Raw genomic sequence first — 72,089 nt, 5'->3', positions numbered from 1 at the left:
CGCCGTGAAGGCGGTGGAGCCGGCGTAGGGCGAGAACGCGGAGCCCGAAGACGAGCGGCCGAGCTCATCCGTGCGGGGCCCCGAGATGACGCTGGTGCTGTACGCCGGGCACGAGTAGAGCGCCAGCGAGGCGGACGGCTGGTACAAGTAGCCCTGCGGGTAGGACATGGCCACACACGGGCATGGGGCGCGCCGCGCCGCGGCCGCCAACCAGCCGGGCGGCGCCCTGCGCGGGCGAGCAGGAGGGCACCTGGCCTCTGGCCGCCCCGGGCCGCCGCTCCTCGGCCCGGCTCCGGGCTCTGGGCTCCGGGCTCCGGGCTCCGGCCCGCCGCGCTCCTCGCTGGCTTCCCGCGCGCCTCCGGCTGCGACCGCCGCGCCCGCTCCTCTGCGCGCCTCGCTCCCCGGGCTGGCCCTTTTTTACTCCCCTCCCTTGCTGCTTTCTCCTTTTTCCCCTCGCTCTTTGCACTGGGGGGCTCTGCTTTTGGCTTCGCAAAGGTCCTGCCAAGATGCTAAGTTGGAAATTGAGGATTCTGACGCCTTGTGAGCGCCCGAAGCTCCTCCTTCCCGGGGTGTAGTCGGTGGGAGGACTGGCAGGAGCCTCTGGGCGGCCACAGCCAACCCGGCCGCCAGGCGCGCCTCGCCCTCTCCCTCTTCCTCCCCGGCTCCCTCTCCCGCTCGCTGGCGCGCCCTCGCCCCTCCCCAGCGCCCGCCTCTCCTCCGCGGCCCCTCTCCCCCTCCCCTCTGCCTCCCTCCGCCCCTCCCGTCCCCATCTCGCCCTCTCTCTTTCTCTCAGACTCTCGAGCGCCGGCCCCAGGATGACAGTCACATCCCAGCCGCGCCGGTCTCTCCCAACTTTCCTCCCCGCTAACTCGGGCGCAGCGGCCGTCCCGACGCCCGGGCGGCGCGCCGGGGCACTAGGGGCCGAGGCCGCGGCCCGTGCGCCCGCGGACGCTCTGCTCTCTCCCAGCCACAGCGTAAGCCGCCGAGTTTGCGGACTTCTTCTCCGGGAGGCTGGCTCCGAGTCGGCACGTCGCCGGCCCTCTCCGGCGTTTCCCCCAAGCCAGGGGCCCGACAGCGAATTGGAGATCCGGAAGGAAGGTCCCGGGAAAGCCGGGTGGATGCCCGCGCCCGAGGCGCGGGAGTCCGGGGTGACTGGCCCACTGTGCCAGCAGCAGCAGGTGGGCGAGAGGCAGGCCGCAGGCGTCTACACGTCTCCGGCTCGCCTTCCTGCCACCGGCCGCCACTGCACGGCGAGGGGGACACACTGGGGACCTGGGACTCCCGGGTGCCATGTCTCTGGAGGAGAGGCAGTGGCAGGAACTGCCAGACAGAGGAGCAGCCACACTTGAGTAGGTCTGGGGCGCCCCCGCCTCCGCCCCACGCGCCGGGCCTCCTTCTCCGGGCTTGCCGTCCGCAGCTCGCCCGGCCACGTCGGCGGTGGCGGGTGCGGGCCCCTTCCCTTTTGTGTCACCAAGTCGCCTTGCCCTTCGCGCCCAACACCGGGGCGAGCAGTGCCCGACCCGCCGCTGTCTGCGCAGCGAGGCACACACAGCCGAGTGGCGGGCAGCCCGTGCGCGCGACGGCCACACGGCGAGCACGCGACAGGCCCGCGCCCTCCTCTGCGCCCGCCGCCGCAGGAGCGCGGGCTCCGCACCGACAGGGCCCCGGGGAACCGGGCGCGGCGCAGGAGCCGCAGTGTCAGGGCGGGGGGCCTTTCGCCGGGAAGCCGCGCGCAGGCGGAGCACAACCACACGCCAAGTTTCCCGCTTTGGCGGCGAGACACACTTTATTTCCCGAGCTCCAGCCCGGCTCCCACTAAGCAGCCCACCCACGCACCCCGGCACCGCTCGGCGGCGCGCCTCCGTGCACGCGCTGGCTCCGCCCCTCCCCGGGCTCCTCCCCCGACCGCTGCAGACTACATTCTCCGAGAACCTCTCGGCACGCCCAGCCCCTTCCCTCGCGCTGCCTTCCGCTCTGATTGGACGCCGGCCTCCATTGGCCCCGCCCCCTGGCGACGTGCGCCCGCTTCCCCCCCAAGTCCCGGCGCCGAGGGGGCGGGGCGGGGCTTCGGCCGCGCTATTGTCATGGAGACGGGAAGCCGGCGGCTGCGGTGGCGGCGACCGCCTGGCCGAGGTGGCCGCCAGCCCGCCAATACGAAACCTAGGCGGAGCGGCCCGGGCGGGCCGGGAGTGCGGGAGCGTGGAGCCGGCCAGTGGCGGCCTCTTCGGCGGCTCCGTCCCGGGCTCGGTGCAGGCCTGGTCGTCACGGGGAGCGCCCCGGAGCGTCTCCGCCTCGCTCTGGCGGCTCACGCCTCTCGCGGCCCCGCCGCGCCTCAGCGCCCGCCCCCGGCTCCGCCCGCCGCCGCGGCCGCCGGCGCTAACGGTCGGTAACGGCCCGCGGGCGCCGCCCGCCGGGGCTCGCGCCGGCCACGAGGGAGCGTCCGCGGCCCGCGCGCCCCGCCGCGGCGGAGAGGTGAGCCCCACCCGCGCCGGGTCCCGGTGCCGCCCGCCCGCCCGCGCTCGAGCCGCGTCCCGCCCCGCCGGGGACCGGGGACGCGGCGGCCCCGCGCGCTGTCGGGCACCCCGTGGGCGTGGGCCCCGTGCGGGTCGGAGCGGCCTCTCCTGACACCCCGGGCCCTCCGTCCACGCGTGTCCCCTCCGTCGCCGCCTCGGCCCTCGCCCGGGACGACGCTTTCCGAAATGGAGCCGCGGAGGTTTGCGCCCGCTAACCCGAGTCCGTCACGCCGGCGTCCTCATCGCCTCGCCCGGCCACTGCGGCCACCCCGCCGTGCCCGCCGTGCCCGCCCCGCCGGCCCGGTCCTGCCACCCCGTCCCCTTCGCTGTCTGTCTCGGGGCGAGGGACCGGTGAGAGTCCGGCAAGATACTGACGCGGCTAGAATTTACGGTTGTGTAGCTGTGGTTGTCAGCTCCGCTCTGCGTCAACTTTGAGGCTCATTTCTCAAGGATGTCTCTATTTTCTGCTTTATTTGCACGCTGATGGCCCTGCCGCTCGGCGGCCGGCGGCGGAGGCAGCGGGCAGACCCGCGCTGGGGGCGCGTGCGGCGGGGCGGCGGGGCAGGGCGGCGGGGCGGCGGGGCAGGGCGGCGGGGCAGGGCGGCGGGGCGGCGGGGCAGGGCGGCGGGGCAGGGCGGCGGGGCAGGGCGGCGGGGCAGGGCGGCGGGGCGGCGGGGCAGGGCGGCGGGGCGGCCGCGGCAGGGGGCGGATTTCCTCCGTTTTTATGTGAACCCTTTCTCCGGTTTTTGCTGGTAAACACGAGTTTTTGTCTTTTTATCTTGATAGTGGTGACGATGTGTCCCCCCGTGGCCCCCTTCTTTACTTTCTGTTTACCCCCTTCTCTGTTGAGGAACCTGTTTACTTGTTAGCTGGCAGTCTCACTGGTCTCTCGTCACTGAAGCTCCTTCTACCCCAGCTGAGGTGGCATGCATCTCCCTCCATTCCCGGGTTACCGAGAAGACTCTTTCTCTTGATTTTTATTGCATTCGTATCTTTCCAAACATTTTAACTTACACTAGGGGTAGGTTTGCTCTGATTGTTTTTAACGTACGACTATTAAATATTCTCATTTTAAATATTCCTGGGGGCTGCTTGGTTTGCCATGTCCCCACGGATCCAGTTACCCGTAACTCGTAAAATTTAAAGCTTTAAAATGAGATTCACAATTGTATTGCCAAGACGTGGCCCTAGAGCTTGCTCTTCAAGTTTTGGCAGTACAGTTGTCATTGTTTCCAGTCAAGTGCAAAAGAGGTTATTCCTGTTTATTTAGTGTAATAGCTGTTTACAGTTAAAACTTTAAAGACTCATAAAAGTAGGTCTGCTGTGTTTTAAAGATCTCATCATTCTTGTGAGAGACACAACACCAACACCAGGAAAGGCAACAGATTGCTTCTGTCATATCGCTTTGCTGTTTTGGAGTGTGCTTAAAGGATTATGATTGATAAGGCTGTCTTGCCAGAGAATGTTGACACAGGTGTGCATCGTTATCTTAATTAAGATCCTGAGAAAATGTTGTCTATAAATGGTGACATAAGAAGGGCGGCATATTTTTGTACAGTTTGGCTTTTGGAGAATTTAATTGCACTTGAAACCCGCCTTTGAGCTTCCAGATTTTGTGAGCACTTTGGCAACAGAAGTTTTAGAGAGAAATGATAGTTTAATGTTAAGTGTTCTGGCATGTACTAATGCTACTTGTGGCTTTTTTGGCAATGCCTTCCCTGTGTTAGCTTTCTTTGTGCTTTACCTTTGTGGAATAATGGTTTCTAACTTTGAAAGGAAAGCATAACATGGAGCAGTATATTATTTATTAGTGCTCAGAATAAATCTGTCTAGGAAGGCATGATTAATGTGCAGAAACATGAATATACTAAAAAGGTAAACATGTGAGAAATTTATGCCATTTCATTTTTTGGAAAAGAAACAGTCTCCTGGGGTGTCTTGGTGATCTAAAATGATCTAAAATCTTTTTCATATCATCAGGTACCTAGCTACAAATTTTATGGAATGCCTTTTTATTTCTAGAAATAGAAGAAAACTATATATTTCTTCCAAAATAGCGTTCTGTAAATTTGAACTGATGTGTAAGTGAAGACAGTGCATTTAGCCTCTTAATAGTTTAAGGATCTGAATCATAACCTGAATGACCACTAAAATAATATTACTGCCTTTTATTCTCAATCTCGGAATATAAAAACAATGGCAAGACGGATACTGTTGATCTTATTTGCCCTTGGCTTACCCAGCACCTAATACCCTTTAACATAAGTATTGCATTGTATTTTTCACCTCTCTTTGTAGCTCATGATTTCCTGGAAGCTGGCTGTCCATCAGTGTGTATGTGTGTGAGCGTGTGTGTTTTTCTTTAATATTAAAACTCATTGTAGAAAGAGGAAATGAAAGCAGAGGGGACCTTAGGCATATGATCAGAAAAGCCAGGTGTGGCTTCACAGCTCATTCTTGACTCCAAGGATAATTAGCTGGTTAGAATTACATGGTAAACTGAAAGAAAGACTTATTTAGATTTGTTTGCTGAAACTAAAATGAGCATTAATTTGAAGATAATTGCTTTATTTATCCCTCACACCCCACTCCCATCAAAATTTTTTTTCCTCTGGCAGCTACAATCAGCGTCCTTATGCTGTTGTTCATGTTATTTTCAAATTTGATATGTTGCACTAAAAGAGGTGAAAGAGGAATATGAACCAATTACCTATCCTCCGTTTTAATGAATAATACAAGATAATTATTTAGGGAAAATTTAAATGTTCTTTAGTTGATAACACAGAAGTAAATGAAATCATGTAATTCTGAGTGAATTAAACATGTTCTTTAAAGTAGATTATGAACATAATATCATAGTTTAGAATAATGTTTTAACTTTGAAATAGTGTAGCCTGTTTTGAGTGCCAGTATCTTATTATCTTTGTATATTTCTCTTCAATTTCTATATGGTGTTGACTCCTGTAGTTTTAATATCTTTTTGGTATATTTTTGAGCTGTTTTATAGAGAATATTTTTTCTTAATAAAATAACAGCTGATGAAACTCTAAGAACATGTCAAATCTAGAAATTCTTTTTTCCTTGTTCAGTAATGACTCTGATTTGCTTTCATAGTACTACTCTGAATTATGATACCGATGACTTATTTCTGCATAAATCTGCAGTGTTTTTATAGCTATAGTATACCTAAGCACCAGTTTAGCTTTGCAAATTAACTTAGATGCTTCAGAATTGAAAACCAGTATATTCTAATGTAGTTTGAGTTTAAGTCTTTATTAGTAAGGATGCAGTTAACATTTGTTCAGGAGAAGGGAATATAATTTTCTCCTGCAGTTGTCATTTATGTAATCTAGTTTTCTGTTCTTTTCTCAAGCTAATGTTATTCCACACCTTGATACAGCTTTTATTTGTTTATTTGCCATAATATGGAGTGATACCTTGGAGAAAATTAGATATTCATATCTAATATCCCCGAAGTATTACTTGTTTTCTGTGTTTCCTTAAACAGAAGCATTTCCATTTTCTGTGCAGGTGATAAGTATGATGCTTCCATGATACATTTGGATGTTGCCAGCTAAGTTCACTTTTGCACTATGGGGTTCCTCCAGATTTTGGCTGAAATTTGTCATTGTACATCCCAGGGCCCATTTGCAAGTGAGTGTCTGCAAACAGTGTTCTTGTGTGTGGAGTAAAGCCAAAGTACCGTCAGCGTTGGTTTTACCAAAGTGTTTATATTGGGAATAGGGGCTGAGTACAGAATGTAGAGAATGTCACTTGAGGCCTTCGATTAAATTAATACATTAAACAAGGGTGCAGTAAATATAAAAATTTTTAATTCATGAAATGACAGTGAATAATTTATTTATTTGTCATTTATCATAGAATTACATTGAATAACTTCTTTAATAGTATTGTTTGATAGTAAAATTTATAAATTCAGTGCTTTTTGTAAAAATCAAGATGAAGTTTATGATATTTTATAGAAATAGAATTATTACTTAAAAGAAATTATCTGTTTATGTCAAATCATACTTTTTGATTATCTTAATTACCTAATTATTTAAAGAATAAATTTGGTGGGAATATCAGTTATAACTATCAGTCATAGTTGCCAAACTCTTTTAATGACAAAGAGTATACAGATGTACATAAAACTTGTTATTTCTCATCAAAATAGAAGAGAATGCTGCTGAGTATAGGTGGATAAGAAAAGCTATGAGAAATAATTATTTTACAGAATATTTGTGGCAGAGCAAGGAACTGGACTTAGTGATATAGAATATTAAGAAAAAAATGGTCGTATGATGAAAAATAAGATAATTTTACAGAAGGCAGCTACAGTTAGTATAGCCTCCCATAGAACAAATGTTTCTCTCTGAATAGTTTCCAAGACATTAAAGTGATTTGTAATGTCGTATAAAATCATATATAATAGTTTTTAAATAACATCCTTGTGTTCCCCTAATACTGATTGGGTCTTGTGGAAATGGGGTTTCATGTATGACTGGGAGCTGAAACATTGCAGCATGTTAGAAAACCTAACACAAATAAAAAGAAAATCTTAAGCAGTGGGCACTCTGATTCTTCGTTGCCTTTAATCTTAATTTTTTGTTTTTTTTAAACCATATATAAAGTTACTGAATTTAAAAGATAAAGGAAACCAATTTTGTTTTTTTGTCTCGTAAGGATTAATAAAGGAAAACTCTAAACTCATACGAAGATTGGTTGACTTTTACATCTGTTGTCAGCCAAATTTGTTAAGAGTCATGTCTAATATTCCTTTTATATAAAATTAGATGTATGGGGGGCTCCCCACTCTTGAAAATATGAAGAAAATATATCCTTTCAGCAGTAATAGGTTATGGTTGATTAATTGAGACGGTTGTACTAAATGTTCTCTAGTGGAAATAGCTAAAGAATATGCTTTTTGAGAAATGTATTATCCAGGAATAAAATCAATTGAAGTATTGGTAATTAAATTGTAATTCCATGAAGGAAGGAAATAGTATGAAAGATGAAGCTAACTATTGCTGTTTTTCTCTTTAAGAGTCTACAGTTCATGATGGAACTACTGTATTGGCTATTGGAAGAAGGAGATTCTGAAGATAGGGAGGTAATATAATCTCTTTTAAAAGAATATTTTTCTCTGTAATCCTGAACCTTTATTACATAAGAACTTTGTCCAGTAGATAACAAATTCTTTAAATTTGGGATATAGAAACTATCTTAATTTCTTCTGCTTAGTTTTTGAGCCCGCTTCTCCTAGGGCCATGGGCTGTGTTGGGAGAGCTGAGAAATATCATTTAGCCATACTCAGCATCCTTAAAATAGCTTCTTTCTGAGAATTAGATCTGCAAAGGTGTCCTGCACAGTTCTGGTAGCTGCCATTTTAGTTTGTGGTTGATGTGCTTGTGTTTAGCATGTTGTTTAACTGTCCTCATTTACCTCCCAGTTCTTTGTTGCTTTCATTTGGGGGGACGTGTTCTCTGCATGGTGACTTGCTGCCAGCCACAACCAAGCTCTCAGTGGAAGACCTGGTGGTTGGCAACTGGCGCCAGAGCTCTGCCAAGAAGTGAGTTGGGCCCAGCCTGGGGTGTTGTAGTGTACGGAGACCAGCAGCTCATGCACATGGGTTCTTTTCCTGGTTCAGAGGCTTAGGTCCCTTTCCATTTTTTGTGTAATCCTTTTTCCTCTTGCTAGGTTGGCTTGCTGCTTACTTTGCAGCTGTTGCAAGAATTCACATGGAATGGAGGGTTCTGTTTTATTCTGGATAATTTCTTTGATAATTTACCCGTATGCTTTTTCATTTTTCAAATCCTGATATTGGTGTTGAAGAATCAATCTAAGATTCTTGAAGAACAAATATTGGGTTCAAGACGTTATCTATCAGAAGAGATTCTGTCCTCTGATGCTATGTCGTCACACTGAATATGCAGGTTAAATTAAAAACAGAGTAAAATCCTTTTATAAAAGGATTACTTAGATACTATATCTAAGAATGTATGTACAGGCTTAAATTGTGTAATGGCATTTATATCTATTTGTTTTCCTTTTAAGAAAAGTAATATACTTTTCTAGTCATTAAAAATACCTGCCCCCTGAACTATATCTGGGGAGGAATATTAATAAAACAATGAAGGGCTTTATGGTATCTATATAATTGGGAAACTGGTAAGAAATGTGGTGGCTGAAATTGATTTCTTCCACTAAAGGAACTAGTATATATGTAAAAACAAAAACCTTCAGGAAAAGGACTTTTTAATCTTTAAGTCAAGTAGTGTTTTTGGTTAACACAACAGGAAGGGGAAATACACCAATTTCAGATTCTTTTATTCATGCCTGTGTAGAGGCTGTAAGCAGTTGAGGAAGCCATTAGAATGTAGTGAAGAAAAAAATGGTGATATCAAAGTGATTACTTGGAAAGCAGTTTACATTTGCAAAACAATTCAATCTTACAACTTTGACCAACTTCTGCTCTTCATATACTTGGATTATTATTCTGGCTTTAAATATATCAGTTGATGGTATAACTTGTATACACAATACAAGAGTATTTTAGGATTGCTATATCTTGCTGGTCATCATAAAATATGCTACATTATTACAAAGTTGAAATGTAATATTAATAGAAGGAAAATATAAAATTTAATATCTGGGCAACTGAGACTTTTAAAACTACTTTAAAAATATGATCTTGACATCTATGACACTATTTTTGTCTTTGTTATATAGACAGAATTATAGATATTCTACAATCCAGATGTCACATTTATTAATTCCAAATTTATTTTCTATAATGGACTTTTAAAATAAAAAGTATATGTGCTTTCGAGAGTAAAATTTGAGTCATGGGCTAATTTGCTAAGCATCAGAACATAGAAAAGCAGCCTTGATTAATTTAGAACTGTGAAAGGGGGCAGGTAAAACTGTTTTCAGCTGAAATTTACTAATGCAGCAACCATTTAAATTAAATGTTTGTTAACATAATAGTGATGGCATTTTCTCCTCCTCCTCCTTGTGGTTTTGTCCAACTAGATGTTACAGTGGCAGTTGCACTGACTGTTAAGTGTTTAAATGATGGCACCATTATGTGAAGTGATTTTGAAATGAGAGATTCCAGCCAAGAATTACATCTGCTCCCATCTCCTTCAAATCATACTCTCTGGCAGTACAGATTATGATTGATTTGTTTGTGACAGATTGCAGGAAACAGTCATTGATTTTTCAATATTTTACCTTAAAATTATTTACAGTTGTAACCATGGGGAGGTATTTCCATGGGCTGTCAGCCCCTGAAAGACTAGGATAATATTCCCTGCTCTCTGACAAGACAAATTACCTGTAATGAGTGCAGTAGCTGAAGGGTATACTTTTATTTTAAAATATGTCAATAACCCCAGTGACTAAACGAATATTGATTTAGCATAATGAAGCCTGAGTAATGTGAAAATGAGCTTTTTCAAGGGGCATGGTAAAGACTTTCTTTTTAGCTGGTTGTAAGAAGCTTTTGATTCTTTTCAGCTAGCTGGTAGAAATACAGTTTTATGAGCAAACCATCAGGAATGATAGCATTGTTTCTGATAACTAGGGTCCAAATATGTTGCCCTTGCCTTTAGTGATTATTTTCAAATCTTATTTTGAGTCTTACTTTTAGTCATAGAATAGTACTGATTTGTTTCATGTTCTCTTTAACTGATGTAATATTTTTATAATTCCAACATATTTTACATTGGACCGTCAGTAATGAATATTAAAATATATGTATAATTATTTATAGATGACATCATAATTATATTAAGATATTTCAAATGGGTTATTGTAGTATTTAATGTGCTGTATTTTATGGTAGAATAACTCTCAGTCTCTGGACATCAGATTGCTTTCAATGGGAATGAAGATTAATTTACTTAAGTCCTGATTTTTTAGGCATCAGTGCATGTTTTCATTTTTATCAGGCTTCTCCTCCTACTTTTTTAATGTAATTCTCAACATTTAACGGATTAAGATGCCAATACATATGATCCTTCAAATAAGAATGATACTAAGAAATTTGTACCCTTATTTTTATAGTCCATCAAGGTGTCTAGAGGTTTTTTGCCTAAGTTAGTATCTCCATATTCAACTTGGAAAGGAGAAAATAAGGCAAACAATGCTGATAATATATAGCAGAAAAATGAGTATTTAAAAAATATGTCAAACTGATATTTCATGGGGACCTAATTTATTTTATGATAACTAATAGTAATAAAATTTTATAAATATCAATAGGTGAAATCCATTTAGAAATTAAAAATGGATTATAATTTAAAGAAAATTCAGATGGCTCTTTGTGAGTGTTAGTTCTCTTATAGTATGGTACTGGAAATGTTGAAATAAAATGGAAAACATGAATATATCTTTTAATGGCAAACAAAATAGACCCTAGAACACAAAATTATAACTTTATTTTGTCCCAGGAATTTGCTTAGGGGTATGACACAGATGATCTTTGTCACTTGTCTTAGTTGTATCTAAGCAGTGAAACTGGGTGCTTTACAAAATATTTGACCTATGATTTCATAAGCTGTAGTATTTCATTCCTCCATCACGCCCTCCAAATTCTTTCCCTTTTTCTATAGAAAGACCTTTGAAATATAGAAATATGAGGGATGTACCATCATCATGTATGAAACTGATAGCTCAAATTCTTCAACCATTAACTTGGTTTATAGTTTTTTAAGTCAATGTAGTATCCATAGAATTACTTATGCCTTCCAGAAAAAAAAAATATTGATTTTTTTTCTCAATAGTTTTTTTAAATATAGCATATTTTCTTCAGATAAATCTATGCTAAGAAAAACACCTATATTGTTGTTTAGTTTATTTTGGAGTAAAATATAAATGTATTATAGTCAAATGTATTACAGTCAATACTCCTGACCCCATCATTTAGTTTGAACTTATATGTTCATTTTATAGTACATGTATAGAACTATTTGTGTGAATTAAATTTAAGAAATGTGTAGATAAAATAAAGCTTTTTATGGGGAAATTTTCCTTTTTTGGGTAGTGTGCCCTTCTCCATTTCTTTTCCCCTTGGGGAGAAAAATACCTTGTTCTCCTTTAGGGAAAAATATTCATATAAAGTATTTTTAAATAATGCAAGTCATTGCCTGGGGTTGGGTAAAACATTTGTTTTTGAAAAGGAGAATATGCTCCTGTTTTAAAAATCTTTCTTGTATTTGTATCTATTAAGATAAACAGTTTACTTTGATACGGTACATACCAATCTACTTAGTTAAATTTTTTTTGAAAATTCATTTTACTGTGTTTGGTCTGACCTTCTATGATAACTTAATATAGGAACAAATTAGCATATAATTCTATTTTCCATGTGACCTCAATCAGTTACAGAATTGTACCACCACTTTTGGGGGGCAATTTGATAGTTTATGTAGACAGTAGCATTAAGTGTTTGCAAATGTTCAGTGTATCCTAGATACGGTTATTGAAAATGTTTTAAAGTAAGCAGTTAAAGGAAACACTTCACCTCTATTACTAAGTTATTAACATGCTTCCTAAAGGTAACATTTTAAATTAGTATACATAATTGATTCATAATTTGTCTTCTTCCAAGCATAAAGCAGTATAGCAAAGTTAAGTGTGATTAGTGAAGTATAAGATATTAGGAATTGTTGGTGACAATGATCATGACAACTAAATGGATTTTTTTTTTCTTTTAGATTCAGCCATCGGTCTTGACATTTCCTGTGATCTGTTTCAATCTAGATGCAAAGGACGTGGAAAAATCAAGTGTTCAAGTGGTTTAAATGTGTTTTGGATGTTCCTATTTGCAGACTAAAATATTTTACAATTAAAATCCTCAGTTGTCATGCAGAGGATGGTTAAGTTCTTCTTGATCACCATCTTTATTGAAAATGTTCAGTATTATAGAGTATCACTGAATATTTTTTGTTTTAATCAAGGTACAGGAAAAATAAAATAAATTTTATATGTTGACTTTTTTCTAAAATGTTTTTATTGGGTCGAATAAATGTTTATACCTGAAAAAGAGGGTTAAAAATCCTTTTCTCCCTCATAGTAATTCTTCTGACAGTCAGATATTATTACACTAGGTTTAAAATCACTTTCTAATGTGACCCTATTACATTTATACGAGGAAGAAGACTTGAAAGGTATTCCTATGTATATTTTAATTCTCTGTATTAATCCTTCTGGAATAGAACGTTTTCCTCCTTGAACAAATCTATTAGCTCAATTCAGATACAAGGAAAAGTTACCTTAACTGTTAGAGCATTTGTTATGTGTTTGATTTATGGAAAGGTTGATATCCAGGTATTTCACAGAATTCCTACATTTGGGTAGCATGAGTAATGACAGATTACCTTGCCATTGGGAAATTCCTTCTGGTGGCCTTTGTAGCAGCTATAAGAAAGGGGAAGGATTCCTCTATACAGGCTGGCCTCTAGCCTCTGGTATGAACAGGGGGAGGGGAGGGGTATGTCTGGCCAGAAGCAGCCCTTAGGGAGGGTACTGAGGAGATTCACAGATGCTGATGACACTTGTAGAAATTGCTGGGAGTTATTTTGTGAGTGGTACGGTATATACTTCATCCACTTCCATAGTTTTTTACAACACATCCAGGGGCTAGGATGAATTCTTAAGCTTAGATCTCACTATAGTAATGTAAATTTATTAGGCTAGAATATTTCCTTTTTTATTTTTAATTAAACTTTGCATTTGAGATAATTATAGATTCACATGCAGTTGTACAAAATCATACAGAAAGATCCTTAAATACTTCACCCAGTTTGCCCCAACAATAACTTTTGCAATGTTGACATTGATACAGTCAACACGGAGAATGTTGCCGTCACCACATGGGGTCCTCACACTTCCCTTTTATAGTCACACCTACTTCTCTGCCATCTCACCCCTCCTTAACAGGCACTAGTATGTTCTCCATTTCTATAATTTTGGCCTTTTAAGACTTACATAAGTGGCATCATAGTATATAACCTTTGGGGATTCACTTCTTTTACTCAGCATCATTTTCTAGAGATTCAACTTGTTTGTGTCAATAGTTTGTTTTTTGTTGTTGTTGAGTAGTATGCCACGGTAGGGGTATACCACAGTTTGTTTAACCATTCACTAGTTGGGACTTCAGGGTTGTTTCTGGTCTTTGACTATTATAAATAAAAGTGCTTATAAACAGTTCTGTAGAGGTTTTTGTGTGAACATAAGTTTTCATTTTCTTGGGATAAATGCCCAGGAGTAAAATTGTGGGTCATATGGTAATTACATGGAGTATTTCTTTTTAAGAGTAGAATTGATTTTGTGTCTATGGGAGGGAGAGGCAAGGAGGGCATTTACATTTCTGTAGTGTTTTTGTTTTAACTAGAGTTGTTTATGATTTTAAAACATACAAACTATCCTAACATAGCCAGATTAAAAAAAGTATTTTTTCCAGATTCTAGATTTTGTTCTTATTTTAGAGAAATGCTTTTGAAAAAACTGCTGCTTTTTTTGGTAAACAATTTCTGTGTAAAGGAATAAACATAGACACATAGACTATAGTAAAGATGTTGCAGAGCTGACAGGGAGCTCTGGGGAAATTTGGGGACAATTTTCCAAAAGTATTAATAGAAACTTGACATTCAGGGATGTATTGTGATTGTTTCTGAATTGATAGATTTTAATTTTTGTCACTACCATCTTGCTTGTAGTATTTGTAGAATTAACTCATTATCTTTACAATGATGTGTTCAGTGCTGTTGTAGAAAATGCTCATTTAATTCAACCATTTGCACTTGGAAGGAAAAACAAAGAAATAGAAAACAAATGTCTTTTTATAGTACATGACCCCTAAAAATGCAGCTACCTTTACATGATGCTTACAAGAAGCATCATGGATGTTTGGAAGAAACATGGATGGTTGGATGAATGGAGGAAACAACTGTTTCCACCAAACCCTGGTGGAAATTATACTAAATTCCATTATACTTATAGAGACATGGTGAAGTATGTATAAAACCATGTATATTATATTCTTGAGGAGACCCACTGAAATAATTTTCAAAGGTAATTTTTACTCTAATTTTGTATCATGTAGTCTTTAGAACCCTTACCAAAGATGTAAGTCCATCTTTGTTTTGTTTTTTAAGAAACATTGGACATAGTTAACTGGTCACAGTGATCCTTCTAATAACAGTCAATGTTATAAATCTTTAATGTATTTTGAGTGTGGTACTAGGCTCAGGAGACGCCAGTCTTTTAATACATCTAAATATGGTTTCATCTTTAGCCCATTATGGTCATGACTATAATGACATAAATAACATAAGATAATAAAATACTCTTTGCCCTTAAAAATGACCTGAGTAAAAGATAAGCTATACATTCACTAAGCAGATATTGAAGCATCTCATATTCTAGAACTCCTAGGCACTGGAAAGCTAACAGTAAAGAAGAGAATGCAGCCCCTGTTCTCTTAGCATCGTTCTCATAGCTCTTAGATTGGGGTGTGAGGGCGGGAAGAAGTAAAAAGAAACTGAGGAACTAGCATGATTACACATTATTAGAAGTTCCAAACATCCAGAATTCAGGAGAACGATACTAGTAGAGCTGCAACAGCCCTCACAGAAAATGAGAGGCTTGATTTTTTTTTTTTAATTTTTAACTGACATATAATAATTGTTCATGTTTATGGGGTACAATGTGATATTTCAATACATGTATACATTGTGTAATGATCAAATCAGGGTAAATAGCTTACCCATCACCTCAAAAACATGTATTATTTCTTTGTGGTGAGAACATTCACATCCTCTCTTCTAGTTATTTTGAAATATACAATACAATATTGTTATCTGTTGTCACTCTGCTGTGCAATAGGACAACAGAACTTATTCCTCCTATCTGTCTGTAATTTTGTACTCTATGATCAATCTCTCCTCCTCCCCTCTCTGTCCCCAGCAAGAGGCTTGAAAGTTTAAGGTGCTTATATGTGATGCCGAGAAGGAGGACATCAGATAGAGGGAAATTAACTGGAACACAATTTATTGGAAGCCAGGTGGAATCTGGTCTGGCTAGAATTTCAGAATGTGGGGCATCAAAAGGGCATAGCATTGCCCCAAAGAATATTTAACAGCTTCCTATGTTTTAGGAACTGACCAGAAATGAGGCATACTTTTTAAAAAGAGTAATATTTGAATTTAAATGTGCGGGTTTGAGTGAAAAACAAATGGATCCTCTTCATAAAACTAGGACTTGCAAGAGTTCTTTAGGTGAGGCTCAATCTGTGTGTGTGAATGTGTGTGTATAATTATACGTAAAACAACATTATTTTCATCGTTTTATGTTTGATAAGGATGAATAAGATATTTTATACTTTTCTGGTATCTTAAATGCGTGATCTATAAGGCTATAATACTTTTTAAAATTTCGGTTTATCTTAGGCTTAAAATAACAAAAGAACTTAAAGCTCTCTTAAAGCTCTCTTAGAGCTCCAAAATTAAAACTGTAAGATTACATATAGATCAAAAGTTATGTAAAGAATACATCAGTAAGATTATACACAAAGTTTATGACTTCACTACAAAACTTTTGAGCAACCTAAGAAAATATTAATACAAGCATTTCTGTACATTACTTTTTTAAAGCGTATAAGGTAGTAAGGGAGCTAAGAGCCTTTTCTAAATGTGCGTCTGATTTTAGGAGGCTAAAATAGGAAGGTCTGACATGGCTGAGGCCCGTCTAATTTGAGAACTTGGAAAGTGGAAGATGTGAGTTTCTATGCGAGGTTCTTTAAATTTATCCAAATCAGATTTGATTCAGGTAATTATAAAAGACATTAAAATTAAAAGACTCAGGATTTTATATGTAATAATATTGATTCAGTATCCCCAACTATATGGCATTGCCAATAAGGAGGCCAAATCGAATCGTGTTTTATGCAAGGGCTACATTAGGCCAGCGACTTAAAAGTTCTGAGCATATATAATAACAAAGCATTTTGGAATCATCCTGTAATACTGTTTGGATAGCAGTTAAAAAAATAAGAGAAAAAGGAAATGTTGCACTTTTAAACAGTTTTTTAAAAAATTTTACAAATACTGCAAATCATAGGTTGGTTACCACTAGACTTCCTGACTCTGCAGTGATTGCTGTATTCACTGTACATTCTTTTAAAAATACCAGGCACTTTATAATTTTGTCTATAATTGTTTATATATATTTCCTCTGCAAAATCATTTTAGAATGACTTTAACCTACTTGCCATCTTTAAACTTTACATAATGAAGTTTCAGTAGACTATTTTATTTTTTCCAGGAGCTTTCTTATTTAAATTACCTTTCAAACTCAATGCATAAAAATAGCAGGCCACTTCCACTTGCAGGTTTCTGAAGCTAGGATTTAAACTTACTTTTTGACTCCAAAGCAAATGCTGCTAACTCAAAGGTGCTTGTCTCAACTTCTGGAAATTTTACTTATCAGTGTGTGTTTGTATCACAATCCTATTCTTAGTAATATTCTCTATACATGTCAGAAATAAATGTCTACTTGCCATTTGTATATGTCATACAAAAACATTTTGGCACCAGATATGGGTACAGGTAGCAAACATCAGTGTGTTGATCTCAGAACTGGATTTCAGCCAATAGAATATTCCATTTATTCATTGTTATTTAGCTATCTGCTGTGTTTTAACATTGTGATATATACAGGGAGTCAGATATTCCCTGATTTCAACAAAGTAGGCATTGGGCTCTGGCCTAGAGCATGCAGCCTTTGTCCTTGGAGAGCCTGAAGCCTAGTGTCTTTTGTGGAGATGAAGCCATGAACAGACCACTTCAGCACAGCGTGGGAAGAGGGAAAAGCACAGGGGCCCAGTCTGACGGGTGGTGAGGGAGGTTAAGGAAGGCCTCCCAGGGGAGAGGGCACTGGGGTGAGCTCTGCTGGGAAGAGGGCTCCAAGCAGGGGAAGCAAAGACCCAAGAGCCTTGGAGTGGTCCAGTTTGAGAGGAGCATGAGGGATGTGAGCAGAGAGGGGAGAGAGAGAAGAGAGTAGGCAGGGGCCAGGCTACCAAGGGCTTTCATATGCCCAGCAGAGGAGCTTGTCCAAAGGGGGACGCCTTAAAGGTTTTAACCATTCACTTGACCAGATCTGCATTTTAAAGATACTGCTTTGTCAGTGGCGTGGGAGTGCATATGGGATGTAGAGAGACAAGCTAGGTCTCGGCAAGTAGTTGTCCAGGTGAGGGATAACAGTGGCCTGAGCTAAGGCAGCCTCCAGGGCAAGGAGAGATGTCGATGACTTGATGGGAGTTACTCAGATGCTAGAAATAAACAGACTTGGCGGCTGATTCCCTGAGAAGGCAGAGGAAAAGCATGCTGGCAGGGTGTCCAGAGGGCTTGAACAGTTAGGTTGTGTGGTGATGTTTGGAGACGGTCCCGGAGAAGCAGGTCTAGAAGGGAAAAGGATGCATGTTCAGTGTGGGCTAGGCCGTTGGTTTTGAGGTGCTAGTAAAATAAGGAGTTTGGAATTCACGACCTATTCTTTCATGTGAGTGTAATTTTTTTTCTCTTAAAGGGCACATTTCTCAAGAAATTTGTCTTCTTTTTTATTAGATGTGTTTTGTTGTATAATACAGCTCTAGTGGTCTGGTGTAAAGTAAGTCTTCAGACAAACCATTCAATAATATTATTGGACAATATTTTGAAAAAGATGGGGTTCAAAGGTATGCAAAGGAAGGAAAGGGAAAGAATATTTCCTAGCTCTAGTTGTCTCCTAAACATTTGATGGAATTAAGTGGAATAAATTTCAATTGTACTTGGAGGTTTAAAGATAGAGGGGAGTGAAACATTTCAGAGAAAAAAAGCACTCGAGAATATTTTTGGCTTTAGAAACTTGATGAATTTGGTTACAATGTATGCACAAATGATTAGTGTCTTCTCAGGTTTTCATGCTGTTATCTGGATCTTAATTACCTCAAACAGCTATTCCACAAATACAGTCGTGTGCCATTTAATGACAGGGCTGTGTTCTGAGAAATGGGTCATTAGGCGGTTTTGTTGTTGCGTGCACATCCCAGAGTGTCCTTACCAAACCCGGACGGTATGACCTCCTGCACACGGAGGCTATGTGCTGCAGCCCATTTCCTTCCGCTGCAAACCTCTGCAACATGTCACTGTACTGAATACTGTAGGCAGTCGTAACACAGTGGTAATTATTTATGTATCTGAAAATGTCTAAACATAGAAAAGGCACAGTAAAAATATGGTATTGTAATCTTATGGGACCACCATCATATATGTGGTCTGTTGTTGACCGAAGTGTCTTTATGTGACATATGACTGTATTTATTCAGCACCTACTAGTTACTGGATACTGGAACAACGTTAGCCATGGAGTGGATACCATGATCCTTCCCTCATGGAGTTTATAGCCTGGATTTGGATTAGAAATCCTGAAGATAGCTTTCTATGGTATTTCTGTCAATATCTGCTTGATACAATATGCATAGTGAGAACAACTTATGATTTTTAAATCCTGGAATAAAGGACATGTATTATTCCTATGAGAAGGCACTGCCATGTTCATAGGTGGACAGAAAAGGAAAGAGAAAAGATTCAGGACTGCCTTGACTTTTAGCTTTTTGAGGTGGGGCGGGTGGAGTTATTCCTCAGAGCAGGGAACAGCACCAGATAGGGACAGTAGCTCCTGCTTATTCCTGAATGACTAACAAATAAGGAGTTATGACTTGTTTTCTCAAAAGGGTGAGGAGTATAAAAAAGTAGAGATTGAATATGCAAGTTTCAGAGTTAGAAGGAAGTTAGAACCTGGCATTTCTTTGAAATTTTGACTTTGAAAACCTTGCCAGCCCACTGAAAAGTGGACTAATGTAGACTTTTAATTGTAAAACCACATGAGATCATTTCTCCCCCTCTCTCTGGCAACCACTATCTGCTTCCTGTCTATACATTTCTCTGTTCTGGTAGTTTCATATAGATGAAATCCTACAATATGTGATCTTTTGTAACTGGCTTCTTCCACTCAGCATAATGTTTTCAGTTTCTTCCATGTTGTAGCACACATCAATGTCATTTTTCCTTTTTATGGCTTAATAATATTCTATTGTATGGATGTGCTGCTTTCATTTATCCGTTCATCAGTTAATGGACATTAGGGCAGTGTCCACTTTTTGGCTATTATGAAGAGTGTGGCTCTGAACATTCTTGTCTTACTCTGGGCTGCTATAACAAAATACCACAACTGGATGGCTTACAAACAGCAGAAATTTATTTCCCACAGTTCCGGAGGCTAAAAGTCCAAGATCAAGGGACAGGAGGATTCGGTGTCTGCTGAGTAGCTGATTCTGGATTCATGATGACACCTTCTCTCTGTGTCCTCACACGGTGGAAAGAGAATAAGATCTTTTTTTTTTTTTTTAAGCAAATCACAGTGCATTATTTCTATGTCTTTTCTGTGCCCAACCTCTGTCTCTCATTTTTCGGGCCAATGGATATCCCTTCTTCTGCCTAGTTAATCACATTTGTTTTCTCTTTTCCATTTTCCTCTGATTTCTTACCTCTCTTCTATATCTTATTAAAATTCTCCTTCTTCACTCAGTTTCTTTTCCTCAGTCCCTCCCATTCCAAAATACCCCTCTAGACTCAGGATCTTCTTCTGTGCTTCACTGGGCATATTTGCATCCTTAACTGCTGGCTGGTAGAAAGAAGGGTTTGTTTGGGGACTTTGGAACCCATACTGCTAAGTGAAGTATCCCAAGAATGGAAAAACAAGCACCACATATACTCACCAGCAAACTGGTATTAACTGAGCAGCACCTAAGTGGACACATAGGAACTACAGTAATAGGGTATTGGGCAGGGGGGAGGCGGAGGGGGGTGGGTGTATACATACATAATGAGTGAGATGTGCACTGTCTGGGGGATGGTCACGCTGGAAACTCAGACTTGTGGTGGGAGGGGCGCAAAGGGCATTATTTGAAACCTTAAAATTTGTACCCCCATAATATGCTGAAAAAAAAAAAAAAGTTAAAAAAAAAGAGAAGGGTTTGTAGAAACATGTCTTCCATTGCTTTCTCCACTCCCATTTCTGATTCATCCTCATGCTGTCTGGTTTTCTAGTTATCCAAAGGTGATGGGCATGCTGGTAGCTTTGACTTGGGCAGTGCGAAGGCAATTTATGTGACCAAAGCATTTGTACCCCTGTAATATTCTGAAAATTTAAAAAAAATCACAAGTTTTAATATGAAAAGGAAAAAAAAAAAAAGTCTAGCTGCCAACTTGCATGGTTGTCAGTTCTCATCCTGCTTAAGGTCTCTGTGCATGTAACAGTGTCCCTGGCTCCTCCTCGGACTCTGTTGCCTAAGGGGCTCCCTCCCTTGGTGTACCCCCCAAATGTCTCTTTTCGCTGCTCTCTGGGGTGCTTCCTTCTGCCTCAGTACCCTCCTTTGCCTGAGCCCCAGCCTGGGTTCTTCACCTGTCTACTGTGTCAGCTCCTGGTTGCCCTGCTCTGTCTCGCCTGCCCGACCTCCCTCTTTCTGTGCCCTCAACGCCTCGTCCTGGCATCGCTCTTGCCCCAGTTACCGGGTCGGGTCAGCGTTCTTTTCCATCAAGTTGGCTCAATTCTGCCTTCTAGACCTTAGTCTGTCCCACTGTCAGAGGTACTTAACGGGCTAGGGACTCAGGGTTGAAGAATCAAGGTCTCTGTGCCTAGAAAGGCTACAGTCCACGATGCAACTCTAAGATTTTTCTTTTAATAGACTTTATTTTGAGAGCAGTTTGCAGTTCACCGCCAAATTGAGCAGAGAGCGCAGAGATTTCCCTTATACTCCCCTACTCAGGCAGGTGCACAGCCTCTGCCATTACTGCGTCCCCCACCAGAGCGGTACATCCGTGACAGTCATGAACCTACAGGGATACATCATGATCACCCAAAGTCTGTAGTTTGCATTAGGGTTCACTCTCGGTGGTGTACATTCTGTGGGTTTGGACAAATATATAATGACAGGTTCCCACCACTGTGGTGTACAGTCAGTTCACTGCCCTGAAAATCCTCGGCTCCATCTATTCGTGCCTCACTCCCTGATCCTGGCAACCACTGATATCTTACTGTCTCCATAGTTTTGCCTTTTCTAGAATATCATATAGTTGGAATTATAGCCTCATAAGACTGGCTTCTTTCACATAGTAATATGCATGTGTTGCCTTCATGTCTTTTCATGACTTAATAATTCACTGCTTTTAAGCACTAAATAGTATTTTATCATCTGGATGTATCACGGCTTTTTATCCATTCCCCTACTGAAGAGCATCTTGGTAGCTTCCATGTTTTGGCAGTTTTGAACAAAGCAGCTTTAAACATCTGCGTGCAGGTCTTTGTGTAGACGTAAGTGTTCGGCTCCTTTGGGTAAATACCAAAGAATGTGATTGCTAGGTCAAACTAAAAATACTCTTTTGTTAGAAGCTGCCAAACTGTCTTTCAAAGTGGCTGTACCATTTTGCATTCCCACCAGCAATGAATGAGAGTTACTGTTACTCCACATCCTTGTTAGCATTTGGTGTTGTCAGTGTTCCAGCTTTTGGCTATTTTAATAGGTGTGTAGTGGTATCTCATTTTAATTTGCATTTCCCTAATGACATATGATACAGAACATATTTTCATATGCCTGTTTGCCATCTGTATTTCTTCTCCTTCTTCTTCTCCTTCTTCTTCTCCTTCTCCTCCTCCTCCTCCTCCTTTTTTTGGACAAGGTCTCACTCTGTTGCCTGGGCTAGAGTGCAGTGGCATCATCATAGCTCACTGCAACCTCAAACTCCTGGGCTCAAGCGATCCTACTGCCTCAGCCTCCTGAGTAACTGGAACTACAGTTGCGTGCCAACATTTCTGGCTAATTTTTCTATTTTTTTTTGTAGTGATGAGGTCTTGCTCTTGCTCAGGCTGGTCTCAAACTCCTGGTTGGCCTCAAGCAATCTTCCCACCTTGGCTTCCCAGAGTGCTAGGATTACAGGTGTGAATAGCCATGTCAAAGGTGTGAGATGATACCTTGTTGTAGTTTTGATTTGCATTTCTCTCACAATTAGTGATATTTAGCATCTTTTCATATACATGCTGACCACTTTTTCTCTTCTTTGGGGAAATGTCTATTCCAAGTGTAGACCATTTTTTAATTGAGTTATTAGGTTTTTTTTTATATTGAGTTATAGGAGTTCCTTGTATATTTCTTAAATTAACCTTTTATCTGACATACAGTTTGCAAATATTTTCTCCCATTCCTTAGGTTGCCTTTTCATTCTGTTGATTGTTTCCTTTGCTGTGCAAAAGCTTCTTAGTTTGATGTAGTCAAACTCATCTATTTTTGCTTTTCTTGTCTGTGTTTTTGGTGTATCCATGAAATCATTGCCAAGACCAATGTTATAAAACTTTTCCCATATGTTTTCTTCTATGAGTTTCACAGTTTTAGGTCTTATATTTAATCTATTTGATTAAATTTAAATCTATTTGATTATATTTAATCTTTAATCTATTTTAGTTAATTTTTGTTTACGGTGTAAGATAAGGGTCCAGTTTCATTCTTTTGCATGTAGATACCCAGTTTTCCCAACACCATTTGTTGAAGAAACAATCGTTTCCCCTTGTGCATTCTGGGCACCCTTTTGGAAGATCAGTTGACCATATATGCATGGGATGATTTTCCAAATGTGTATCTTTGGTGAGATGTCTGTTAAATTATTTGGCCTATTTTTTTAAATCAGGTTGCTTATTTTCTTATTGTTGAGTTTTAAAAGTTCTTTGTAATTTTGGATAACAATCCCTTATCAGATATATCTTTTCCAAATATTTTCTCTCAATCTGTAGCTTGTCTTTTCATTTTTGCAGAAATTTTTTATTTTAATGAAGTCCAGCTTATCAATTCTTTCTTTCATAGATGATGCCTTTGGTGTTGTATGTAAAAAGTCATTGCCGAACACCAGTCTTCTAGATTTTCTCTTACACTATCTTCTAGGAGTTTATAGTTTTACATTTTACATTTAGGTTTACGATCCATTTCGAGTCAATTTTATGATGGGTGTTAAGGCCTGTGTCTAGATTCATTTTTTTCATGTGGATGTCCAGTTGTTCCAGCATCATTTGTTGAAAAGATTATCTTTTCTCCATTGTATTGCCTTTGCTCCTTTGTCAAAAATCAATGGACTATATTTATATGAGTCTATTTCTGGGCTCTATTGATCTATTTGTCTACTTTTTTACCACTACTACACTGTCTTTATTACTGTAACTTTATAGTAAGTCTTGAAGTTGGTAGTGTCAGTCCTTCATCATTGTTCTTTTCCTCAGCTAATCTGGGTCTTTTGCTTCTCCACATAAACTTCAGAATAAGTTTGTGGATGTCTACAAAATAACTTGCTAGGATTTTGATCGAGATTGTATTGAATTTGTAGATCAAGTTGTGAAAAACAGGCATCTTGACAATATTGAGCCTTTTTATCCATGAACATGGAATATCTCTCCATTTATTTAGTTCTTTGATTTTTTTCATCAGTGTTTTAGTTTTCTTCATATAGATCTTATACATATTTTGTTAGATTTCTAACTATTTTATTTTTAGTGATACTAATGTTAATGATACTGTGTTTTTAATTTAAAATTACACTTGTTTATTGCAGGTATGTGGAGAAGCAATTAACTTGTATATTAACTTTAACCTTACGATAATTTTATTGTTTATTATTTTTAAAATTTCTTTTGCCTGCTTTGGACTTAATCTGTTCTTCTTTTTCTAGTTTTATAAGTTGTGTTTTCATTTTCATTTAGTTCAAATTATTTTGAAATTTCTCTTGAGATTCCTTCTTTGACCCATATGTTACCTATTATACAAGTGTGTTGTTTAATCTTCAGTTATTTTGGGACTTCCTAGCTATCTTTCTGTTTATGACTTCTAGTTCAATTGCATTGTTTTTAGAGCAGATATTGTAAGATTTATATTCTTTTAAATTAGTAAATGTGTGTTTTATGACCAAAATGTGTTCTATCTTGATGGATGTTCCATGTGAGTTTATAAAGAATGTGTATTCTGGCTGGGCGCGGTGGCTCACGCCTGTAATCCTAGCACTCTGCGAGGCCGAGGTGGGTGGATTGCTCGAGGTCAGGAGTTCAAAACCAGCCTGAGCAAGAGCGAAACCTTGTCTCTGCTATAAATAGAAAAAAATTAATTGCCCAACTAATATATATAGAAAAAATCAGCCGGGCATGGTGGCGCATGCCTGTATTCCGAGCTACTCGGGAGGCTGAGGCAGGAGGATCGCTTGAGCCCAGGAGTTTGAGGTTGCTGTGAGCTAGGCTGACGCCATGGCACTCACTCTAGTCTGGGCAACAAAGTGAGACTCTGTCTCAAAAAAAAAAAAAAAAAAAAAAAAAGAATGTATTCTTCTGTTACTGAAATAGTTTATAGATGTCAGTTATATACAGTTGATTGATGATGCTGTTGAGTTCAACTTTGTCCTTACTGATTTTCTGCCTGCTGGATCTGCCCATTTCTGATATAGGAGTATTGAAGTCTCCAACTATAACAGTGGATTCATTTGTTTCTCCTTGTAGTTCTATCAGTTTTTGCCTCATGTATTTTTGACACTCTTTCATTAAGTACTTACACATTAAGTATTATTATGTCTTGGAGAATTGACACCTTTATTACTCTATAATGTTCCTCTTTATCACCGATAACTTTCCTTGCTCCAAAATCTGCTCTGTCTGAAATTAATGTAGCTACTTCTACTTTGTTTTGATTAGTGTTAGCATGGTATGGCTTTCTCTACCACTAACTTTTAATCTGCATGTGTGTTTGTATTTAAAATGGATTTCTGATAGAAAATATATAGTTAGGTCTTGTTTTTTGATCCACTCTCTTACAGTCTCTCTCTTTTTCTTTTTTTTTTTTGAGACAGAGTCTCACTTTGTTGCCCAGGCTAGAGTGAGTGCCGTGGCGTCAGCCTAGCTCACAGCAACCTCAAACTCCTGGGCTCAAGCGATCCTTCTGCCTCAGCCTCCCGAGTAGCTGGGACTACAGGCATGCGCCACCATGCCCGGCTAATTTTTTCTATATATATTAGTTGGCCAATTAATTTCTTTCTACTTATAGTAGAGACGCGGTCTCGCTCAGGCTGGTTTCGAACTCCTGACCTCGAGCAATCCGCCCGCCTCAGCCTCCCAGAGTGCTAGGATTACAGGCGTGAGCCACCGCCCGGCATACAGTCTCTTTTAATTGGTACATTTAGACCATTGATGCCTAGACTGACTATTGATATAGTTGGATTAATAGGTACCATAGTTGTTACTGTTTTCTATTTATTGCCATTGTTCTTTTTTTCTATTTTTATCTTCTACTCTTTTTCTGCCTTTTGTGGTTTTAACTATGCATTTTACATGTTTCCATTTTCTCTTCTTTCCTACCATATCACTTATACTTTTTTTTTTTATGTTTTTTTACTGGTTGCCCTAGAGTTTACAATATACATTTATAATCAATCCAAGTCTTCTTTCAAATAAAAATGTACTGATTGACAGATAGTGTGATTACCTTTTAATAACAAAATAATCTTAATTCCTCCATCCTATTCCTTATATCATTGCTGTCATTAGTTTTACTTAAACATAAGCATATAAAGGAAGCATACATAATAAAATACAATTGTTGCTAGCATTATTTTGAACAACCTATTATCTGTTAAATCAATTACGAATAAGAAAAATAGATATTTTTATTTTTCCTTCATTTATTCCTTCTCTGCTTTCTTCCTTTCTTTATGTAGATCCAAGTTTCTGACTTACATAATTTTCCTTCTCTCTAAAGAGTTTTTTTAAAACAATTTCCTACAAGATAGGTTTATTTGTAACACATTTCCTCAAGTTTTGTTTGTCTGAGAAAGTATTTATTTCTCCTTCACTTTTGAAGGGTTACTTTGCAGGGTATAGGATTCTATGTTGGTGGGATTCTTTTCTTCTTAACACTTCAAATATTTCACCCTACTCTCTGCTTGCTTGCATGGTTTCTGAAAAGTCAGATGTAATTCTTATCTTAACTCCTCTGTAGGTAAAGTGTTTTTTCCTCTGGATTCTTTCAAGGTTTTTTCTTTATCTTTGATTTTCTATAATTTGCATATGATATGCCTAGCAGTAGAGTTTTTTTGGCATCAATTCTGCTTGGTGTTCTCTGAACTTCTTGGATTTGTAGTTTGTTACCTGACATCAATTTGGGAAAATTCTCAATGATTATGGCTTCAAATTTTTTTTGGTGTGTTCCTTTCTCTGTTTCTTCTCTTTTGAGTATTCTCATTACACATAGCTACAGCCTTTTGTAGTTATCCCACAGCTCTTGGAAATTCTGTTCTATTTTTTTCAGACATTTTTCTCTTTACTTTTCAGTTTTGGCAGTTTTGATTGAGATATATTCAAGCTCAGAGATTCTTTCCTCCATCTATTCATGAGCCCATCAGATGCATTCTTCATTTCTATTGCAGTGTTTTTGATCTCTAGCATTTCTTTTTGATTCTGTGTGAGAATTTCCATATCTCTGCTTACATTTCCCATCTGTCCTCCCACGCTCTCTACTTTATCCATTATAACTATTAGCATCTTCATCATCGTCTTAGTCTGTTTGTGCTACTCTAACACAATACCACAGACTGGGTAATTTATAAAGAAGAGAAATTTATTTCTCACAGTTCTGGAGGCTGGGAAGTCCAAGATCAAGGCGCCAGCATCTGGTGTCTGGTGAAGGCTTCTTGCTCTGTCCTCACAAGGCAGAAGGCAGAAGGGCAAACAGGGATGAACACTGTGTTGTCACATGGCAGATGAGCAAAAAGAGAGAACCTACTCCTGCGAGCCCTTTCTATAGTGGCATTAATCCACTTATGATGGTGGGGCCTCATGACCTAAACACTTCCACTTGGGCCTACTCTCCCCATTGTTGCCTTCGGGATTAAGTTTCCAACACAAGAGTTTTAGAGGGGACAAAAACAAGCCATAACAATCACAGTTGTTTTAAATTTCCAATCTGATATTTCCAACATTTTTGCCATATCTGAGTCTGGTTCTGATGCTAACTCTGTTGCATCAAACTGTGTTTTTCTGCCCTTTCGTGTGCCTTGTAATTGTACTCTGGTAGCTGAGAATGATGTTCTGCATAAAGGAACTGCTGTAAGTAGCCTGTACTGTGGTGGTGAGTGGTGGGGGAGGGGAAGCTTTCTACACACCTGTGAGCAGGTCTCCTCTTTTGGTGAGTCTGTGCGTCTGTGAACTTGCCATGTTTCTTAGTCCCCCCTCATAGACGGGACAGGATGACTAGAGTGGGCTGAGGTTGGATAGTTTCCTTGTCCCTTGTGGAAGTCTAGAGGGGGTGGAAATTGGATATTTCACTTCCCTCAAGCCAGCTGGGCTCTGATAATACCCCACTAGGTTACGCTTTGGTTCAGTAGTTTCTCTTGAAGGCAGATCTTCTTAAGAAGAATAGAATGCTCTGGAATATTTTACAATAGTTACTTCCTCACCCTAACCCCCAGCCAGAAGCATGGGAGGGATTTTTCTACAATATTCACTAAGACAACCTGTAGGCGTCCATGACTGGGTCCTCCTGGTGTTTTTAACTGGAGGGTTTGTGCACACTGAGTCTCTGGCCATTGGTCAATTACAATTCAGGTTTTCCTACCCTAACCCTGGTTCCTGCAGAGGGTTTTGTGGGAAGTTGTTTTCTATGTCTACCTGTGTGTCTCTCCAATTAGAGGGACAGCAGTTTGTCTTGTGACCTCCCTCTTACAGATCAAAGGAAAGTTGTTGACTTTTCAGTTTGTTCAGCTTTTCCTTGTTAAGATGAAGTGGTAACATCCAAGCTCTTTACATGACAGACTGGAAACTCAAAGTCCAAAGCACTTTTTATTGACCTGTGACCAGATAAATGCACAAAATGAGAGAAAGCATTTGCAGACGTGTATGGCACTTTGACATTGTCAAGACACTCAAGTGTACGATTTTGTATTTTATAAAAATACCTTTCTAAGCAGATCAGAAATTACAAACAAAACATTTGGTCCTTCACTACAGATAAAAGAAGAAGCATGGGATCAGGAGGCAGTTCAGAAAGTGGCGATTAGGGGTGGGAACCATTTTTGCAGTTGTCTAGAAGGTACCCGAAGAGCCGGAGGCAAAGGTTGAACTGCATGGGTGCGTAGGAAAGAATGATGAGGAGTCTCTGAGGGGGCGTGGTGGAGAGGGTAGAGCAGCCTAGGGGAGAGCACAGACACCCCCACCCCATCCACCTCGACCCTGCCCTGAGAGTGATCTTCCTCAAATGGGATCCGATCCTTTCATGCCCTTGCTTAAAGCCTTTAGAGACACCCTCTCGCCTCTCACTTCTCAACTTTGCAGCAACATTCACAAGGGCTCTCGCCACCTGACCTCGCACTTGGTGGACTTGGTTTCCCATCCTCCAGCCCGTACACCCTCTCTCCCCATGGCTGGTTTCCTAGGGTAGACCCTAGCAGGCACAGCCAGCGCCACGCCACCTGGGCGTCGGCCAGTTCTTCCGTTTGGTGGCCTTCCCCCTTCCCTTTTCTGGTGAAATGCCACACACCCTTTAATATCTTCCTCACTGGGGCTTTCCTGCACTTGAGTTCAGATGCACAGGCAGGGCCTGGGTGCTCAGTCAGTGTTGAGTTATCTCTCCGGCAACTACTGTGTCATTGCAGTGCAAAAGCAGCCATGGACAAGAGGGTGTGGCTGTGTTCCAATGACACTTGTACAAATGAATTCCAGTAACATTTTCAAAAACAGGCTGCAAGCCGTTCTAAAAGAGAGAGGATATCCCCCCTTCTGCCCTGTCTCTGAACAGTGAGTGTGGAGCCAGACAGGGAATTCACAGATTCACCCACACCTCCAGCAATTCATGGGGTGCAGCCTTCATGGGCATTTCACAACCGGAAAGGGGGAGAGTTTTAGGCATTTAGGCAGGAGTCACTGCCAAATAACACTGGAGCCAGCACCTGGGCGTCTCAGGACTGGGGCAGGGGACAGAAGGGTAGGTAGGGAAGAGGCTATTTAAGGGGGTGGGGGGACAGCCTTCCAGGACGGAGGCAGCTTTGCTGGGATTCCCACACTTCTCAGGGAGAGACACTCTAAAATAGGGGTTGGCAACTTCTATGAAAAGCCAGATAGTGAATATTTTGGGCTTCATGGCCCAGACAATCTCTGGCACAACTACTTTGTCATTGCATTGCAAAGGCAGCCATAGACAAGTGACTGTGACTGTTCCAATGACACTTTTATAAAAGTGGTCCAATAACATTTATAAAAATAGTCCACAGGCTGGATTCCGTTTGCCCACCCCTATTCTAGAAGAGAGAGTATATCCCCCTTCTTCTACCCTGTCTCTGAACAGCCTTTCAGAGACCTCACTAGGTTTGCCTTTGGAGTTTCAAATGTCCCAGATCTTTTATTTCTCAAAAGATCATAAACAAAGACTAATCTGCCTCTACTTGCCAATCAGTTGCAGAGGCCTGAAATGCCCTTCACCAGTGGAGTGGAAGATGTAGGGCACGTGCTAACCATATGTAAGTGTTCATAAAATCTTGAACACGGGTCGTTCTGAGATAGACACATGAGGTTCTTACTATGAATCTATTTGGTGATTCAAGCCTTGCCATAAAGTGATTTTGTAACGCCAGCAGCGCTCTGTGTGTTGGTGGGCTGCATGAATGTTGGACCCGGAGCAAAGAGTGTAGCTGGTCAGGAGCTGGGGTGAGGCTGGAGTCTTCAAGGATACCCGTGTCTAGGGTGTGGTTATCCTGTCCCTGATTCATAGCCTAGTGGAAAAAATACAAAAGTTACTGACATCTTTGACTTAATAGAGTGGTAGACAGTATGGCAATGCCTAAATTAAGCCAGTACACATTAAACACAAGCATGCCTGCTTCTATGGTGATATAGTCTATAAAATGCTCAAATCAAATAGCCATGCAAATTAAAAATCTAAAACGGTGGCGTCCCTAAAACCAACATAATCAGCACCAAGGAGGGAGGTAAGGGAGGCTTGTGAACAATACATAGAGCCTTTTTTCACCTCCTTCTGTCCCCAAGAGGCTCCATAGAGGTCACCTGATACCCTGTTCCCCTAAAGCCACCAATCAGGACATGCTTTGTGGGCCCAATTGAATGGGACCGTCAGGTAGTGAAGCTGGTGCCAGGAGAGCTGTTGAGGCTGGGACTGTGACTTTGTGCTTGCCACCTCCGGGCACTATTTTGAGTGTCTTTAGATTAGCCACAGTCCCCTATTCTGAAAAACTAATCAGAATGAGACATTTACTCACCCAGCAGCTTTCCCCCCAGATGTGGTCAAGGTTAATGTGTGCATTGTAGTCTTCGGTGGGTCAGTTTCCTTTAAAATGTTAAATTCTTCTCTTTCACTTTCCTTATGTTTCAGATCTCTAGACACTCCCAAGGAGAGTTTGTGATATTCCTGATATCTCTCATCTCTTACTTGTGTGACATCCAAACAACTGGTAAATTACATTTCAGTTCAACAGTAGTTTGCTGAGTAGCTACTATGTCTTGAGGTTGTAAATCCAATTAAGAATCGTGCAGAATATTACTTGAGCATCACACAGATACATAAGGTAGGTTTGTTTTCCTACAGCCTCTGTTCATATGAGTGTAGGGTATGTAAGGTAATGATTTTATATCTCCTTCTCACTGTTTATCTTTAGACATTTGGTTTTTCATTTTAGAACTCCATTTTGCAAAACTGTATTGTCAATTTTGAAGAGGACTAGTTTATCTTAGTTTGTTGTAATGTTATATATTTTTATACTTGAATTATTTACTGCGTGTTTGGTTATTGATCTATTAGATTTGTCATTTTATGCCACACATATTTTCAGTGGCTATGCTTAGGCTAAGCTATATTTATTTATACCACAGTACATTAACCATAAAACTATCTAACTACAGTAAAAACATGATAATCTAGAACCCTCAGGGACTGGGTTATTCAAGATAGCCAAGTTTTAAGAATTAACATTAACAATTTGTGATGGAAATCTCCCTAAAATGGATTATACCTTTCCCTTTGATCTTGAAAGCAATATATCAAGGCTCATTTAACTTTGATTATGACTCATGGCCATCAGTAAGAATTGGGCTATATAATTCAGTTCTCATTAAGGGACTCAGGCTTTTTGTCTTGTTTTGGGTCTTTTTGTTTTGTTTGTTTTCTGTTTTTCTCATTGCCATTTCTTAAAACATTTTGGTTTCTTTGATTGCTGTCCACTGCATTTCTCATCGACCTTTCCTGTGGTCTCTTCCCTCTGCCCTTGCAGTTGCTTCTTTTATGCTTCTGTGGACTTGGAGGCCAGGTGATGGTGCTTGTTAGGGTGTAGACAGCTGGAGAAAGCCGGCCAGATACCACAGTTGTGAATTAACTTGCAAGCAGCTCTCGTCTTGGTTCTTTCTCTGTGTGTTTTAGCAACTGGCTGGTAAAACGAGGGAGAGCTGCTCTAACTCCTCACATCAACGTCCCCCCCTGCTTCACAGAGCGGGGGGAGAGTTTGAACACACTTTGGAAAAGAAAGAAAAATTTAAACAGCCTTCTTTTTAAGTTTAGAGTTTATTAAGCGATGCCTATGTTGTGATCGTATTCTGCTAATTCCCCTCTCTGTTTTCCTATTGCTTCCTTTTCCTCTTATTTTATAAACCTTAAACATATGCTCTTTTGGCTTGTAATTTATTGGGACTAAAGCTAAAGCCTTAATTCTAAAAAAAAAATCTCTAAAAAGCATTTGTAGTCAAAACTACAACTCCATAATGATTCTAACTTTTTTCTTTTTGTTGTGGCACTTTTTAATGGACGTGTTACATACATTTCTCACCTTAGGTACTTTGCACAGTAACAGTGAAAAATGCTTTGTTTGGCACTGGTAGGTGCATGTCAGACTGGAAGCCTTGGGTTTCTTACATTTCCACGTTGCTTTACAGCTTCTCTAAGGTCTTCGTCGTCTCTTCTCGTTGGATCTTCAGAACAACAACGAGGGGGATTATATTGTCCGCCATGGCAGAGCCAGGAAACCAGAGGTGCAGAGGTGTCAAATGACTCATCCAAAGTCACAGCACTGTTAGCATTGTCAGCTTTTGGGTCAGATCTTCTGCTCCCAAGGTCAGTAGGGTTTTCCCACTGGTCCTAAGTACTCAATATTGGTAATAGGCGAGACTTAGTTCTGACTGTGTAGATTGGGCTGCCAACCCCAATGAGAGCATGGAGTGTCAGGTCACCCAGAGAGAGAGGAGGGGCGCTTGATGGGCATGTGATCCTGCGGGCACGATATCTCATCATCTTCAGCTAGCTGTCAGCCTGCTGCCACCAGAGCTGGGTGGAGACGCCCATGTGACAACCAACTCCAACTGGCGCACTAATTGGGGACCCTGGTACTAAATATAGTCGCTTTAATTAATTGTCCAGTGTTTTTAAAGGACTAGGTATTATTATTTCTAGTTGTATTTTGGCCACATATTAGTCAGTTAATAAAATTATTATTGTTCAAAACTAGTACATAAGTGTTTTGAAATAAATTCTGATCCATTTCTTAATACAAAAGTGGCTGCCACTTGTATACAAAGCACAAGTTTCCTTTATTTTTACCTTTAGATTTTAAAATGTTCTCTGGGCTAGAAAAAGTAAATGGTCTTTGGCAAAAATAATTTGTGTAACTGGATTTAAAATGTATGGCTTGTTTTAAGAATTGTTAATGAGAGGACATATTAAGACAGTGTTTTACAAAGTCTATTAAGATGTTACATTCTATGCAGATTAATATTTAAATAAACCTTAAACCAATTTACATATATTTTTATTTATATGTGGGTGTATGTATTTGCTGATGGACTAGATTGCTTCCAGAGAAGTCAGCTGAACCTCAGAAATCTAAAATGTTCTCATTATATAGTTTAGTTTAATAAAAAAAAAAAAAAAAAAACAGAAATTTAGGCTGATCTATTTATATTAACTCACGGGTGCTATCAAGTTAATCCTATAATTAAAATTCATTTCTCAGAGATGTTACTAAAATCTTAGAAATATTAAAGTTTTAAACCCTAAAGATTGGTATGGAAGTGATTAAATTTTCCCTGTTATTTTTGCCCCTCTCTCCCAGAGTGATTAATTTCACTTTCTGTGTCTTCCTCCATGAGCCACGATGCTTCTGCTGAGATTCCTAATTCAGTGAAACCTGTTTAGGGGATCATTTCTGTTAGTCAGACAGCTGCTGAGAAGGCATTCCCTTTCTGAGCATGGATTTTAGATTATGGCCAATCAAGACTCCGAGCTGGAAGAACACCTGTCAGAGACGTTTTTCTACAAGGAGATGGTCTCTTTAATCAGATTTCATTGTACTTCAGAAAAAGGTTCATTTTAAAATGTGAGTAAAATGGCATCTGCTTTTATGATTCATCCTTTTCGGCTGAAACACCAGTTTGGAGCTTATTGATGACATTGTTCTATGGTGAAACAAGAAACCGCAACAAAGTGTTTAAAATGGAAGAAGGTCTTTGCCAGACGTTGGATTTAGAATTTTTCTCTTATGAAAAAAAATCTAAAAATTTATTTTTGAACTTTTCTGTGTGATAATTTTTCTGTGCGATTAATTTTCTGTAGAATTAATGATAGCAATTCTTAAGAGCAGACTTTCAAAATGTTTAAGCGAAATTGTGAAAACACATAAATGAAAGCTGGGAAACTTTCTTCTGTTGAAATTTGTTGCATTCGTCCGTGAACAATGCACAGTATTATTGATACTGACTGGTGTTTAGAGGAAGCACACTTGACTTTAAACTTGGCTCTAATTAGCGGCACGGTAAAGTACATAAAACGCAGGTACTTTCTCACATCTGTAGACTACATTGCGTGTAACTATTAGAAGACAAACTTCATTTTGCAAACTGTAATTTAATGGCATAACAGTGTGCAGACCAGAGTATCAGTTAATTTTCAAAACATTTTATTCTACACCAATTAGCTCAGGTCCTGGAGGGCAAAATGACAAGAGGTTACTCGTTCACTATGTATTTAATTAATTGAAAAATGCTCAAATTGCTTTTACAGTTGTTATTAAAAAGTGGAATCAGTGTTGCCAGTGCTCAACCATAATTGGAACCCCAGGGAATTAAATATTTAGCATTAGTAATGTAACAGCACTTAGGACACAAATTTCTATTTTCGTAATGAAAGCTATACACTGTGAGTGCAGGAGGCTGAAACGACAGCTGTGACAAGTGGAACGGCCTGGGATATTTCAATAAGACACCTCATTGGACAGCAAGTCTTACCACATTACTCGTTTGTAAGAGATCTGCAAGTTTAATTCCCAACAGAAACCCGTTACCCAAGTATTTAGATTTCTAATTGCATGCAGGATGAACAGTTGGGCAAATGTCTTGCCATAAGTGGCTGAAATGTATAGTGCTTTCTAAATAATCCTATATAAGTTCATGCCTCTGTCAATTTAAAAATAGCGGGACTGTCAGGGAATAAAGATCTTGTTTGTTTTAAGTTTAATTACATTTTAAGCATAAATGCTTTCAGTGCTACAATGAGAAAAGTTGGCCATTGGGCTCTAATGAGCTGCAGTGGTAGACGGCTAGAGACCCTAAGGGATTCACTCTGTAAATTAACTGGATAAAAGTACTTGGTTAGGATACAGTTGATGGCTGAGCTGTTCTTAAAACCCAGTTATAGAGCTGTCTCTCACTGCTGTTTTTATTCTAAACAGGCCCTGCAGAGACTTTAACCACCGCCTGTTACAACTGTTCAACTTGTCAAAATGTATTATATTACTCAACTAATAAATAGTATTAAAGGGTATTTGACTTCATTTCTCGTTTTCAGAGGGGATCAGGTTGATCAACACAATTGGCTTAGATTGGCCTTATTTTAATTTGTTTATGTCACTCAAGTGATATTTAAGGTCCATGGTTTGAGTTTGCAAACATTACTTTCCTAGAGATGTAAAACTTACAAAATATTATGTACAACGGAAACAATTATTGGGGACTATCTATTCTAGAATTTTTATCCTTGAAAGATATATGACTTTGACATTTTTTAGCCCATGTATAAAGTATTTGAAAACCTCATAGCTAAACTGACGTTCTCTGAAGAAAACACAAAGTTGTAGGGTAAATTGATTTTATAATTTTCTTTTGCTTATCATTGTCCCTGTATTAGATTTTGAGAATTTATTCTGATTATGACTCCTTTTCTGTTTCACTTTTTGTAATTTTTAAAACAATATATGCTTGCTTTAAAAGTAAAGAGAAAAAGGAAAAATGTAGTTTATTTGACAAACTCATCTTTTGATACTCTACTACTTCCCTGCCTGGTACCTTTGCTGACAATTTGAAGGAGTCCTTTCATAACATTTTCTGTGCATTTGATGCATGTGCACATATGGGTATATTATATGCATATATTACATATAGCATATGTTAAAAACATAATTTGGATTATTCCATAGCAGTCTGTGACTTGCTTTATTTCCTCCTTAATTTATCATAGACATCTTCCTATATTAGTGCCCAAGATCATACTCATTGTTTTTCATACTAATTTTTATTCCATATTTTAGAGGTATAAAATTTATCTATTTCCCATTGGTGTCATTTAAAGTCATATCCAGTTTTTACTACAGTGACCTTCTGAGTGTAATAAGTGTGTGTTTGCAGCCCTCGTGTGTACCTCTCTGTGTACATGTCATGACAAAATATTTATTGACTGATTACTCTGTCATTATTCAAATCACTACCTATATTAACTCATTCCATCTTTCCAATATAAAGAGTTAAAATGTATTATTATCCCTCTTTTTCACATAGGGAAACTGAGGCATAGAACATTTAACTTGCCCAAGGCCACACAATGAGTAATCAGTAGAGCCAGGCTTCAAACCAAGAAGGTTTGGCACACCCTAACACTCTGAGCTCTTGACTAATACGGTGTGCCTACAGAGTTTCCTTGCTTTCTTCTTTTTCTTTTAATTTGCCTTTCCTTATTAGTGAGTGTGAATGTGTTTTCACATATGTCTTGCTATTGCATTTCTTCTTTTGAAAATTGACCTGTTTATATCTTTTACTCATTTTCCTACAGTGTTGTCTCACCAAATTACAAAAAAAAAAAAAAAAAAATCTTTATTGATTATGGCCACTGACTCTTTGTTATACTTATCAAATATTTTTTCTCAGCCTATTGCTCATATTTTTTACTTTGTTATTTTAATATTAACAAGTTTTGCTTTATGGATTGGGGTATAAGAAGCCTTTCACCACCCTGAGATAACAAGTATATTTTCCTACATCTTTTTCTACTACTTTTAATTTTTTGGATGTTTTGATCTTAATCCATGTGGGATTTGTTTGGGTATGCTGTGTGACATAAAGATCAAGCCTTTTATTTCCAGTAACATACAGTTTCCTCATGTAAATTGTCCATTCTTTTTCCTCTATGGCTTGAAATATGATCTTTGTCTAATGCTATATTCCCCCTGTATCTGTCTCTGGATCCTAGTTCTTTTGGACTATTCCATTTGTCTAATCCTGAAGCATCACACTTTTTGTCATTATAAGATAAAAGTAAATTTAAGTCTTTTTAACATTTTGTAATTGCTCACTATCAGGTACTCAGCCTTAAATTTTAAAAGTAATATATATATATATATATAAGTTAACAAAACAAATAGTTTAGAAAAGCGTAAAGTTGTAGTAGACAGAATAATGATCTTCTAGAGATGTCCAGAGCCTTATCCCAGAACCTGTGAATTATACAACAAAGGGGAATGAAGCTTGCAGGATGGAATTGAAGTCCCCAATCTGATGACTTTAAAATAGGAAGATCATCCTAGATTATGCAGGCGAGTCCAGTGTAATCTCAAGGGCTCTGAAACGTAGAAGAGACAGGCAGAAGGCTCAGTGTCGGAGTGATCCGCTGCGGGAAAGACTCAACTGGGCGTTGCTTGCTTTGCGGCAGAGGGAGTGGACCGCAAGCCGAGGAATGTGGGCGGCCCCTAGCCACTGGGGAAGGCAAGAAGGCAGACACTCCTCTAGAGTCCCCCAGAAAAGAACAGAGCTCTACTGACACCTTGAGTTTTGCCCAGTGAAACCCAGTTCAGACTTCTAACCAGAAACATAAAATAAATTGATGTTGCTTAAACTGCCCAGTTTGTGGTACTTTGCCACAACAGCAATAAAAAACCAATACAATTTGGAAAGTAAGAATTCTTCTCCCCATTTTCGACTCCCCTCTCTATCCAGCTCCGGGTGCCCTCCTGATGGAAACAACTCTGAGCAAGGTTTTCTTTGGTGTGGGGGCCTTGGGGGGGATGGGAAATGTCTTTGTAGAATTGTGACTCAGCAGACATTTTTATAATGTCTTTTAGTATTTATTAAGGCAAGTATTTCTTTTTTCAAAAATAACTTTAACTTCTTACACACTTACTTTTTCAGATGAATATTAGAGTCAGTTTGCAAATTTCATTTTAACATTCCTTTAGGGTTTTGATTGGAAATACGTTGAATTTATCGATTAATTTAGGGGAAGGGATAATATTTTTCTAATCTTGATTCCTCATGATAAACAATAATAGTTAATAAATATTTATTGAATTAATGAATATGTGCTTTGTTTTGGGAGAAGAGGGGGAGTAAATTTGAATTCTTTTCTAAATATTTTGTATTTTCTTAAAATGGTCCATTTCACTTAGATTTTCAATTTATCATTATAGAGGTCTACATAATATTTTCATTTAAAAGTCTTCTCTGTATCTGTATCTACTCTCTTCATCCAAATGTGGTTTAATCTGGTTTCTCCACTTTTTTGGTCATACTTGCCAGAGTTTTATTTTATTCGTCTTTTCATTTAAAGAAAAGTTTGATCTCATTTTTATTTGTATGGGAGAAAAAGTAATACCTTTTCCTCTCCCATGGTGAGATTCATGGCTAAGACTTTTATAACAAAAGAAAGATTAACAAAAGAAAAGCTCAGAAAATGATTTAATGTAAGTTTTTTTTTTTTTTTTTTTTTTTTTTTTGAGACAGAGTCTCACTTTGTTGCCCAGGCTAGAGTGAGTGCCGTGGCGTCAGCCTAGCTCACAGCAACCTCAAACTCCTGGCTCAAGCAATCCTCCTGCCTCAGCCTCCCAAGTAGCTGGGACTACAGGCATGCGCCACCATGCCCGGCTTTTTTTTCTATATGTATTAGTTGGCCAATTAATTTCTTTCTATTTATAGTAGAGACGGGGTCTCGCTCTTGCTCAGGCTGGTTTCGAACTCCTGACCTCGAGCAATCCACCCGCCTCGGCCTCCCAGAGAGCTAGGATTACAGGCGTGAGCCACCGCGCCCGGCCTTAATGTAAGTTTTATATGACACAGATCCTTCAGAAAGAAGGCCCAAAGAAACAGGGAAATCTGTGTATTTTTAGGCTTAGGTTTGATGGAGAGTAGATAGACCTTGCAGAAGTATTAATGATTGGAGGATGAAAGTGTGTGGTCTACTGGTTATAAACTGGGGAGAATTTAGCAAGGCCTGTTTGTTCTGATTCCTCTTAACATCCCTGCGTGACATTCCTTCCTGCTGGCTGTAGGGTAGGATACCTGTCACATAAGAGTTTTCAAGGGAGAAGGGAGGGAAAAGTCAGAGAGTGACCTTCTGGGTTTCTTGTCCGCTTCAGACAAGAAGGGTGAGGGAAAAGGGAGAGGCTTTGTTTTTATATTTGCTTTGTCCCGTGTGCTCCATCAAATCCCATTATAGGCTATCAATATTTTCTAAACAGTTATATGTATCAGATGATAATTAATCAATTCTCTTTTAGGTATTTGGTTTTTCTTTTCTAAGGAACTCTCTCTAGGAAACTTATTTTTCTCCTTCTCCAGTTTGGATTGATTACTTTCTTGCTTTGCTACCTGGCTGTCATATTGAAACTTATTTTTCATGTTTTAATGTGTTTGACTCCCTATTTTCTTAGTTTTATGTCTTTCTCTTTCTTATCATTTTCATGGAGCACATCCTTCCATAGATTTCTAAATAAGTATATTTACATCTGAAAATTTCTGTACTGTCAGTATCACACTTTTTCAAAGCTCTGTCTTATACCTTGATGGTTCCTGTTTTGTAATAGCCTGTTCTTGTTTCATAGATACAGTACATTCTCCTTCTCTAATAATATAATTTTAAATACGATTGTCTTTTGTGCTCTGCATGGTTTCAGCTTCCTTCAGATCCCGTTTTTCTGTTTGTTTAGTCTTTCTCTTTTATGTTGGAATATCTCCTCAAATGTCTTGTGGCCATTAGCTATAATATTTAAGTTAAAGCTACTACTAAAAAGCTGGTTAGAGGCTCTGAGTCCATTTTTGGAGGCTGGATGAATTTCACTGGCATATAATCAGGGGACAAGCCAATCTTGGCTCAGGGGGCCCTTCAAACTTCTCAATCTGGAAGACTCTCTTTCTCTAGGTTTGGGTCTCAGGAGTTGAACTTTCTAATGTCCTATTTGAGAGGCATCACTTAGCTGCTGTCTGGAGCCTCCAATTTAGTTGCATAGGAGGAGGGTGGAGATCTGGGAGTTTGCTCTATACATGGACTTTCAGCCCTTCTTACTGTTAGCCCTCATTACCTGGCCCCCCTTTACCCAATACCTGGCTCCCCCAGTTTCTGAGCCTGTAGGTACCATGGGCTTTATTCTCATCATTGCATCCTTCTGCAGAATTTAGATTCTGGCTTCTCTCTTTAAAGCCAATTTGTCAGTTTTCTACCCACTTTCTGCCTTCTAGAATGGTTTTGGTTGCTTTTAAAATTATTTTTATATCTTTTATACAGGAATATCTTATTCATTTTGTTTTCTCTATGTACTTGTACTCTTTTTGTATTTCTGTGCAATAACTTTTGGGGGGTCTTTAGGAAAGACAGGAGATTAAATGCATATAGGTTTATGAGATGACCCCATCTTCCTTCTACCTTTTAGAAATTGCTTGAATGTCTGACCAGTCGACGACTTCTTTCTTGCTTACATGCCGCCATGGAAGAATTTGATTATTTTGTCCCCCAGCTGAAACTAGCAGCTCACAATATTAAGGAGAAAATCTACCACGCTTGCTTATTTCTGCCAGAAAAATATATTTTTTCAAATAGTACAAGACATTTTCCAGAACTTTTTGCTTTGAAAATTTTTATACTTACGGGCTGTGAAATCCTTACAGCTGAAGCATCTCAGAGGAGGTGGTTTTGGGGTGCATGAGGAGTGGGAGAAGAAAGAATGTGCCCAGGGAAAAGAGAACTAGTGCAGAGAAAATCATCTCACTGGGGTGAAATCCTGACGAAGCGTCTGGGTTGCGTCCCGCTGGCTTTCAGAGCTCAGGAAGCAAGGGCAGTCCTTGGGCTCAGAGAAAATGCCTGTTTTCTGAGTGTTTCCTGGCTGTGGTCCCCAACCCCTGGGCCACGGACCCGGCTGTGGAACTCCACCACCACCCCTCTGTCCGTGGAAAAATCGTCTTCTATGAAACTTAGGAAAGCAGGTGTGTGTGTGGGGGGGTGCACACAGCAGGGCGTGAGTAGCAGGTGAGCAAGCGAAGCCTTATCTGTATTTACAGCCGCTCCCCTCCCCAGGGCTCCCATCACCTCCCGTGGAAAAATTGTCTTCCACGAGACCAGTCCCTGGTGCCAAACAGCTTGGGGACCGCTGCTCCCTAGTGTTAAAAACATGCCACTTTGCTGTGAATGCACACCCCACTGTGTGCCACCGAGCCTCACTTCTGGGATGGAGGCGGAAGGCACCCCCAAATTCATCATCTTTCCCCTAAACAGCCTCTGCCTGATCTGAGTCCTCCCGGAGAAGGAGAGAGAGAAAGAATGCACAGGGGAACGCGGAAGACCTGGATGGCTTCAGACACAGGTAGTTTCTAAGCCTCCCTGACGACCTCCTGGGCGAGGTCGGGGCTGCCGGCCGGTGGCTGGCCTGATGGCTGTGGCCGTCATCCACACGGTTTACATGCATGTCCTCTCTCTTCTGCTGCTTTGTAATGCCTCAGATGCAGTTTCTACCCTGTTCTTGGGGTCCTACATATGCACCAAGCAGGTGCCTAATAAATGCTCATCTGTGGAGAAGACAGGGCAGCCCCAAAGGACAGACTCAGGAGTGGAGACTCAGACAGGTGTGAGTGGCTCAAAAGGGAGAATAAACAGTAGGTTTGTTTTTTTGGTCTTAACCTATGTTAAGTCAAAGGACCTAATGGGGCTAAATTTCTTAATTGCCTACCTGTAATCAGCGTACAACTGTGAATTTGTGCACCTATTAATAGCTGGAATTCCAAGAAAAGGGGCCATGTAGGGACTCTCTGTGGACAAAGCAAGTTGATTCATAATTTTAATAATGGGAGCTCACATTTATTGAGCATTTACTATGTGCTTATGTATGTATTTACATGTGTAGCACGTAGTATTTCATTTAATTCCTGTAAGGGAGTAGATTATCCCTATTATTTATACTTTTCCAGGTGGGGAAACTAAGGCTCAGAGAATATGAGTTGTCATTCAAGTTTATGGTGTTTGGGAATGAAAGAGCTAGAACTTGGACCCGGGCCCGTCTGACGCTAAAGCTTCTGTTGGCCCAGCCACGTCCTACCGTTTTCTCCCTCCACGTTTCAGCACCCCAGAGTCACCGGCTAGAGTCATGACATCTCAGAGGACAAACACATCGTGGAGGTCATCTGTCTGGTTCCACTCCACTGGGCAGCGAGGAGAAAGCGTGAGCCTAACATTCCCAGCCACCGACCATTTGCAGGGTGCGCGCTGTCGTCTGGCAGGGAATTCCTCGCCTGAAACGGCAGGACTAGCATCTGCCAAAGAGGAGCACCAAAGCTGGCCCCTGAATTATTTTTGGCAAACGTACACAGCCCTTTGTCTCCAGGAAAAAGGAAACTATATTCCGGAGTAACTTAAACAAATGCAGTTCTTAGCCTGAGAAAGACACCCCGGGACCTACTCTGACATGCATTTCTGACTTACAATTAATGTGAGACACCTAGCCTTCCTGTGGTCAGCTTTCCAAATCTCCTGTCGCCAGGCTTTGTGCTAAATACATCACCCCAGCTGCCCAAGGTTGCAGGCTCATAGAACCACGTGGAATCAAAACAGCAAGACGTGGTTCTAAGATTTACTGTATAGTCCCCATTGTCAATCTCCCCCACCCCACCCCCCAAGTTCCTCTGCTCCCACAGTTCCTGAGGTCTGAAAGGGTTTGAGGGCAGGGAAAATACCACTGAAGCACACAGATTTCACATCCTGGTGATGTTTTCGTAGCTGCCACATGTGGCCCAGTGTTAAGTAGCCGAACATTTCTGCTTGCTGGCAGCCACAGTCAGCCCTCACCTCCCGTGGAGCACATTCTGACTTCAAACGGAACACGGGGGAGGGTTACGACTTATGCTGCCTGAATTCATTTTCCGTCTTTGTGCTTTCTGGTTATTAGAGCCACACAGGAGACAGAAGGCCAGAGGAATCTGAGAGGTCTCTTCAGATAAGGTGCTAGAAACCCTGATATTTGAATGAGAGATTGCATTTTCCTAGATTGCATTTCCTTTTTTTTTTTTTTTTTTAAGCATTACTAAATATAATTTCGATTGAGAAGGTCCGTATATCCCACGCACTAAGTATGCTGAATCCGTTAAGGAAGCCCTTGCTATGTATAAAAGCTCATCCCTTTGCATCTTCCAGGAAGAAAGCAGTCACTTGGAGCATCTGTACTGGTGGCAGGCAAAGCCAGCCCGAGAAGGCGCCGCTCACAGCACGGCATAAGAAATATGCCATTTGCAAACCCTCACTGTGCGTGGCTGGAAGTCACGAATGAGGCTGGAATAAATACAAGCCGGCTAGACACCCCCTGATCTGGGAACCCTTAATGGTGTCTAGCCTGCCGAATTGTTTTCTTTTGACTGTTACAGTCTCTAGAACTAAAGAGGGACTTCCAAATTTTCTAGATCGTTTTTCTCTATTGAAAATAAACCAACATAATTCTTATTTTACTTTTACATTTTGGCTGAACGTTTCAAGTCATAGAATAATTGACTTTTTTTTTTTTATAATTTGCAAACTCTTGGCAGAATTTTTAGCACAGTAGAATAGGTGACTGCATTGAGCCAACATAATTCAATCAACTTAATAAAGATGTTATTATAATTTACTAGACTGAATGGATGATAATGGACTGATTTTTATTTTAAAATGTAGTCAGTCAACAGGAATTTACCGCACGTCACTGCGTGTGAGGAGCTGTGCTGGACACCCTGGGCATCATGTGGTTGGAACATTCGGGACCCTATTCCTGTTCTCGCTGCAGCGATCACTCTGGGGCTCGGGTGCGACTTGGTGGCGGCGGTCTTGGGCAGAAAGGGGCTGGACCTCAGAGCACCTGCCCTTTGAGTTTGCGCAAAGGTGGTTCAGGGCTTGGTTTGAGTCAGCCTCTCTCTGTCGCTGTCTCTGTCCCTGTCTCTCTCCCCCTTGCCACCCCTGGGAGAGAGAGTGGCTAGAGCTGAGCTGGAGGTTTCTCTGCGTCAAGCTGTTTGGCTCAATTAAGCCCAGATTCTTAAACTTCTTAGCACCTTTCTTTAGACAACTGGGGTTGGCACTTTGGCAGTAAATGCTAATGGTTAGTCACTTGGAGTGGCTTCCCCGGTGGCATCACAGCGGGAGGGAGGCCAGCTGGCTGGCGCAGCAGCACCGACTCACTGGTGCAGCCCCAGTGTAGGAACGAGCTGGGTAGGGCATTACGGGCTAAGCGTGCCCCTCGAGGCCTAGCGTGGGGCTCGGTGTGCAACACGACCTAGTCTACAGTCACGTTCTGCGGTGCTCGGGGTTAGGACTTCAGCATGTGCCTTTGGTTTGGGTGGTGGGAGGGAGTGGGGGGACACGACACAGCCCCTAACGGTGTTAATGCCTCCAACAATTTTTGCAGGGAGGGTAACTGTCATTATCACCATTTTACAGATAATGAAACAGAGGTTCATAGAAGCTGAGTTATTTGCTCATTTATACAGCAAGCCTAGCATGCCATTCCTATGCTCTGCATTTCTTATTCAGCTGTGCATGTCAGAGAGAAAATTTAAAGTTTAGAAAGGCCCATGGAAATGTCCAGATTCCTTTCAAAGAAGGTGTACATAGCAAAATTACTAAAGGGGCTTCTGCCCCCTATCAGCTGTGTGACCCCACCCAGGTTACTTCACCTCTCTGGCCCTTGGTTTTCTCATTTATAAAATGAGAATATTCATAATACCTGCCTTCTAGGGCCTTTCAGGGGGATGTCCTTATAACAGTGTCTGCACATAGATACGCAATGTAGGGTAGTAACTATTTATTACATATGATTATTGTTATCTGAGGAGGATGCATTTTCAGAATAGCACAAAGCCATTGTTATTTCATTTTAGCATTCGAAAGTATTGTTAGATGCTACTTACTTGGATCTCTATATAATCACAGTTTTAAACATTACAATTTTCAGCGTGTTATGTCATTTTACATTGGCCACATGTTAGAGGGCAGTGTAAGATGTGGAAAGGGATTCAGTTCACTGGCTGAATGTGTGTCATGAGTGAGACACAACGCTAGCATCGGACCAGGAGCACCGATTCTAACACGTGCTGGGCGTACCAGCATGTTTTCCCTGGAGTTAGGTGACACGGTAGCTTTGAGATAATTTTCTGGAGAGTCCTAAAAGACGTAGAGATGATGATTTTATTTCCTAAAAAGTAATTTTCACACGTGTCCACCACGAAAAGGCAATCGCTCTGCTCTGCTGAGTCCACCATGTGGAACGGCGGCCCATGGCTTACCTTTCCAAACAAGCCCTTCTGTTCTCCCGGGCATTTGTTTTGAAGAACAAATTGAGGTAAAATCAAGTGAATTAGGGAATATTAGAAATGCTTTATCTATTCTTAGGTGACTGTATAATCTATATATTTGGTTATTATTTTGTAAGTATATTTTTAATTTGGAAAAAAATAATTGAAATATAGGGTCTAAATTAGATAAATTATTTTGATAAACATGCAAGGCAAACTTTGTATTTTCTTATTACAAATTATTCCTAGTAGGAGGTCGCAACTGAAAATATACAACTCTTGAAAAGGTGTATTTTTGCCATTAATGAGACGCTTAAGGGAAGATACAAAATTAACCTATTTCAGTGCGTCTTTTGCAGTCACTGAAAAAAACGCATAGTGGGCAGTGGTAGGTAGTACATTTCTAGAGCATCAGATTCTAGAAGGCAGTGCAGGGCTGCCCGTGTAGAGTCCCACGGGGTAAGTGGCATTGGACGGTGGAGTGAGAAAGCACCACTGTGTTTGCAGGCACAGTGCTAAAAGGGCGGGGACAATACAGGCAGAAAACCAGGAAACAGGAATGTGACATGGTTATATCACCTACTCCCAGAGTTGCCACGTAATATTCTTAATTCTTTGTCTTCCTCCCTGCACCCCAGGAGTTAAAGATTAATTACATCACATTTAATCATATATTATCTGACTCTTACATTATACTTGGATTGAACATATTTAACCAAACTAAGAGCAACTTTATCATGTGGGGGTTATACAAATGATAGCAAAACAAATTAGAGGAATGTACTATTTTTAAAAAACAATAGACACTTCTATTATCATCACAATGAAAAAAGTCAAGTCGAGTTTATGGTTCATGTAGAACAATACATGAACGTGTAGAACAATACATGTGGTTGGAATTTCCTGTCTTTCCTTGGCTGCTGGTGGAGTCCAGGGAAGGTAGGATACACCTCTGTGCAGGTGTCTCATTGGAATGTGACCGCCTAGCAGTGGCGACCAGGCCGTTCTGAGTTGGCTCCCACTGCCCAGTGACAGCCCGAGGCGCTCCTGAGTGTCATATCCCAGGGCCGAGTCTTCTCTCGCTGATAAATAGGGGTGCTGACGGGCACGCTAGCTCACACGTTGCAGTGCTTCACCCCTCCAAGGCCTGGTGTCCCCACAGTTTAAGAAGCCTCTCTGATGGCTCGACAAATGGGGAGTTACTAAGTAACTGGCTTCAGTGAGAATAATTGACACCATTTCTACCATGTCTTGGGTGTCTACTGTGCACTGTGCCCTTCACTTGCATTTTCATTTAATCCTTGCAGCAACACGGCGAGGTGGGTAGTGTCCTCACTTTACAGACAAGGACACTGAATGTGGCAAAGACAATTCTATGTGCTGTGCAAGTCCCATTTGGGTTTCTTCTTTGGCACGCAGGAAGACTGCACTTCCCTGTGCCATCACGGTTGGCTTGAGACCACGCAACTAGTTCTGGCCAGCAGTGGATGCAATGGAGTGCACCGCTTCCAGACTGAGTTGGAAGAGTGGGTGTGAGTGCTCCACACTCTCTCTCCCTCATGTGTTGAGCTGGCATTGCCACTAAAGACAAGCAACCCAGACTGCTAAGTCATCCCATGGAGGAAAGCCACCCTGGAGAATCACCCAATCCACAGAGGACTTCATGTGAGTAAAAGAAACCCGTATTTTATCTAACCACTGATGTTTTGAGGTTTATTTGTTACTGAAGCATAGCCCCTTCTTTCTGACTAATACACTGAGTCTGAGAGAGAAGAAGTGAACTGTCGTGACTTCATTCGTAGATGGTGGCCTACAAGCCCCACTCAGACGTGTGACAATAAAGCACCGTTTCTACTACTATCTCTTTGGCTAGAACATAGAGTGGGGCTAAAGTTCAGAATGCAACATTTAATGTCCCTAGAGTATGGGACATTACACAGTTATTTTCTTAGTCTTCTTACTCCTCCCCAGAGGAAGAGTGTTGGTGGCAGGATTAATGAATGTCTAGATGGTATTTATCCCCCACTCTTTTTTTAAAAACCAAACCAGGTATGAGTAACTTGGGAAGCAAAAGTAGTGACCTGCTTGGAGGATGGTGACCAGATGACCCACTCTTCTTTTCCCAAAGAGTAGATGTTCCGATTTGAGCCACCCGTCCGCACTCACAGGCTGGATTCATCTTATGACCAATGGCTCAGTGGGGTCAAGGGAAGAGTCAGAACCTTGGACTAGAGAAATCATACGTAAGGTCCACGTGGGCCTGGACTGATAAAATTGTAATTCCCCCAGAATGTTTACACAATTCCAAAAGAAAGGTATCATACTGATTATATGTTAGAACCAGAAAGAGGGCTCTGCAGCCCAGAATGGGCTATGCCAACTTTTTATGTAGTTCTTCGCAAAGATTTGGTGATTTATAATGAGTATTCATTCATTTGGTTATTTTTAATGTTTCCAGTTGTTGAAAAAAAAAAAGATCTATAAAGTATGCAACTTGCCCTGCCAGAGCACCGTCTTAATGGTGAATCAGACAAGCGAACAATTAAGACGCAGCATGATAGACACCGTGGTCCATAGAGACAGGCGTCGAGTGCTGCAGCTGGGTTGGGTGTGGGACATTCAGGAAGCTCTTCCCACACGAGCAGCCCCTGGGCAGAGTCTCGAAGTCCAGCTAGTCCAGGCAAAGAGCTGTGTATGAAATTACAAAGTTGGTGTCATTCTGACCCAACCTAGGGCGGCTAATCCCTACCCTTGGGACATTGATTCTCTAGGGCGGCTAATCCCTACCCTTGGGACATTGAGCCCATACAATCAATCCATGGCTATATCTCAGGGGTTCTGCAAAACTCTCAAAATTGGACCCAGAATTTTGTGTGCAGCTAAGTTTTTCTTATACTTTCAGCAGATTCTCAAAGGTTTCCAAGACATCTGAAAATGTTGTCACCACTGGCTCTCGATGACACAGCCGTTCTTTGGGAGGTCACGCTACTTTGTGGTTGGGAAATGCACCCACTTGCAGAGATAAGGTGGTGAAGATGAGCTCACGGAGAATAATTTCACTCCAAAGAGTCTCCCCTAATGCTAGTATACCTGGGACTGAATTAAACAAAATGGCTTGTGATTTCAAAAGCCAGGGCATTGCTTGCCCACAATATATACACGTACACATACACTCACCACATTTCTAGAAAATTCAAAAGATAGAGATAAACCTGTGATAAAAATTAAAAGGCTTTCTTTCCACTTGTTACCCTTTCTGCTAACTGCTCTGTCTCTCTCCCCAAAGGTAATCACTACTAGCTGGTTCTTATATTTCCACGAAAAACAAAAATGAATCACATACCTGTGTGTGTGTGTGTGTGTGTATTTTTATTTAATCTCAAGAGATCAAGTTGTACACTGCTCTGAACGCTGCTTTTCTTCTCCGTATCTCTGAATAACTGGTAGATCCCAGAGATCGTTCCGTATCCAGCACGTGCTGGTCTAGCTGATTCTTTGCATGGCCGAGGTGATCTTCCTTGTTTGTTGCACGGCCACAGGGTGGGTTGGGAGGGAGTGTCCAGCCAAAAAGCATGATGCTTTTTGAGGTTGCATCCACATGTCTATTTACAGACAATGTTGCACTGCCTATTCCTATCCATCCAGTTTAGATACTTTAGCAAGTATTTTCCTGGGTTAAATTCCTAGCATGGAATTGCTGGGTCAAAGGGTATGTGCATTCGCAATTTTGACAGATATTTCCACATTGCCCGTCTGAACAGTTGAACCACTATAATCTTACACACAATGGATGAGAGTGCCTAGTTCTGCACACAGTTGGTATTATCAAATATTTTAATTTATGCCAACATAACGGGTAAGACTTATTTTGTCATAGTTGTTTTGATTTGTATGTCTTTAATTGTGAATGAGGTTGAGCACCATTTCGTATGTTTTTTCACTATTTGTATTTTTTCCTTCTATTCATACCCTTGCCCCATTTTCCCACTGGATGTGTCTTTTTCCAACTGAACTATATAAACTCTTTGTCAATTAAGAGAACGAGCCCTCATAATAATGCATTGTGAATATTTTTCCTGATTTAGCCTTTGTCTTTGCTTACAGTATTTTGGACCATGTTAAATTTTTTAATTGATATGTATTGAAATTTATGAAAACACCCAGGACATTTGTTGAGAGTTGGATTAGATCTCAAGATCCCTTCAAGTTTAAAGATGACTCTATATAAATACTAGCAACCACAAAACCTAAAAGAATGAACATCTAATTGTAAATTTTTGCTGACTGTAGTGGGTGGGTGAAGGCCACTTCTGTTCTCTGGACCTTTCCAAGGATTCTCCCATCTCTCTTATCCACTCTTGTAGCAGTTAAATAATTGATACAACAATCAAGATATGATTTTTAAAATGTCTTTATTATTGTTATAGATGTCCTATGGTTCACTACAGTGATTAAATTTTACAAATCCAGGCTCTAGCACCATGCCTTGCGCTCAAAAATGTGCTGATGAGTCTAAGAATGTTTGGGGTAAAAGGAAAGTGACTGAGGAGGAGATGGACCTCCCTAGAAATCTTGTAGAGCTCAAAGACTTTCTCAGATTTCTTCAGGGGGAGGAGGAGGAAATAAGAAATCTGAATGAAGACTTAGGAAATTACTTTGAGATAGCCTTCAAATAATTTATGATGTAATTTTAAACTTTTTCTAAAACCTAGGTAATCATACTTGTTAAGTGTTTACAGCTATAAAACTTAAACGATTAAGGAGAATCAGTCATCTAAATTACAGAACTTCTCAAAACCTTGAAGTGCCTACAAACCTCCTGGGGACCTTGTTAAAATGCAAATTCTGACTTGGTTGAGATTCTGCATTTCTAACAAGCTGCTTGACCCCACAGGCTCCAACACAATCCCAAACATTTTTCTCTCCGCCTACTCTCTTCTGCCTGCTTTCTTCTCTCTTTCCATCCTTCTCTTTCTCTGGACACATGATACGATGGTATTTATGTGTATCTATACACACACGTTAGATGTGTCTTCACATTTCTGCTTTCTAAAACATTAATTAAGAAATAGGCCATGGTTACAGAAATCACAAGGTATATCGTGAAAAACCATTGGGTGCAAAGGCAAAACGTTGACAAATTGATAGTCTTTTGCTTGGTCACGCCTGATTTAAGGAAATGAACCCAAAATAGGCTATGTGAATTAGAAATTGACTTCAACCACATTTAAATTGTTCTCCTTTAAAATATTGGCAGTTGAATGTGTAAACCAATATTTATTTTTTAATCAACAGTTTGTGGCAAATGGTTTATAAACAAAAGAAATGGGTGGTGGGGGGGAACGCTTCAAAATGTTTCCAGTAATCGAAATGGAAATAGGATATTTTATTTCTTTAAATAGCAGACATGAGCTTCCACTAAAATCCATCTCACTCTGGGAAGAGCAAAATGTATGAAAAACTCACCATTGTATAAAAGTCCAAGGCCAGCACTTCTCTGCCAGAGATCATAATAAATATTTTTCTATGGAAAGAAGTTGAAGACCCAGCTACATTAAGGGGGAATCTATTAACAGGATAATTGTATAGAGAGGACCCTTTAAGAAAAGCTTCCAAAATTCCATTATCTTAACTGTCACTCGCCACTTGGAGTTGTCTTGGTGCTGTGTGTTTTCATGAATTGCCCAAGCTGTTTGTTTTTCTTTTATCAGTCATCACCCTGTCAGCTGGGCCATTCAAAACAATTTCTGGCAGCTCATCGGGGGAGTTCAGAGCTTGAATAGGACCCTATCAACTCCCACACCTCATTGTGTGAAACTGTTTACCAGCATTGCCTTTTTCTGTAAATATTACAAGCACAGCCCTGAAAGGAGAGATGTGTGAAAACAAAATGGCCTAACCTTGTAGCAGTCAGCTGAGAAGGCAGATCTGGGTTGATGGAGACAGTTTACAAGTCCTCGAGTTTCATTTATTCGGCTGAATAAAACCCAGTCACTGGTCTTGAAGTTTTGTGTGTGCTGGCTAATTAGACAACATTTAATTTGACTTCACATTTGTGTCAGTTGGGTGAAAATGAGACTTTGTAATTAGGGAGTACAGATCGGATTTCTGTCACAATTCTACGCCCTCACTCTAATTTAATGCACACTTTTCCAGTGTTTTCGCCACTGTCTTTTATGCTTGACTGGTGGCAAGGTGGCCCACATTACACAACCAACAGCAAATGGACTCAGTCTTCTGGACTGAGTTTCTGCCAGATTCACCCATCGCAAGTAATTTTCTATTTGAAATCAATGTCAGCAAGTCTCTGTTGAAGCTAGTATCACCAACCTGCAAATGGTATGATTTTATTTTTAGTCTCTATTTTTGTCAAAATTACATATGCACAGATTTTTAAGTGTTAAATACTTCTAGCTCCCCCCCATCCCATTTCCCCCTCTCTAAAGGCAACCAGTGTTTTGATTCATGCAGAAAATAGTTTCACTGTGAAAAAGATACTGATTCAATTTGCCTGTTTTTGAATGTTACATAAATGGAATCATATTGTGACTTCCTTCTTTCACTTACCATTAAGATGGGTTGTTTTTTTTACTTTTTTTTTTTTACTCCTTTTTAGAAAATCAAGGTATAATTTACATACAACAGATGGAATGGATTGATTTTAAATGTATATTTCAATAAGTTTTAATCCATGAATTCACCCATACGACTGCACACCAATCAAGATAGGGAACATTTCATTTCCATCACCCCAGAAAGTTCCTCATACACCTTCTCAGTCATTCCTCTCTAGGAGGTGGTCACTCTTCTTATTTCAATCATCATAGGTTAAATTTACCCCCTCTAGAACTTTCTGTAAATGGAATCATGGAGTAGGTACTCTTTTGTGTCAGGCTTTTTTTTGCTCCAATTGCTGGTTTTGAGAGTTCATGCAGAAGTGTGTTCCTTTATACTGCCAAGCAGTATTTCATTGTATGAGAACACTACTGTTCATGTATAAATTCACTTGTTCATGGCCATTCCTGTTGTTTTGAGTTGTTGACTATTGGATTCTCTTCTTATGATTGATTTGTAGGAGTTCTTGTGTATTTCAGTTAACAAATGCCTTGTCAGAAATGACTTGTCATTTAATTTCCTTAATGGTGTGGTTGATGAGCAGAAATTTTAAATTTTGATTATGCCCAACCTGTGATTTTTTTAATTTATGACTAATTGTGTGTGCATGTGCATGTGCACATACTCATGTCCGTGTTGAAAATCAATTGACCATACATATGTTGCTCTATTTCAGGACTGTCTATCTGTTTCATTGACTTGTTTGTCTATCTCATGCAAATAATAATGTCTTAATTATTGTTGCTCTGTAGTAAGTGTTGAAAGCAGGAAGTATATGTTCTCCAAATTTGTTCTTTTTCTGGTTCTTTTGACTCTTCTTCATCTTTTGCATTTTTATAATACATTTTACAATCAGCTTGTTCATTTCTACTAAAAATTCTCCTGGAATTTTGTTTGGGATAGCACTGAATCTATAGATCAATTTGGGAAGAACTGACACTTTAGCATTGCTAAATCTTCCAATCAATAAGCATAATATATGCTTTAATTATTATATTTAATATCTTTCTAAAATATATAATAGTTTTCAGAATACAAGTCTTTTGTTGAATTTGTTTTTAAGTAGTTTATGTTTTTGCTGCTATTATACATGGAATTGCTTTTTAATTTCATTTTCTAATATTTTTCTGATAAACAAATGGAAATATAATTAATTTTGTATATTGACCCTGATTCCTATGACTTTGCTAAATTTACTTTTAGTTCTAGTAGGAATTTTTTTGTAGATTCCTTAGGATGTTATATATATATATATCATCATGTAGTGTACAAAAAAGATAGTTTTGCTTCTTTCTTTTTAATACGCATGCCTGTATTTTGTTCTTATATTGTTATGTTAGCTGGGATGTCCAGTATAATGTTGCAAAAAGGTGAGGAGAGTGGGCATCTTGCTTCTGAACTCAGAGATAAAGCATTCAATATTTCACCATTAAGAATGACATTTGCTATTAGGTTTTTGTATATGCTCTTTATCAGATTGATGAAATTCCTTTCCTAGTTTCTTGAGAATTCTTTTTTATTACTATTATAAATGGGTATAAAATTTTTTCAAAAATGTGTTTGTTTCAATGAGATTTTTTTTCTCTTTGATTCTGTTAATGTGATGAATTACTACTATTGATTCTCTAATGTGAAACCAAACTTGCAAATGTGGCATAAATTCTACTTATTAATAACATTTATCTTATTCATATAAAGCTGAATCTGATTTTCTAACACTTTGTTGAGGACTTTGCATCTTTATTCATACAGGGTATTGGTTTATAATTTTCTTTTCCTATAATGTCCTTGTCAAGTTTTAGTATCTAGGGTCATGCTGGCTTCATAAAACAGCTCGGAAAATATTTTCTTCTGTTTTCTTAAAGAGTTTGTGTAAGACTGGTATTAGTTTTTTCCTTAAGCCTTTGATAGAATTTGAGAGTTAAGCCATCTGGTCTTGGAGTTTTCTTTGTTGAAAGATTTTTAATTATAAATTCAAATTTGAAAATAGATATAGGGCTATTTGAATTTTTCTATTTCTTCTTGCTAATTTTGGTAAGATATACTTTTCAAGGAATTTGTCCATTTGCTCTAAGCTGTTGAATTTACAGGTATAAAATCATTAATTGCTTTGTCTTCCTAGAGACTAGAATTCACTATCATTATGTAATAACTCTCTTTATCACTGATAATTTTTCTTGTCTGAAGCCTACTTTTACATTGATAAAGCTACTTCAGCTTTCTTTTGAGTAATGTCTGTATGGTATATCTTTTTACTTTATCCTTTTACTTTTAACCTACTATGTTTTTATATTTAAAAGAGTATTTTTGTAGACAGCATATAGTTGAGTCTTGCTTTTTATCTAATCTAAAAATTTCTATCTTTTTATTAGTGTGGTTTACATTTAATGTGATTATTGCTATGATTGAATTAAAATCTACCATCTAATCATCTGTTTTCTATTTGCTCTGTCCTTTGTTTCTTTTTTCTTCTCTTTTGGCCCCTTTTTGATTAATTGAGCATTTTTTTAATGATTCAATGTTATCTATACTATTGAATTAACATGTGTACCTCTTTTGAAAAAAAATTAGTAGTTGCTGTAGGGTGTACCATACACATCTTATCTGCTCAAAGTCTACTTTCAAATAATATTGTTCTGTTTCATGTCTAGAATAAAGATGATAAATTCCCAATTCCATCGTCCCATTCTTGTTCTATTGTTGCCACATATTTACTCTTACATATGCTATAGATACACAATGCTTCCATTTTTGTTTTAGATAGTTATCTTTTAGAGCAATTAAAAGTAATAAAACATGAATTTTATGTTTACCATTTCTAGTGTTCTTAATCTCTTTCTGTGGATTCAAGTTCCTGTCTGCTATTACATTCCTTCTGCCTGAACAACTTTCTTTAGAAATTCTCACAGCCTGAGTGTTAACTGGCAATGTATTCTCTTAGATTTTTTTTTTGTTGTTGCTTTTTTTTGTTTTGGGTCTGGGAAAGCTTTTATTTCTCCTTCCTTTTTGGAGGATATTTTTGCTGGGTATAGAATTCTGAATTGACAGGTTTTTGTTGTTGTCATTCAGCAACAAAGACACCATTCTATTATCTACTGACTTGCATAGTTTCTGATGAGAAATACACTGTAATTCTTCCCTCTAGTTTTTAATTTCTCTGTTTGGAATGTGTCCTTTATCACTAGATGTCTTCATAATTTTCTCATTGTCTCTGGTTTTCAGCAGTTAGAATATGATATGCCTGTGGTGTGGGGCATTCTTTTGAGAGAGGGGCATTTACTCTGTTTGATGTTCATTGAGTGTCTTAGAACTGGGGCTTAGTATCTGTCATTCATGTTGGAAAATTCTTAGGTATTATTTCTTCTTATCTTTTCTTCCTGGGATGCCAGTTACACATAGGTTAGATCTTTCGTTATTGTCCCATGTCTCATATCTCCTGAATGCTCTGTTGTTTTTTCCTTCCAAATTCCATTCTTCCAACTGATCTATAATCAATGCCAGAACTGCCGGAAGTCCAGCTTCCGTATGTGCGAGGATCGTGCTGAAGAAACTCTGTTGCTATTGTCGTCTCTCTTATTCTCCAAATCTTTGAGGGTTTATCCCTTTACAAGTTTGTTTTCTGCCATTTTAGTGGTCTTGAAAGGGAGTGAAAGTAAATGCATTTGTGCAATCTGCCATCTTTACCTGAAATCAAATTTGAATTTTATTAATTAAGCTTAGTAGTGGTAAGAACTAAACTTCCTATTTATCTTTGAGATTAAATTAATTTATTGTATCTTATTTTCTCATTTTAAAAGACTTTTGCATTCTCAGAAATGAGTCACAAATAATAATGACTAACATGTATTATATACTTATCATGTTCTGGTGTGGTAAATGCTGTTCTTGCATTAATTTATTTAATTCTTACAACAATTTTACTGCATAGACACTCTTATTACCATCATTTTTACAAATCAGGATAAACTGAGGCACAGAAAGATTAAGTAATTTGTCCAAAGATGTAGAAATAGAAAATGATGGAACCTAGATTCTTACTTTACTTTTTTTTTTTTTTTTTTTTTGAGTCAGAGTCTCACTCTGTTGCCCAGGCTAGAGTGCTGTGACATCAGCCTAGCTCACAGCAACCTCAAACTCGTGGGCTCAAGCAATCCTATTACCTCAGCCTCCTGAGTAGCTGGGACTACAGGCATGCACCATCATGCCCGGCTAATTTTTTTTCTATGTATTTTTAGTTGGCCAATTAATTTCTTTCTATTGTTTAGTAGAGATGGGGTCTCACTCTTGCTCAGGCTGGTTTCAAACTCCTGACCTTGAGCGATCCTTCTACCTCAGCCTCCCAGAGTGCTAGGATTACAGGCGTGAGCCATTGTGCCCAGCTGGAACCTAGATTCTTAACCACTATGTTTTAACTGCCTTCAACAAATGGGGAGATGACATGTTTTAGGCAATAGCTTTGCTTTTGTTCTGTCATCCTTCATACGTTAATGTGACCTGTCCAAGAATCTTAATCTATAAATCAGCAAGCACATATTTAGCACCCATGATGTGCACAGAGTTGTTCTGTACACCATGGAGATATAAAGAAATACGGCAGGACAATTTCCTTTAAGGAACTCACAGTCTCCAAAGAGAAGGCCCCACAAATCTGGTAATAAGCAATTATGGTACAGAGCAGCATCAACAGTCAGAAAAAGGAAAGCTCAGTCTGATCTAGGTGCTCACAAACCATGGAAAACATATTAAAAATAATGGTGGTTATTCAAGAGTTTCCTTAGTCTTTGGATTACCTGCATTTTCACGCCTCCACCTACCTCCTTTCTTGCACCCTAATTCTTAGCTATTCTACTGTTTATAAATACTTCTTCCACAGAGCAAACTAAAGGGATTGCTTTAAGCGCCAAAGGTCTTTATGAAAGCTTAAAGTGGGAAGAATGTCAAGTTCTTGGTCACAGTGAGACCGAGAAGGTTGTAGTTGATCCATTCTCCCTACCTGGCAGTTCTGCAGGGTTTAGGGTCTACTAGATGGATGCACTCATGGCTGATGCCCCTCGCTCCCCAGTGCAGAACCTGGCAGACAATGTGCACTCAATAAATATTTATTGGATGGAGAATGAATCATCTGACAGTACCTAGATTGATGCAGAAGGAATTCTAAATACTATACATCAATCTATCTCAAGGGTAGATTCTAGGCAAAACTAACAGTAAAAATAGGGCAATTTTTCTGGAAAAACTTGATAATGTAGCTGTTGGGCCATGTATTTTGGAGACACACAAACCTAGGATCTAGTCCCATCCCTGCCACTTACCAGCAAGCTGTGTCGTCTCAGGAAAAGTGCTTAACTTCTCAGAGTCTCCGTGTCCTGGTCTTTAAATTCAGAGCAGTAATATATCATAGGTTTGTTATAAGGCTTAAATAAAATATTCCACATCAAGAGCTTGTCTCATGACCGACTAACTACAGGAGTGCTCAACAAATGGTAAATAATGATTGCTAGACAGAGATTTTATGAGTTGAAGCTGTGGCCCTTTGGATCTTTAAAGATTCTTGACAAAAATGAGGAAATGTAAAACAGATGTGTCTCTATGCTCCCTATATTTTTCTTGTCTTGCTTTAGGAATTTTGAGTGACATCTGTTTGGCTCTATGGGTTTGTAGAAAAGATGGGATGGGTAGGGGGTAGAAATCCTTTACCCTTTAGAGCAATGCCCTCTAGCAAGGATGTGCGTATGCTATAGGGGACAGAGGTTCACCCTATCAGCTGGGGACGAAAGCAGCCAGAGACAATGGAATATGGCACAGTAATGAGTTCTCATTTGTCAGGTGTCAGCTTGCTGATATGGTCTAAGGATAGGCGTTCAACGATTCTCAGAAATCGGTAATGACAATGTCACTGGCACGACAGCGCCTCTCACAGTTTTCATGGCACTTCCACACGCCGTTTGTTTTCATTCCGCCACACTGTTGCAAGGAGCCTGAAATAAGTATTATCATTCCCATTTTATAGATGAGTAAACACATCCTGAGGAGTGAGCTGAGTGTTCCCAAGGTCTCTCAGCTACTCAGTAATTGACCTGGGGCTCGAAACCCAAGTCCACACTCTGGGTTCGTTATTTTTGTCCAGTGAACGAAGCAGCCTGTTTCTTCTATGGAATCCATCTATTTTTATTATTGAGTTGCTTGCACACATTCTAGACCCTGAAGAATGTGTGTTTATGAGATAATTCTGTACTCAGCTGCAATAGCTGAAAGAGGCAACCTGTGTTTTAACCTTACGTCTCTTTTTTGGTCCAACAGGAGACAAAACTTCTCATCCTGAGACACTAGATCTTTGATGATGGCAATAAGGAAACATCCACGCCCCTGGTTAAAAGAGCCAAGACTGCAAGCACTGCTGGCTGCCTAGAAGGGGCTGTGCTTATTTTCGGAGAAGCACAAGGCTGGGGTCGCTGCAGTTACCCCAAGGAAGGTCCGAGGCTGCTGAACAGAGAGACTTGGGACAGACAGCAGTGGGACCCTCGAAGGTGAAACCTCAGCAGCAGATGAGGTATTGCTGAATGGTTCCTGATTATGGACTCCTCTTCCTCTCTCTCCACTTACATTCCAAGCTGTTACCCTGAATAAATCATACCATGTCTAATTAATGTACTACTCAACTTTGATTTGTTCCGAAAGGGGAAAAATATGTTGATACCCCTGCCAACAGAATAGGAACTATGCCTAGAGCGGAATATCCATCATGATAACATGAATCTCACCATTCCCAAAGTGAGTGATTATTATATAGGCAGCCTATCTTCATGGCTTGGTATTTATCCTTCATGAGTTTCCAGGTGACAATGTATTTGCAGAAGAACTCTCAGAAACCATCCTTAAGATTATTGTCAAATTCCTTAATAAAGATTCGGAAGCCAAACACGCTGGGCTAAATGCAAAAAGACAACCGGTAGGCAACAGTCCGATCGCCCCCTCCTGAAGTCTTAACTGCTGGCAGTGCTAACGTGTGACACCCTGGAGTAGCTGCTGTCCGTCCCCTCTCTCCCCTTCTGAGGGCAGCCCCCACACCGCAGTCTTGTCCTACCCTGAGGCTGTCTTGTGTATCTCCTCATGTACAAGGGTTTTGCACACACTCGTGCCCTCTGATGAGATGATACTAGTAATGATAACCACAATGGGATGTCACAACCATTAAGGCACGCTCTTTAAATAATCTCATTTTGTTCCGACAACAATTAGAAATGGGAAGAACCATCCCATTTTACACATATTGAAACAAGGGCTTGGATAGGTCAAGTCCCTTGTCCGAGGTCACACGGCTACCAAGTGGCAAGGTGGGGACTTGAACCTAGTTCTATCTGCCTCCAACTCAAAGCCCTTAAACTCCATGCTCATGGTCCCAGTACGGAGATACTGGCTTCCCTGAGGGAACTATCGGAGGCTGGAAAATATGGGCCTGAGAGAACTTTTAAATATGAAATGATAACTCTTTGCCTACTGAGATTCTTATCTTTAAAAACCCAGAGGAAGACCATATTTATATATTTATTCAACATTCATGTACAATATTTACATTTACAAAATGCTTTTAGAGTGTAACAGAATGGGCAGAAATTTTTATTTGGGCATATAATTGTCTTTTCTTTCATATTCATTTATTCCTTTGATTTATGTAATATGTTCTCCACTTGGTCTTCTGAGATTATGTACAATGGTAACAAATCAAAAATAATATTAATAAAAGATTATTTTGTATCACTCACAGGGAAAACTGACTAGGGCCATACATGTCTCTGTTTGTAAATGATTATACCAGAGAACATAATGTGGTCCCCAGAATACTGTCTGTAGTACTTACTATGATGCTTAAAAATATGTTTAGCTCCTATTTCTCAGTGTGTGTGTGTGTGAGAGAGAGAGGGAGAGAGACAGAGACAGAGACAGATACACAGAGAGAGACAGATACAGAGAGAGAGACAGAGAAAGAGAGAGAGACAGAGAAAGAGAGAGAGACAGAGAATGAGGGGTACCGAGCCTGCCCTGGCCCCAGATCTAAATGACTCCCTGTCACCATGTACCCTAGCACTCTCTTTTACATTTTCCTTAGCACAGAATAATCTAGGCAAAAAAACCTCGAGTTCCAGGATTCCGAGAGAATTGATTAAAAAGATACACCGATAAGCAAACATTTTGTCAGTTTTGAGTGGCTATGGTCTGCTTTAAGATGAATCTTTTAAAGGATCTCTTTGGGGGAAAGTGCTCTCGGGGTTTATGGAAGGCACGCAGGCGATGGCCAGAGGCAAAGGTCGCTTCATAGGTTTTAAATGACTATGTGTGTCACCAGTAGATTGGAAGATTATTCTCAAAAAATGATTCTCATCGTTAATTTTTTTTCTGTAAAAATTGCCGATGGGGTGCCCAGTGAAACCGCGGTTAGAAAGGTGAGCGTGGAGGCACGCAGGCGGAGGGGGCTAGTGGGGAAGGCAGGCTGGTTGAGTGCTTCTCAGCCCGGCGCACGTCGTTAATAATGACACGTCCTGCCAACCAGGGCCACCTGAATCGGGACCTTTCGGGTAGGGGGAGCCCAGGCACTAGTATTTTAAAAAATGTGCCAGGAGGTCAGGTGTGCAGCCAGGGGTGAGAGCCCTGGATCAAAAGGCACCTCCCTGTCCTTTCCTGAGAAAAGCGAGTGATCAAGGTGGCAGTCGCCAGCAGCCCCTGCTTTCTCCAGGCCCGCCAGGCTAAAGGACATCATTGTCACTCAGATCCGACTGAACTTAGAGCTCAGGATCCCGTTCTCTACCTGTCGGTGGTTTCTGGAACCAGTCTTGCTGTCTTCCCTGTGTCCAGTGAGCTTGGCCCCGCCACCATGGGCTCCACCTCGTCCTTGGAACCCGCAGGGTTGCTGGGCTCCTGTCTCGATTTCCTGATTCTGCTTCAGCTGCATCCCTGGACCCCACCCCAAACCTCAGCCTGTGTGTCTAGTGGCTGACCGCTCTGGCTTGGCTCCTGTCACGTCTTCTCCAGGGAACGAAGGCCTTGTTCCTCACGTCCCGAGCCACCAGCCAGGGTCCTGCTTCCAACAGGAGGGGACACACGGAATCACAGTGGAGTCTCCCTCCTGAGTCGCCCCAGCCTGGAAACCCCTCCTGCTATCAGATCCTCTGACAGGTTGATCTCCTTGAACTTGGGCCCTGCAGAAAAGCTTTTTGTCACTTTGATTTGTGGAGAGATAAACTCCACCTCTTTGGCAAGAGGCCATGCCAAGTCACGTGTCAAGGGGCCTGCATACAAGGGGAGGGGTGAAACATAGGAGCCATGAGTGCAATTGGTCAACCACAGATTGGAGGCAAATAACAGAAGCAGTGATTGAGCATTTCTAGGAAAGAAGCAAAAATTGGGGGAACATCAGCTATACAGGGAGTTTGATTTGATCTGAGATCAAAATAAGTTGTGCCTGGTGACCACATAATAATCACGTGGTCATGAAGTGTCCAAGAGTTTGGCAACTCAAATGTGACTTGAGAAAGGTGCACAAAAAATTTAGCGATGTTGATACTCAAAACTTTGGAGGGTTTGAACCCAGAAAGCAAATGGGCTTGCATGAGATCCTGGACGAGACTGGTGGGCTACTTGCAGAGCTGCCTTCGCCCAGGAAGGGAGCCGGGAGCCAGGGCTACGGCGCCTGCAGTTGGGGATATTGGAAGCCCCCGTGGATCTGGTGGCTCTGCGTGCGATCTGTTCATCGTTTCACTTCTGCCCAAGAGCTTCCACTCTCCAAATCTCCTCCTCTCCTGGCGCCTGGGTGGATTGTACTTCCCTGGCCCTGTGAAATGTAAGTGGAGGTGTCATATAGCACTTCCTTGCTGAAGGCCATTAAGAAGCACCGCTCCATTGGATGTTCTGTTTCCCTCCCCAGTGAACTGTGAACCTCAATGTTGACGTTGTGACATCAAAAGACAGTGGCACCGTGGGTCCCTGAGCGACTAAACTGGGCACAGCCACCTGCCGGCCCACACTGGAGACGTAGCATGAAGGAGACACAGGCCTTTATTGTACCAAGTCCCTGAGCACTGGGGGTTGTTTCCATGGCCACAAAGCCCAGCCTAGCCTGACCTTGCCCATGACCATGCTCCCATTAACTCTTGGGGACTTTATGTAAGTAGGTAGACTCCAGGCAATAGAGAATAAAATACAACAAATATTTGTTGACTTCCTAACTCTATACCAGGCGCTGTGCTAGATGCTGTGCCTACTACCAACCTTTAGAACAGTGTGGTCAGTGCAGTTTGATTTCTATATTGTACATGAGGACAGAGAGCTCCGAAGGGGTTAAATTGCTTGCCCAAAACTCACATACCTATTACATGTCAGAGCTGGGATCGGAACTCAGGTCCACCTGACTTCCTTCGAAGCCTGTGTTCTTTTCCCATAACGTAAACAGACAAGTAGCGAGCTTTTAACCCCTTGTAACCTGTTAGCATTTTCCTCCTAAACATAATCCCTTTAGAATAATTTTTAGTTAGATCAGTCTGTTCGTAGCTATTATTATTAGAATTATTTTGCTCTTTCATTTCACCCAGATTTGTTTTTGCGGACCTTTGCCCCATGAGGTGCTACAAATCCATGTGTTTGTTTAAACTCCAACGAAACATGCTCATGTTTGTTTTAAGGTGGAATATCATCACCAGGCTAGCTGGAAATGCCTTCGCTATGGCCACAGTTCCCCCCGTATGGTAAGGATGTTGGAAAGAAACAGAATGAGAGGGGAAAGGAGTAGGTTTATTTATGAAAAAGGGGAGCATGAAAGCCACACTCAATTCACAGAGGCCCTTTTGGACACAGGATATTTCCAGCTGCCAAAGCCAAGACCTGTAGAAACATACTGCATCAGAGAAGCCCCAGTGGCCTCCTGTGGACCTCACCGAAATAAGAGGAAATCACGGTGCGAATGCGAGAGTCACCCTCTTGGAGCAGATGGGACAATTCGTGGCTTTGCTCTGAGCCCAGCCCTCGGCCTGCATTCTCCACTGGAGACATGCCTTCCCAACGGGGAGCCAGGATTTTTCTCAAGTGTAACAATATTAATTATCAAGTCACTTTAAAACACGTGTGATGTATGTGTGCATTTATTTCACAGGAATGGTATAAAGATTAAATACTTAATGAATCCATTTTTCATATCAAGGATATATTTGCCCTACGCCTAAATATATCTCTCCCTTCTGTTTCTCATGAGAAATATAGCTATCTTTATTATGTAATCAGTAATATATCATTCCTTCTAAGCAGGATCTAATTTTAGCAACATGATGAATGGCCCGGGAATGGATTCCTCTGCCCTCTTCAGAAAGGAATATATATCAGACCTGCTCAGGTGTGTGTCATTTCTTTATATTGGGCGCTTTCAGTTCCCCGAGTGGCAGCCTGGGTTTTTCTGGCTGGAAGCCCCAAGTTCTGTCCCCATTTTGGCTTGTGCAGACACAAGGAATGGTCATGTGTGAACAATAACCAGGTTTGCTAGCTCAGCCAAGGAGGTATATGGCTCTCCCGCACCTGGGTTTATTACACCAGCTAGAAAATGACGAGTTGGCTTTTTTCTTCTATTCACTTACATGCAAGATCTGTTTGTGTAGGTTATACTCAAGTTCCCAACTGCCTTCACCCATGTTTTACCATTTTGTCTCTAAACAAAGATATTTCTTTAAAATGCAATAATCAGTCCAGTTCCACCACGAGGAATTCGTAACTTTTTCTTGAGCTTCCAAGCAAAAAAAAATGTTTATTTTCTTTCATATTATTTGTGAGTTTTACAGCTGCTTCTGCACATTCATGGCACCTTATTATAGCTCAATATCATTTTAATTTAGACTATTTTGCATTCGTCTTCAGTTGATCTGTGGGAAAGTCAAGGCAGTACCTTATCCTCAGTTTGGTGAAAATTGAGACTCAGAGAGATTAAATGACTTATTCAAACTCTGGGATATGGTCTGGTAAGGGCTAAAACCTAAATCTCCATATCACACTACCTCTTATGCATAATTTCTAATGACACCGATGCAAGATGAAAGATAAAAGTTAGACATGTTAGTTTTTGCAACAACTGTATATGTGAAACTGAAATCCTTTGTACAGTTACTGTATTTGTTGATTCTGAGATGTACCTTTTTCTCATGTCTGTGTCTCAGAAACTGGGACACATCTTATAATCAATGGAGTATCATCATCTAATTGGAAGTGCTTTTTCTTTCTTAGTGGCTGCAGTAGATTATTCTGAAGGTGTACCAAATATCCACGTCTATATCTTGATGCCCTTTGCGATGTCACTTGGCAACTCCTCCCATCAAACAATCAAGTCTGTTTCCCCATACCTTAAAAATGGGTTGGACTTACCTTTATTTGTTCCTGTAGAGGCCGCTGTTGGTGCCCCACCCATACGCCCTCCCCCTCACCACTGTAGTCCGCCTGACTTCCAAATGCACCTGCTTTTCTTTGCCAGAGGGTGGTCTTTGGCTGCCAAATCTCAATCTGCCTGCTCTGATGCCTTAAAAATATATTCACAGATTTTTGACACTCCTCCCTCTGCTCTTCTTGAATGTGGGCCAAACATCATGGCTTGACTTGCTTCTGTCAAACTGCACGGGGTGGAAATGACCATGTGACTGTGGAGACTAGGCCATAAAAGGCCCCGTGGCCTCTCTCCATCGGATCAGTCACTACGAGGTGAGCCATACGCCTTGTCATGAGGATGCCAGTGGAGAGGCGGGCACTGTGAGGGAGTGGGGCCTCCCGCCACAGCCGGTGTGAGGCAGCCATCTTGGATCCTCCGCCCCCGTCAAGCCTTCGCATAACTGACGCCTGCCAGCTTCTTAACTGCCACTGCACGAGGTTGCAGTTACCCAGAACTAGCCAAGTAAGCTATTCCAAAGTCCTGACCCTCACAAACGGTATGAGATAATAAATATTTATTGTTGTATTAAGCCACTACATTTGGGGGATATGTTGCACATCACAATATAACTAAACACATTCACATGCAGGCTGGAAATGTTGTCAACTACCTCCTGGAAGCTTCTCTCCACCGATGACACACAGTAGTTTGTATAAACACCACAGCTTCCTCACCCATCGAGTAGGATAACGGAACTTCCAGAGTTTCTCCAGGGGGATTAGGTTCCAATTTTCCAGAATAGTAACTGTCCTGATAACACCCTTTATTGGCCAGCTTATGTTCCCTAACTTCTTCCCTTCCCTACTCATGTTTCCTTTACCGCCAATATTAATTACTACTTCTCTCAAGTCTTTGTCTCAAAATCTCCTTTTTGGGGGGAAGGGTGAAATGCAATCCAAGCCAATTCTGTGTGATCAGTTGTCAAGTCAAGTCCTGTGCATTTTTCTATTTAAGATACGTTTCCGATAGCTGCAGTTCAATAACACTAATCAGAGCCGATTAAAAAATAAAAAGTCCCACTTCACCTATATATAAATTTTGGTGAAAATACCCTCTTCCCCATTCTTGATACAGTTTCAAACTCAAAACCAAGAAGGGAAAAATCCTCAAGTGCCAGATACACAGAGGATGCTCAGTGTTAGAGTGATAAGGGAGACATACAATGAAAATGCTTACCTGTGAGTCCGGATGGGAGAGAGACCCTAATCGATGAAGCTTTGGGGGCCCTGCAGGCCTGAGCCCCAGGAATGTCAGAGCAGAGACAAGACATCTGCATAAATCCAGGGGTGCTGAAGAGCTGGCTAATGTCCTCTGAATTGGAAACTAGAGAAACTAGCCACTAGCCTTGGGGAATCTCAGGGGACTTTGTAAATTTCCAGAGCCAGGAGAGTCATAAGAATCACCCAAAAGAAAAAATTTTGTGCCACAAGTGGTATAAGGCCTGAAGAGAAAGAAAGAAAGAAACCGCAGAAGGAATATAGTAAAGATGAAAAATATAGTAGTTGAAATAAAATCTCAATAGACAAGTTGGGCTATAAGTCATGGCTGATGAGAGAACAAGTGAATTGGAAGACAGATCTAAAGAAATCACCCATAATACAACAAAAAAGCACAGCCAAGCACATAGTAAACTCTCAGAATGTATTTGTTCAACTGACAGCAGTCCCATCGGTGGAAAGGTAGCGAAGAAAAGAAAATGAACAAAGGAAGTTTGACCATGTTTTAATAGATAAATTGCACAGACAAATGAGAAGGTCCTACATATGTCTATTTAGAGTTGCAAAATAGAAAAAAAAAAATTGAAAGGGAAAGAAACAGAGATAATAACCAATAATTCCCACTATCTAAGACATGAGTCCTTGAATTAAATAAGCACATCGGGTCCCACTAAATATAATTAAAAACAAATCCACTTTTAAACAAAGTAGTTCAATTGTATAGTATCAACCTTTAAAACTACCAGAAAGGAAGAAACAAATTATCTACAAATGAATGACAATTCAACCGAGAGCATAGTTCTCAAAAGCAACGATAGCTGACAGAACATAGTGGAATAATGCATTTAAATTGTTTAGAGGAAAAAAAGTTAAAGTCAAGTCAATTTCATACATCAAAAGACTATTTTTGCAAATAGTATTATACTTTGGCAAGTAGTACATCAAGAAGTACTTTGGCAAGAAAGAAAATTACCATGAAAAGAAGAAGTGAGATGCAAGAGACATTTAAAAAATGGATAAATGTGTTGGTAAATCTAATAAACCCTAAATAGTATAATTAAAAATGACTCTTTGTGAGTGTTTAAAACTAAGGCAGAAATAATACTTATTCTAAGTAATAAAGAAATGGAAGATGGGAGAGCAGATCGAGTTAAAGCACATATTATTTAGAAAGAGGTAAGTGATATTGATTAATTCTAGACTTTAGGCGTGAATATTAATTTAAGGATATTCATAAAAGGAAAAGAACAGATATGGAATGCATAACTTGCATACCAGCAGAGGAAAAATATAAAAATGTGGATTGGAATATTACCCACCAAATCACAAGAGTAGTTCTCTTGGAGAAAGGAGAGGTGATCGTAACCAGGAAGGGGTAGAGAGGAAAGGAAACTTCATATATTTGTATTTGACATATTCCACATTTTATAAACATTTAGAAGAAGAGAGAAATGGTATATGCCTTGTATCTTCTTTACTCTGTAGCACATGGTACATAATTATATTCTGTTTAACTCTCTGTTATAAACTACCTTATATTTAATTTTTAATTATTTACTTTTATTCCATATATTTCCCTTAAAAGAATATAGGATCCTTGAGGTCAAGAGCTCTAGTGTCTACTGTAGCCCGCCCTGCAACCCCTCCTGGCGTGTTCCACAGCCAAGCACATAGTAAACACTCAGAATGTATTTGTTCAACTGACAGCAGTCCTATCGATGGAAAGGTAGCGAAGAAAAGAAAATGAACAAAGGAAGTTTGACCATGTTTTAATAGATAAATTGCACAGACAAAACAATAATAGAAGTCACTTATTTCTCAAAGCTATTTATCAACCTTAGTGATCTAGAACATATTTGAGATTCAGAAAATGTTAATTGAGAACATGGGCTTCGGTGTCAGACAGACTTGGCATGAGTATCATGTTATTATTCTCTGCATGATTGTGGATAAGTGAATGAACTTATTGGAGTCTTAATTTCTTCATGTGTAAAAGAGGGGAAATAGGTACCTGAACCTTTAAAGCAGCCAGTGCCTTGTGGGGCTCATAGTAAAAGCACGTAGTAGATACGAGCTGAGATTATCATTAGCTAAAATATACAAACCCAAAGCCATGCATGAGCTAACCTAGCTCTCTCCCACCCCCGTTGTCAGCCCATGGCAGAATTGCATTTATCCGCCCTCTAGAAGTGTGATCCTGTTAACTTGTGTTAGCCAATGAAATGTCAGCGTAAAGACACACGTGGTTTCCTGCAGAAGTTGTAAGAGCTACGGGATGATTCAGCATGTCCCCTGCCCCTGCTGTAGGGACTGGGAGAGCATGTGTTGACATGGAGCCTCTGTCAGCCTGGACGCTTAAGTGCCCATGCTCAATAGAGCCACCCACCTGGACACATAAATAAATGAGAAACAAACTTTTGCTCTGGGAAGCCCTCTGAGATTTGGGGGTTTGCTGTTCCTGTAGCAAAACCTAGCCCATCCTGACTAATATAATGCATTCAAAGCCATACTTTCCCTCCCCCTCCCCAAATGACCTAAAACCACGCCTTGGAACTCACTTGCTCTTACTTAAAAACACTTCCATCCAACTTGCTTATGTGGTTTTCCATCTCACAGGATGCCAGAAGCAAAATACTAGAGGCACCATCACCACAGGTGGGCACTGAACCCAGGGAGAAGGAAGAGCTGCTGGATTGTGTTAGGGACAGGGACAGGTGGACATGGTCAATCACAAAGGAAGAGAAGGGGGACAAAAATAAAGAGGCCAATAAAAAACATTTAAAACCCAACCAATAACAACAAAAACTTGTGGTTAGGGACTTTACCTGGCCAGGAGCATACACAGCTAGAAGCTCATGTCCAAAGATAACCCTTTCCCCATTAACATAAATTAACATACATTAACATAATAAGAATCACACCTACCAGCGCCATGACAGTTTATAAATGTCATGGCAACACCTAAAAGTTTCCCTGTAAGAATAAAATTCAGCCCAACTTGTGATTCTTCCAAGCCAAAAGCCAAAAAACTGGGACAACATCCCTCAAAAAAAATCAACCCTAACCATTGTAAAAAGAAAAGTTAGGAAAACCATGAAAAGAAAATAAGAAACTCTAAAAGCATTATTTTCTAAGGCCATTTAGGTTAGGTGAAATGAACTGTCCTTGTTAAAAAGCCTTTGAAGACATCTCTAGATCATAGCAGTGTTTACTGAGTTTATTATAATTGTTTTATATTTTTACTTTGCTTATTAATTTTATTTATTTTATTACACATTTATTTTTTAACTACACTTTTTCTTTTAATGCCTAATATCTCCCAAGCATCATGCTAAATACTTTTAATGTGTAGTATCACCCAGGATGTTAGAAGCAGAATACCTCTTTGGCTCACAGCATCCCTCAGAGGCGGGAGGTTTTGTCCCATCTCCGTGAATGACAGCATGGCCCCGCCACAGCTCTGTGCCTGCCCAGGTCTCATAGCTGATCCTGCAATATCAGAGCTTTGCATGAACCCAGGCGTCTGATTCCAGAGCCCTTTTGCCATCGCCCCTCCCCCTGCATCAGCAGAAAGCCAGAGCGATGACCTCCAGACAGGCCAAATTATGCTTCAGGAAAGTCTGTTTTAAAAGGCTGGGAAACATGTGTGACATTTTGGAAATTTATATATATATATATGATTCCATTTTAACAAGTGCTGGTGCTTCAAAGTGTATAGAGCTTGGGTTATCAAAAAAAAAAGCCACATGTGGGAAGCAGCCCTCTCTCTAACATTGCCAGATAAATGAGACATTCTTAAATTTCAGTGATCTTATAAATGCAACAGGAGTGATAAATGTAAACCTATTAAGCTCTTTCATTTTGAACAAGGAATCTGTATTCTTTGACCATATAACTTCTTTTTACTGCATCTTCCAAATGACAAAAATGTGCTGGCCATTGATGAGCAACTTTCTTGGATTTTTACAGCGTGAGGAGAAAGTATGAAAACAGCGGGGTGAGGGTTGAAGGGGAGGGAACGCTCTTTGCTGCCGTCCAAATGGTGGCCAGAGAGAGGCGCAGGCTGCCACCCATGCCTGCGGCGGTTTCCTTGTGACCAGGATGGCTGCTGGCACGCAGGCGTCTGCTGGGATTGCAAAGGAAGACAACGGCGGCGTGGAGTGCCAGGGACGTTTCCTGCATCCAGAAGCTTCGGCGGAGAGCACTTTGCACAGGATAACAGCGCCTCACTCCTGCTGCCGGAACAGCATCTCTTGGGGGCTCCACTAACCTGTCCTGGAGACCTGCATTGTCTCCACGTGCCGCACACGAGGTTCCACTCTCCCTGCAAATCTGAATTTTGGTTTTATTTTTGTACGACCCTTCAGCAGGTCAACGAGCGTGTCTGTCGCGGAGCTGTAGCACTATCGTTCCAGCGTGGCCACGGCAACTTCGGTTCTCTAGAGGGACTGCGAAGGCCATCGGTCCCCTTCCCCGATGTCTACCCCCACGGCGGGCGTGATGTGCTCACATACCTTCCCCGAGTTTGGACATGCCGGAGCAGGGCTGACTGCTTACTGTCAGGCTACTTCTGACAATTCCTAATGTAATCCATACACTGCCCATACATTCTAGTTACACGATTTATGAGGTATAACAAGGAGAGAGAAGTGAAGCTGGGATATAATTGTGACTGATGTGAAACAGACATGTAGAATGAATGGCCTTACAACATTTGCTTTGAAGTTTGGTAAAAGCAGTAAAGTGATATTCACTATAAGTGAAACCTGCTGTTACCGGTATCCACTGGCTTGGGGAACATTTTCTTTTTGCTTTATTTCTTGAATTTTAATTTGCCACTTGAAGTTTGGGGGGAATGTTTCTTTAGCCGTGGAATGGAAGAGGAAGAGAAGGAACCTGTGTGCTCATCCTGTCCCAAGCGCTTGATACCAGGACTGACTTAGGAGACACAGAGGAGCAGTGACTTGGGCTCACAAAAAGGTTTCAATTTTAATTTCTTTTAAGATCAGAAAAAAGAAAGAAAATAATAAAAAATTTTAACATATTGTTATAATATAATAAAATTTAAGTTGAATATAGTAAATGATGATGAATATAATAATAAGAGATATAATAATGAATCCTACCTAGATTATATTTGTCTTTTAATAATTTTTATGGAGGAAGGAATCCAGAAAGGCAATGTATCAAGGGCCCATGAAGTCATAATGTAGTCCCTGCTGATATAAAGTATCTCCTATAATTCTCCAGGGTAATCCTAAAGGATTGGAAGACATGGGGAAAGTGATGTTTTGAAGACTTAAGAAATGTTTCTAGGGTCCTACAACTAGGAAGTGGTGGATTCAGGTCTCAAGACTGTTGTCTAATTCTTTCCACTGAAGAAGAGCTTCGTGTATAGGCCATCTTACATTGGAACACTTGGCATAAGAAATCAGAAATATCATCTGTATATTTGGTACCAAGGAAGTGAATGGAAAATCAGTTCTGAGGTTGGCCTGTGCTTTTCCATATAACATAGGAAGACATCTAGAAGTAAATGTAGCCAGATGTCCCCAAGTTCACCAGCTTCAGGGGCAGGACTTCCCTTTCATACTCAAATAATGCTCTCAGCCCCTACCTTCCGTCCAGGTTTCATTCCGCCCCTGTGGCCCCCCCCATCTCTGTCTCAGGCCTCTGAAGACATTGTGTGTCCCCCTAACCAGTCCCGGTTAGCACTCATAGTCTCAGCCACCTGCCTTGCGCCAGATGCTGAAAGTCACTTGCCATGTCCTCTCCCGCTGGCTACACCTTTGCCCAGGTGACGTCCCCTCACACCCGGATGCAGTCCCCTCCCCCTCTCCCCCAAACACAGCTAAGACGGAGCTGAGCCTTCTAACCACGTCTTACTCACATCTTGGGGGTGTCGGTTGTACAACACAAAGAGTAACATGTTACTAATACGCAGGTTGACCACGTGCCCCAATTTGCCCCAGACTAATGGAGTTCCCGGGAGCTTTCAGTTTTAAAACCAAGAGAGTTGCAAGCAGACTGGTGGGACAAGTCATTCACCCGACTAATCCTGCAGATGTCTCCTCTTGAACCCACTGCTCTGACTTGACCTCTCTTGGGGCTTCACCTTTGCCCTCCATAAACCTACTACAACTTGGCTAACTCATTCTTGTGACCTCCAAGCATTCTCTTTCCTCTGATTCCAGACCTGAGAGAGGAAGGAAAACATCTATCCGGAGTGTAAGCCCAACCTCCTTCCCCACGTGATCAACACCAGGCACACCTATTCCCTTGCTGGGACAGGCCTGTGATCCTCCGTTAGCGTGTCATCAAACGCTCATGGCCTGGGCGAGACAAACCCAG

General features: G+C 40.7%; 1 protein-coding gene and 1 long non-coding RNA gene across 2 annotated transcripts in view; one reads left to right on the top strand and one right to left on the bottom strand.

Annotated features, from left to right (window-relative positions):
* Nucleotides 1-629, bottom strand: part of IRX5 (iroquois homeobox 5) — a 3,770-nt gene extending 3,141 nt beyond the window's left edge. The window contains exon 1 of the mRNA XM_012772610.2: nt 1-629. This exon is cut by the window's left edge and continues 81 nt beyond it. Coding sequence (XP_012628064.2) covers nt 1-168 — 168 coding nt within the window. The 5' untranslated portion in view covers nt 169-629.
* A 25,364-nt stretch (nt 630-25,993) lies between these two features.
* LOC105875517 (uncharacterized) lies at nt 25,994-58,708 on the top strand. The gene is made up of 6 exons (XR_012913673.1): nt 25,994-28,757; nt 31,012-31,204; nt 32,562-32,739; nt 33,734-33,997; nt 46,875-47,120; nt 58,371-58,708. It is a non-coding gene; the product is annotated as an uncharacterized LOC105875517 (long non-coding RNA).
* The last annotated feature ends 13,381 nt before the right edge of the window (nt 58,709-72,089 follow it).

Source organism: Microcebus murinus, chromosome 20 (assembly GCF_040939455.1).
Source record: "Microcebus murinus isolate Inina chromosome 20, M.murinus_Inina_mat1.0, whole genome shotgun sequence".
NCBI lineage: Eukaryota > Metazoa > Chordata > Mammalia > Primates > Cheirogaleidae > Microcebus > Microcebus murinus.
The sequence above is the reverse complement of the archived record's forward strand: the minus strand, read 5'-3'. Positions and strand labels throughout refer to the sequence as shown.